The 60,292-nt window shown below is 42.2% G+C and overlaps 1 protein-coding gene, 1 long non-coding RNA gene and 1 other non-coding gene across 5 annotated transcripts; 2 read left to right on the top strand and 1 right to left on the bottom strand.

Moving 5' to 3' along the window:
- Window positions 1–4,102: 4,102 nt before the first annotated feature.
- On the top strand, window positions 4,103–4,172 carry trnag-gcc. Its single transcript has one exon. It is a non-coding gene; the product is annotated as a tRNA-Gly (tRNA).
- Window positions 4,173–7,581: 3,409 nt separating this feature from the next.
- LOC120436421 lies at window positions 7,582–10,977 on the bottom strand. 2 transcript variants are annotated; one of them, XR_005610413.1, is made up of 4 exons: window positions 10,619–10,977; window positions 8,744–8,831; window positions 8,430–8,581; window positions 7,582–8,304 (listed from the first exon to the last, which is right to left on the bottom strand). It is a non-coding gene; the product is annotated as an uncharacterized LOC120436421 (long non-coding RNA). The 2 variants fall into 2 exon arrangements; XR_005610414.1 differs by having other exon boundaries at window positions 8,427–8,581.
- Window positions 10,978–23,543: 12,566 nt separating this feature from the next.
- On the top strand, window positions 23,544–52,439 carry LOC116327085 (TSC22 domain family protein 1-like). 2 transcript variants are annotated; one of them, XM_031748556.2, is made up of 3 exons: window positions 23,544–26,381; window positions 48,597–48,648; window positions 50,438–52,439. In XM_031748556.2, exons 1-3 carry the CDS (start codon window positions 24,325–24,327, stop codon window positions 50,684–50,686), a joined length of 2,358 nt encoding a protein of 785 aa, XP_031604416.1. In that variant the 5' UTR covers window positions 23,544–24,324; the 3' UTR covers window positions 50,687–52,439. The 2 variants fall into 2 exon arrangements, with proteins under 2 accessions (XP_031604416.1, XP_031604418.1); XM_031748558.2 differs by lacking the exon at window positions 23,544–26,381 and adding an exon at window positions 48,081–48,409.
- The last annotated feature ends 7,853 nt before the right edge of the window (window positions 52,440–60,292 follow it).

Consider the following 60,292-nt stretch of genomic DNA (forward strand, 5'->3'; position numbering starts at 1 on the left):
GGAAAAATTGAACTCCAGCGTCAAATCGCGCCGCGACAACCAATCCGGAGCCTGGTGACGTGGCTCTGACCTAGGTCAAAGGGGCAGATCCAGCCAAAGCCCTTCATTCTTCATTCAGTATGGAGGAAAAGCTCATCAGCGCAGTGGCTAATCGTCCAGAACTATACGATGCTAGCTGCTACTTTTACCGAGACAGGAATAAAAAGGACCGAGCTTGGAGGCACAGAAGTGAGGAGATCGGGCAACCTGGTAAGTTCATTTGTTCTTCTTTTTAATTTTCAGACTGACCCGATGAAGCCGCGCTAAAGCTAGCAAGCCCGCCTACTGTCCCGCTATTTTCCCCACTGATGTACAAATACCGTTCTGCTTTTATGCATGTTGTCATATAGGAATATGGTTTATTAATAAACAGCACACAGTGGTCCCGCTCATCCGTCACTGCCTCGCTTTTTCGCTGATTTTTCATTGCACCGTACAGCTTTGCATTCTGCAGCCTGATTGACAAATCTCCTCTGTGTCGTGTCTCCTGCGCTTGCCAAATTGATCATGTTTGGTTTTGATAACCATCACGTCCAATAGAAAAAACAGCACAAAAACACCCACAACTATGACCCTCATTCGGAAATAGACACCTGCACCGCGAGGGAAAAAGGCGCACGAAAGTGGCAGGCAGATGAAGACAAAACACGGCATAAAAATACTTTTACGTTTTGCAATCTTCAAAGGTTTGCACTTTGAGAATCAACTTGTGAGAACTGTGACTAATGTTCATGTGTGTGGGGAAAAAAGTGTATAAAGTGCGTGGCGAGGGCCTAGTTATTCTGAGAACCCCTGCTGCAATAAAACAGGGACCACTGTATATACTTTCTCTATGATTATTGTATTCAACCTGTTAACATTTAATATTGTCTTGATAGAACCAACTGATTCTGCTGCAGAGCATACCCTGTTGCTTCTCCTGGCTCCCCAGTCCCTGAGCTCCTGCTGCTGCACCCACAGGTATGTACAGCAAGCACTGATAGCTTTTTACTCGGTGTGGGATTCCCTTGTGATCACCTTTACTAAATATCTACAACTAATCTCATTATATCCTGTTTTTTTTTTTTCTTTTCAATGTTGAAATTAAAATCTAGTAGCAGCCTTCTCATTTCTTTGTGTTTTGTGCTGTGTTTTACAGGCCCACAGAGGAGGACCGCTCTGAGGCAGATGAGGGACGGGTCCCAGGACGGTCCATCGGCGGTGGAGCTGGCCATCCTGGAGTCCCTGAAGAGGCCACGCCAGTCTCCAATGGAGCATTTCCTCCTCAGCCTCGTTCCTGCTCTGGAGAGCAGCTGGGTCCTTTTTATTCCTGTCTCTCTGTAAATAGTTATATTTTATATATTTATGTTTAATGTTTTTCTCTGTGAGAATTTTAATATTATTTCAAATAAATTTTTATAATGACTAATGTCTCAGTTCTACTACACAGCAAATGTTGGCACACGACTTGACACATGTAGAATTTATTTCATATTATACTAATGACAAAATATACTAATACAGTGGGATGCAAAGGTTTGGGCAACCTTGTTAATAGCCATTATTTTCCTGTATAAATCGTTGGTTGTTACAATAAAAAATGTCAGTTAAATATATCATACAGGAGACACACACAGTGATATTTGAGAAGTGAAAAGAAGTTTACTGGATTTACAAAAAGTGTGCAATAATTGTTTAAACAAAATCAAGCAGGTGCATAAATTTGGGCACCACAAAAAAAGAAATGGAATAAATATTTAGTGTATATCAATGTGTGTGTCTCCTATATGATATATGGGGGGGCCTTTGTCTGGACGTGCTCCCCATCCAGAGCTCCACAGCAGAGAGGGAAGTTCCAGCGCTCCTGGAATCCCTCTGTGATGGACCGCCAGTCTCCAGGTGAAGGCACAGCCATGAAGTCGTCCACTAGACAGTCCCAGATGGCCGTCGCTACCTGGGGGGTGATCTGGCACACTGTGGACACATCTACTCTGAAACTGTACACGATGGTCCTGAAGGAGTCCCCGGTGGCAAGGAACCTGGACAAAATTGTTCAAAATTAGTATTATGTGTACTGCAGTTACAAATACATTATTCAAATTCCAAAATACTTTTGTAATGTCAGATTTAAATTACAAAACATAAATCTTACATAAAACATTTTCCAATAATAAGGATAATTACATAATATATATTAGATATAATATAAAACAGTCAGTGTTTTGTTTTAACTTTAACATATCATAATTTGATTGGTAACAACTTTTACCACTACAGTGAGCCAATCACTCATAATTCCTAAACATGTAAATAAGGCAGGAATGAAGTAAGACATTAATAGAAATAAAGAGTTGTATGTTGACATTTAGCCCTTTCCTTGCTTAAATCATTAATATTTTTGAAAAATTAATCTGTGATAAGACAGCTTATCAAGATAGAACCATATAACTAAAGATGAACCAAACTGTTCACAGTTTTATCTAACTCTCAGTTTAAAGAAAGGCTGGTGACCCCTGTTATAGAGTCTGACAGCTGCGAGGATTACATACAAATATTCATCTATACCAGAATTAAACCAGGTCTAAATAAGAAGGAGTGAGTATCACTACAAAGATTAACCCACAGTGGTTCTTGTACCAGTTTGATATCAGCAAACACCGAGAGCATACACTGATAGACACCACAGCCATGCTATCATTGCAAACACTGATAACAGCATAAATTGAATTAAATCGGGACTTGATGAGACCTTTCAAGTATCACTAGAAATATTATAAACAGTCGTCTCCATACCACAGTTTGCTATCAGTAAACACCGACGGCATTCATTGATAGCATAGCACATCCATGTTAGCAGTGTATAAACGATAGTTTAGCATATTAGCACAGGTATCAATAAAGGACTACCGTATTAAACACTTTTACTAACCGCAGGCAGATGGACAGGCGCTCTGTAGGTGGGATTGAGCGCCTATAGTTGGTGTCTAGGCGGGCGATGCTTGGACCAACGCGGGACAGCAGGTCCTCAAACTGGGCGAGGGAAAGACTGTGGTATCGCTGAAATCGGCCGTCATCCAGGCGCAGCTCCTGGAGCAAGTGGTGAAACTCACCAAACTGCTCACGCCTCTGGAGGACCTGATGGACCCAGGTACGGCGAGGACGTCCTTAACGCCGCTGCTCTGCTCTCCACAGTAAATAGAAACGCTAGCTCGACAGCTGCCATCTAGCAAAGATACCGGTCTGACACAACTTCCTCCCACATCCCTCCCACATTTCCGGTTCACGCGCGTCAAAACATGCAATTTTGACGCGCGATGGATTTTTCTTGGACACGCGTCGAGGTGCGAATGTGCACGCGTCAAATTAGGGGCGTTTGGGGCGTTTTCGCTCGCGTCTATCGCGTTCGGTGTGAACACACCGTTAGCCTCACGCAAGAGTCACAGCGATCTGCTTTGATGCACGGTACGTGACAGAGTTTGTCCATCCATTGTAAGGATCTTGAGAGGAGACTTTGGAGAGTGGCGCGAATTCGGTGGGACAATTGGTAGACGTGCAAGGGTTGTTGGCTCAGCGGTAGAATTCTCGCCTGCCATGCGTAAGTCTTGAAAACTGAAGGTGGTGAGCTCTATCCTCACGCGAGGCATGTTTTGGTGTGCAGTTCGGCCACCCAATTTAGGATCTCCTGTCACACACTTCACCTGCAAGACGGCAACCCATCCTGGGCTTGAAGAAGTGGCAACTCTGCTTCATTTGTTGACGGCTTCTAAGAACGGTCCATTTTTTGGGGAGATGGGCCTTGAGCCTCGCTTGATACACAGTGCGTGGCAAAGGCAGCCCATCCGTTGTTCACCGCTTGTCCCATTCGGGTAAGCCGGAGCTGGGTCAAAACACAGGTTCCCTGACCGAATCGAACCCGGCCGCTGGCGGTGAGAGCGCCGAATCCTGACCACTAGACCACCAGGGAGCTGCGACAGAGTTGCCTTGATGAGTGATTCCTGGCTGTATTGGGCCACATTTACCGTTGGGCCTCGAGAGGAGCGTTTGGGCAATGGCGCGACTCGGTGGGAAAATGGCACACACGTGAGCATTGGTGGTTCAGTGGTAGAATTCTTGCCTGCCACGCGGGAGGCCCGGGTTCGATTCCCGCCAATGCACACTTCCTTTATGCGTGGGGCCTTGAGAGGCATTAAGTTTGTTTCTCGGTCGCTGCCAGACGGCGTCAAGATTTCCGCAAGATCACATGACGGGCTCTTGCTTGTGGGTGCAGCTAGCAGCGTCCCAGAGTTTAGAGGTGGGTTAACGAGATCAGATGTCTGTGTAGGTTCTCGGTCACGGTAGTCTTGAGGTCCTGCAAAGAAGGAAGGTGACTGGATTCCTTTGTGGTGCGTGAAGACTTTTCAATCCTCATCCAAGAGGCTTCTTCAGGCCTGCAGCGATTGATGGAGCCTGTCAGGTATTTAATCCCTGCTGGGGTTGTCCACTTGAGGGTTGTTGACCCACTGTTATTCATATTAGTCATCACTTAAGCCCAGGTGTGAAACGCAGGTCTTTACCGTCACAGGAACCAAGGCGTGACAGCAGGCAGGGTCGGACCGTTAGAAAGCTTTACCCAAACAACTGCATGGCCCTACCCTAGGAGAGCCACCTCAACAGGACAAGACTCAGCACTGCGTTTGCGCGGTATGTGACAGAATGGGTCCATCCGTTTTTAGGATCTTGAGAGGAGACTTTGGAGAGTGGCGCGAATTCGGTGGGACAATTGGTAGACGTGCAAGGGTTGTTGGCTCAGCGGTAAGCAACAGCTTACGAAGGGGTCCTGTGGTGGGCACTGTGCAATCACACAAAAGAACAACTTAAATTTCACCATAACCCTGACTGGAGAAAAGGGCAGTTTGGAAATTTAAATGGCATGACAACTGTTGCACATTACTCTAAAATCAGTCCTGTGACTTTAAGATCACAACCTGATTTAAAACAGAATCTAACATCAACATTCTTGCCCCTGGAAATAGCTCTAAGATATCCCACATAGCAAAATTGGTATGGCCCAGATCTTGCCCACACAATGTGCTTACACATAGCCCACATACCGCAAAGACGCACTATTATGTTCTGGCACATGTTGTTATTACATGGCTTGATTAAGGTACACACTAGGCTGACATCTGGGGCCAGAGCTGAAACTGTTCTGGGCCAGCACAGGGCCAGCAGTTTGTCTGCAACTGGCCCATGGCCCACACAACTTACATATGGGCCACATACCCCAAAGAATGACGGCCCTTTGGTGGCCCAGATCTGGTTTGCCAGAGATGGCCCTCACATGGGCTAGCACAAGGCCAGTTGCAGACACACAGGTGGTCCTGTGCTGGCCCATGTGTGGATTACCTCTGGCAAACCTGATATGGGCCACCAAAGGGCCGTCATTCTTTGTGGTATGTGGCCCATATGTAAGTTGTGTGGGCCATGGGCCAGTTGCAGACAAACTGCTGGCTCTGTGCTGGCCCAGAACAGTTTCAGCTCTGGCCCCAGATGTCAGCCTAGTGTGTACCTTAATCAAGCCGTGTAATAACAACATGTGCCAGAACATAATAGTGCAAAAGTAACTTGACAAAACTCTGTTCAGACAGTGAATGGACTGATTCTTGTATAGCGCTTTTCTACTCTCCCGGATTACTCAAAGTGCTCTATACAACATGCTACCTTCACACACACTTTCTCTAAACTGAGTGCTTGCTAACTACATTCATACACATTCACACTCTTGACATGCAGACCGGAGGAGCCAGGGATCAAACCACTAACCTTCTGGTGAGTAGGTGACCTGCTCTACCGCCTAAGGTACAGCCACCCAGTGCTAAACGTGAGTAAACCCTCACTAGGTTGTGGATAAAGTGTAAACTCACAAACCTGTAGAAACCTGCATGCGAAACGTTGGTTATCATAGCAGTATAGTATAGAGATCGACAGACCATGTGACTTTCGTGTGTTGCATTGTAGGTACGAGTGGCAGGAAAATCAAAACACTGCATCAAGCGCTAGGATTTCCAGCACCAGTAACCATTCATTCTGCGGTTTTAATCCCTACTTGCATTTTATTTGCCCCAAAAACAGTTATGTACAAAACGAAGGAGAACATGGCAGGTCCGTACAAAGACAGACTTGACAAAGAGGCAAAAAAAAGGTACGAGGAAAAAATCAAAGCAGTGAAAGGGTTAGACCCATACGAGCATACAGAGTGGACTAAAGATGTTAGCGCGCTGCCCAACTTTCATTACGCCCATACTTATAATTATATGGTTCTAAGTTTGAGTGCATACACTCATTAAGTGTTTAGTAACTTCAGATCCCTGTGACAAGCCCAGGTTCAGTTTACTGACGCATGGGTACAGGACCTTGAGGTGTTCAGAGTAGAACATAAGACTGTCGTCCGTACAAAGGTAAGTTTACCAGTCACACAAATTGTCTTCATAAATACACATTAGAAAACCGTGGAATAACGTTCTGTGAAAATATGACAAAATATATCAAATTACAGATGTTATATGCCCTTCATATCATAGGATATTAAAATAATGAGAAATGGAATGAAAAGGAATGCGGGACTTTTCGTGGCTGTTTTGATCTGGGTCTCCCTCTTAACCGATCAAATCTCGCTGTGGTTGCAGCTTTAAACTCGATATGACCCAGGCTGATAGAGGGTGCCCAGTCTGGATCGCATTCCAGCATTTTGCAGGCTGGAGTGCCTACAAAACACAACAAACATTAGCCTGCAAAGCCACAGTAAACAAAGCAGCATAGCGCAATGAATTCAATTCAAATCATGCGACCGGCTATGGCAGTTAATAATACAACCGCGTCTTGCCATTCTAGCTAGCCACTTGTACCTACAGTCCTTTGCGGGTTTTACCCTTTACCCTACTCCTACTCTATTGCAACATGGCATTTGGGTCTTCTAACTAAAATAGGAAAATAAATAGTGCCATCATTGCCAGACCTGACCCACATCTAGTTGACATACACCCTGCCATGACACCAGTCAGTCAGAAGTGCCAGCTTGATGCCGGATCCAGGCCAGACCTGTTTTCTATGAGCCTGGGCCACATAAACCAAACCACAATCGGGCCAAATGTGGCATGCCATCACTTAAACAGTGCCGGATTAAGAGAATATGGCAAATGAGATGACAGGATGGCCAAAAAAAAAAAACAAAAAAACACAAGTACTTTAGAATGAGATCTTGTTGTTTGATTGGAACAGTAAAGTGCCATAACAAAGAATAAGTGCACCTATGTAAGAACAAGTATCACTCCTATGAAGTTTCCATGTTTTACATATGGACTCAGGGCTGCAAGTTTCCTCTATGCATTTTCTTATCTAAACGTTGGTGACTTAGAACCTCAAAGTTAGCAGCACAACACTTGTTTCCGTTTTACCATCAAACATTTCTTTTAGTCATCTGTGTTTATCAGTGCAATGTGTCACAATTTTTTTTATTCAATAACCACAAAGTACACAAATACAAGATTAAATATTTTATTTATCAAAGATAGATAATTACACAGTCATACAATGAACAAGGTTTCTATAAAAAAAATTACACAGTGTAACATACATACAAATAAGTGTTTAGGATAATCTGACATACTTTCAAAGCGTAAGAATAAAGGTTTTAAAAAAAAAAAATCATGTTCTTTGATTATCACATATGTATCACATTTTCAAAGCATAATATAAGCAGAAAAGTGTTTACAAAAACATTTTTACAGAATGTACACACCTTTGCTTTTTCCACAGTGCCTGTATGCCTCTTCCAAAACTTTGTGTTTTTCACCATCAGACACAATAACTCACAATTATCTAAGGCCTGCCACCAAATGTCAGTGACTTCTTCACAATCACTTGTGTCCGCTGCTCTCCTCAGATCCAAATGCAGAGTCTACTGTACTGGGGGGTAAAAATGACTCTTTGGCAATTTATCAAAAAAAATATCTCTCAAAAAGTGATGTTTTAAGTGGAAAAACGCCTGAATGTGGTGATGGGACCAGAAACACGGGGTTGCAGGGCAGTTAAGGGCTTGTGTATTTCTGGAGAGTCTGCAAAGTTGTCTTGGTTGATTTCAAAAACTCTGGGCGCTTCACTCATCAAAAGGCTGTAAATTCGGCTCATTGGTCAGCTCAAAGCCTAATTACTAAATTATTATTAAATACCTAATTACTGTTTTATTCATCGATATCTGTGTTCCCCCCTCCTTGGTTGGTTCCCATCACCGAGTCATTATGAAAAGTTCTGAGAAAAGAAAGGCAGAAGCACGCAAGTCAGTGGCTAATGATAACTCCATTAGCATCCAGGCTGCTGCAGTGCACGACGAACATTCCGAAACTAGGAATCTTGCCGAAAACATGCACGACTACCTCGGCTCGGATCCTAGTGCTGGTATCTGAAATGGATGAGGATTTTCCACCCCTTCCCGCTACACCATCTAAATCTCCAGCGGTCAAACAGAGAAGGATTGCTGACGTGGAATCCACAGCAATCCTCACTGATCAACAACAGGTCGGATGCCCTAGAAAAGATGGTCAGCAAAAACTGCAGTGATCGTTGAGGTGAAAGATGCCATTAAAGAAAATGCAAAGCAGATCGAAGATATCAAACAGACCCTTGAATTTATCTGTGTTGATATTAAAGCCGTGAGGGTCAGAGTTGACCACCTTAAGGCGCAGCTTACCAAATTTCAAGAAACCCGTGGCACACAAGAGAAACGGCTTTCCTGCCTGGAGAGTTACTCGCATCGCTGGAATCTTAAGCTTTATGGCCTGGAGGAAAAAGAAAAGGAGGACATAAGAAAGGAAGCAATTCACATCTGCCAAGCTGTCCTACAAGAGGCCAAGGACAAACTACCGGACGTTGTGGACACAGTGCATTGCCTTGGTCCAAAGAAAACGAATAACACCCATCCCAGAGGCATCATTCTGCAGTTCACCTCCCAGATTTACCGCGATGCTGTCTGGCACTCAGCTAAAAGCTCATCCTTCTTGAAAAATAACAACTTGAGGCTCGCAGAGGATTTATCTACTGAAGACAGAGAGAAGAAAGATACTGTGGCCTGCTGTAGAAAAAGCACAGAAAGAAAATAAACCAGCGTACTTCATTGGTGGCCGAGCCTTTGTGAATGGAATCGAAGTATTCCCATCATAAACCATACTGACTGTTACTCAATCTTATAGGGCACAGTATGCTGTGGCACTTTTTGGTGTGCTTATTCTGTCTAATTTTGTGCACTCCCTATAACTCTGCTTGATTTGCTTAAAACTAGGTTTACCTCACCATTTATGTTCCTCTTATGCACTCCAGATGCACCTTAATATGCATACTACCTTCAGAACTATTTTATTCTGACTCTCTTTTTGACCCTTTTTACCTCTTACTGGTAAAATTTAGAGAAAATTATTTTCATTTTAATACACTGTTCTGTGCCCATCTGTTCTCAGAACTGTACTTTATTCCATCCCATGTTAAAGTTCCTAAAGTTAAGTGAAGTTAGGTTTGCGGTCCCCCCTCCCATGGTTCACAGGGTACCAAGGCCCGTAAGTTTTCTCTTTGACAGCTCTTCAGCCTTTAGGCTATCCCCTTACTTACTTAGTTTTTTGTTTATTTATTTTATTTGCCCTTATGTCCCTTTCTTTTATTTCCCTTAATGTGAGAGGTTTAAGAGACCACACAAAACAAAATGCCATATTTCTATACTTTAAACAGTATGGTACCAATTTCTGTTTTATAGAAGAATCCCATTCTACTCCACAAGATGTTATCCTCTGGAGGTCACAGTGGGGCTCCGAGTTATGGATGTCTCGTGGTTCAGAATGCTCAGCAGGCGTTTGCATTCTTAAAAATTGTTTTAATGGAAAAATCCTGTTTTCCGATTGTGACAATGATGGTCGTTAGCGCTTGAGATTGCTACTCTGACTTTCATAATTGTAAATGTCTATGGTTTCAATTCCCATACTGAAAATAATGCACTTATTGGCAGGTTAGAAGAACTCATGTTTCACTGGTTAGCTAAACTCCCTAATTCTCACATTATTTGTGGCATGGACTTTAACGCTGTACTAAATAACTGTCTTGACAGGTGGCCTCCTGAAAGTTTATATGTAAAATTGTTTATGAGCATATTTTATTTAACTGATACTCGGAGGGACACGCACCCATGTCAGAATGAATACACATGGTGTAACAAATCATTATCAAGCCAGTCTCGAATTGACTATTGGCTCATCTCTAAAGATCTGAGTAATGCAGCTGCAGACATCTTACCATCAGCTCTATCCGATCACAAATCTATTCGCATTTTTATTCCTGTAGTATCTTCTCCCCTATCTCGTAAGAAACTTAACAGCAGTATCCTTAAACACTCTACTGTATATTCAGAGATTGAAAGCATGATCAGAAAGTATTGGAACAAAGCAATAAACGAAAATACCTTTGGTCTTAACTGGGAACTGTTAAAATATGAAATTGCAACATTTCTAAGTACTGTAGTGATTTAGCCAAAATAAAAAAAAGAAGAAGAGCATGAAGTAATAAGCAAGATCTCCCTACTGACCTCAAAACTTCCAGACACTCTCAATGAGTCTGAAAAAGCAGAGCTTGTTGTGCAGCAGCATAGGCTTGATGAGATTTACAAGTGAAGAGCTGAGGGAGCCTTTGTCAGGTCGCACAGGCGATGGCTTGAAGAAGGCGAGCAAAGTTCTGCTTACTTTTTTAGGTTAGAAAGGCAGAAGTCATGAAACAATTCAATTCAGTATTTAAAAATTGATGGCTCAATCGGTCATGATCCGGCTGTGTGCAGGCAGGAATTGGACCCAAACGCAAACTCACTAGAAACAGGACTGAACTCAAAACGGCAGCTTTTATTGCTGAACAGAAAACTCTACAAAACCTAAACCGGGAAGAACCACACAGCATGAGGGAGATCACAACACTGACACAGAGAAACACAGGGCTTAAATACACTGGGAAATAACGAGGGGAATGAGACACAGAAGGGGAGCACAGCTGGGAGAAATCAGACATAACGAGACCCAAGGGAAGCGAAACTCAATACATTCACGTAGGACACAGACCTTCAAAGTAAAACAGGAAATGTAACACGGACATGGACTTGACCGGGGAAACAGAGCAACTAAGAAACACAGAGACCGACAAAAAGGAGACAGAGGGCAGCTACTAAATACTCAGAAAACTAAACAGAATACAAGAAACCCAAACTAAGACACTGGGGCAACAAAGAGAACTAAGATCATAATACGAAAACCCTGAGACACAAGAAACTCAAAGCACTGGGTCACCGACCCAGGACCGTGACACAATCACTGATGAGCCAAAGAAAATTCTACGCCAACTTCTGCGCAAAGTTTTACAGTAATCTCTACACTTCCAAATTTTGTCAGAAGTCGGTTTCTCAGTTCTTTGACTCCATCCCTAATGTGAACCAGCTGTCCAAAGAGGACAGTGATTTCTGTGACAGACCAGTCTCTTTAAAAGAAGTTTCAGATGCAGTAAGTCAGCTAAATCGAATAAATCCCCAGGTCCTGATGGTTTAACGACAGAATTTTATAAAAAAAAAAAAAAAAATTCCGATATCTTGACCCCCTTCCTAAAAGTTTACATGAAAAGTATAAATAAAGGCTCACTCCCCCCGATATTATGCCAAAGTTTGATTACGCTCATCCCTAAACCCAGGAAAGACCCACTCTTACTGGACAACTGGCGACCAATATCTCTATTAAATAATGATTATAAAATCTTAGCACTCTTACTAGCCAAAAGACTGAAATTAGTACTAGACCCTCTTATTGATGAGTGGTAGTCAGGGTTTATGCCAAATCGACATATCTCTAATAATATAAGACTGATCTTAGATATCTTAGACTACTCTGAGCTTGTTAAAGATGAAAGCATCATGCTTTTTTGGACTTCTACAAAGCATTTGACTCTGTAGAACACAAGTTTATTTTATCACTGGTACCTTTTTTAGTAATTGTGTCAAGACCCTTTATACTAATGGTAATAGTTCTATTTAAACTTCCTTGTGGTACTTTCTCCAGAGCATCTGGCCTCTCCCTTAACCTCAGTAAGTGTGAACTGCTACAAGTGAACAAGTGTACTGTGTCCTGTGTTTCCGGGATCCCAGTGAAAAGTTGTGTAACATATTTGGGAATCCTTATTACCAAAGATAAGAATTCTAGGAACGCTCTAAACTTTAACCTTATCATCAATAAAACTCAAATGTCCTCAACAATTGGTTGCAAATTAGGATTTGTCCCTAAAGGGTAGAATGCTGCTCACCAAGGCTGAGGGTTTGTCTCACCTGACCTATGCTGCTCAATCTTTACATGTCGATAACTCTACATGCAAATCTGTTGATAAATTGTTATTTAATTTTCTGTGGAAAAACAAAATTCACTACATTCGCAAATCCATAGTTATGAACAATTATAACAATGGTGGCTTAAATTTTGTAGATTTCAGCTCCCTGAATTATACTTTCAAAATGAATTGGATTAAAAAACATCTCAAAAACCCTAACTCCATCTGGAACTTCATCTCTCATCATATCTTTTCACATTTGGGTGGCTTGGACTTTATTCTTCTCTGCAACTACAATATTCAGAAAATCCCAATTAAACTCTCAAACTTTCATCAACAAGCTCTTTTGGCATGGTCCTTGATCTATAAACGTAACTGTCGGGGGAAATTTCCCAAATAGAAGGCTGCCAAAGTAAAACAGAGACACAGTGAGACAATATAATCAATCACATGTACATGGGTGAACGTCTCGAGAGAGAGTCACACAGTACTCTTCTTTATTGCAGGTTATATAGGCACGTAGGTTACTCAACAGGGCGGAGGCAGTCTCCGCCTGTTCTCAGAATATAGATTGCAAATGCATATCTTGCTAAAGAATATAGATTGCTTAACAGACAAATGCATATCTTGCTAAAACGTTCTGTTCATACTATACTAAACATCTGCTTAAGTGGAACTTTCCGTTCCTCTTTACACAGGAACTTGTCTTCACAGGCATATGATAAGCATAGGCAAGGCTTCATGTTTATCAGGGTGAATCGTCATTCAGAGTTTACACAAACACAAGCAAAGCATTTTTGAATAATAAACAAAATCTTTTCACAGTAACTTTTCTCCACAAAGATATTATATTTGGAACAACTGTAACATTCTATACAAGAATAAGTCGCTGTTCTTTAAAAACTGGTTTAATAATGGTATTCTTCTGGTAAGTCAACTATTCAATAACGCAGGCTTATTATACAATTACTCAGAGTTCCTATCCAGATATAACATCCCGGTATCCCCAAAGGAGTTTTGTATTGTTTTTGATGTCATACCGCCTGGTCTGTCCATGTTGTTTAGAAATACCACTGCCTCCCCACACCTGTTCATGTCCCGCCCTATCCTGAGAGACATTCCTTTTGGTCAGATTTGTTTCTCCTCTTGTAAAGGTGTGAATGCCAAGATTAGGTCTCTTTTCCAAGAGTCACTTTTCTCTATTCCTCCTTCCATTTCTTTCTGGTCTAATTTTGTCAAGGACACTGACCAGAAAAAAGTTTGGTCTTTGCCACAAAAATTCCTCCTTACCAACAAAGTGAAGGAAATTTCATTTAAGCTAATTCATAGATTCTACCCTGTTAAATGGTTCCTTCAAAAATATAAGAGGGATATGGATACTCTTTGGTCCTTCTGTAAGATCATCCCAGAGACCTGCTTGCACCTATTCTGGTCTTGTGCCTTTACGAAGATTTTGTGGAAAGATATCGCTAGTTTTATCTCTAAGAACATATTATCAAATTTTGTGCTTTTTTACCAAAATGTGTTATTTGGTTATACTGACTTTAGTAGGAAAGACTCGAATGCTCTTTACCTCATTAATCTGATTTTACTCCTTGCCAAATACCATATCCATTAATGTAAGTTCTCAAGCAAGAAACCACACTTTTTCACCTTTAAGAAAGAAACTGAACTCTATGTGAATACAATTTGTTCCTCTCACAACAAAAAAGCTGTAAATATTTGTAATATGTTTAATGTCCTTGTTTAATTATTTAATGTCACTGTATCTTTTTTTTCTTCCCCCTTTTAATTTTGGGATGCATCTTACCTGTTTATTTTTTACATTGTTGTCTCCTCCATGCATTATATTTGTTGTTACTGCTCCTCTTGAAATAAAGATGGAGAGAGAGAAAAAAAAAGAGTTCGAGATCGCTGCCGGGGGTTACAGTAAGGGGGCTATTTTTATCTTGTTCTAGGACAGTCTTTCTCAAACGGTGGTACGCGTACCACTAGTGGTACTTGGGCTCTCTCTGGTGGTACGCTGCAAAGGCGCCATGGCGCTGCCACGCTGATAATAAAAACTGCCCTTTTAAGCGGTGCCCCAATCCCAGCCACCATTGATGAGTCGGAGGCTCCTGGGAGAATCGGTGGGGGTGCGGGAGATTGGTGAGCCGGGGACTATCGCCTGGATGCCGAAGCTCCTTGTAGCCAGGACAATGTGATCCGCTTCTTCTGCGAGAGGGCGGTAATCTTTTATGGCCAGCAGCAGGGAGTTGGCGAGACCACGTCGCACCGACAACTGTTGGAGGAAGACATGGGTGAAGAGGAACCCGCTGTCATCCATTCCTAGCAAGGACAGCATGCTCTCCATGAGCTTGAGAGCCGTACTATCACCCATGCCCGAGAGAGATAGGAGTTTCACGGCCCACTCTATGTGAGAGAGGGAGTACCGCCGCAGCAGCGGTGTATTGAGAGCGGTGTATTTCCCTTGGCTGGGGGGATCCTGGAGGCGGGTCATCACATGGCGGGTGGACAGCGGATCCAGCAAGGCCACCACATTTCGGCTCGTCGGCTAAAACGCCACGATGAGCAAACCGAGCTTCGACGTACATGAACTACGAAGGAGGGTTGTGAAGCCAAAAATCCGGCATCTTAACCACCACAGCAAAAATTAAAACGTACAGCTCTGCTATCACTGCTGACATAAATGAAGACAGAAAACTAAACAGCAGTGACATTTGTAGGGTTACTGTCTGAAGTTGGGCTAGCTGGTATATTTAATGATGTTCTGTGTGGCGGCTAGCTACACAGCTATGGTTAGCATAATATAGGGTGACCAACCGTCCTCTTTTCCCCGGACATATCCACTTTTCACGTTCTGTCCGGGGCGTCCGGGGGGATTTTCGAGATTGATGAAAATGTCCGGGTTTTCCTATAATCCGACAGAGGACCCATGTGTTTGAAGTCATCCCCGAACTGCTGCTTTACTGGTACTGGTAATTTTTCTTATGCAGATGAGGCATTATTTCTGTACCATTATTTAATTCCAGAGGCTTTTAAGTTATTTTTTTTTGCGCTCGTTGACTTGTAAAAGCCTATATGACAATTTTTGTCCACATGTAAACGGCGTTTCAAATCCCCGAAAACGGAGATTTTTTAAAACTCCTGCCAGGTTGGAGATTTTCGAAAACTCCGTTTTTGCGTTTACGTGTGGACGAGGAATACGGAGTTCATCACGCAATGTCAAAGGTATGTGCCTTTTTTCACACTGTGCGCCACGTTACTGTTTACATGAGATGAATTTCTACAATCGCGGATAGAGACAAAATACTGTTACTGTTAATCTGACTATCTTTAGGTTTTACACACTTACATATACACACGCAGTTACTGTCCCTCCATTTAGAAAGACAGAGGCGTCAGAGTGTAATTATTTTACGTGTAGTTGTTTTTTCCTGTGTAATATTATTCAACATTGCTATCAATACATTTGTCAAAAAATGCCTCTCTGTGCAAAATGGGTTCAAAAACATAAACAACTGTGGGATACTGTTTGTTGGTGATTTGGACAGGGGGAACCAATCGTGGCAGGATCAGCCTGATATTATTTGTATCCCACTTTAACTTTACTGTATAAAGAGCTAACATCTCCAAAATGTTAGGAGTAGTTAGTCATTATAAGAAGTGTTTGTGAACTAAAAATCAAGAATGTGGGATACTGTTTGGCCATGATTTGGACACCCCAGCGTGTGCTCCCGACGCAGAGGAAAGTAATAGTATTTGGCGATGCTTCATCCTCTGCTTTGCATTTGCGTGGGAGCCCCGTCGAAAACCTGTCCGTTATGCTAGAAGTGTCTAAGCGTTCTTTTTTTTTTGTATTAATCCCCCCCCCCGCAATGGCTTTGCCCCCCCCCCGGGTGCCACCCAAAGTGGTATTATTGTATTATTAAAGCTCTTCATGACTGAGCCAAGTGTCTTCTTTTTTGAAAAACAAAATATGGTCACCCTAGCATAATACAAACACAGTGAAGCTGGAGGGTGAACGCTAACCTTTTTCCACTCAATAAAAGTTAATGTGAGGGTTCCCGAAGGTTAGGGACAAAGGCAATCGCATGTTGGGATGATGTAAACGGACCAAACTTCAGTGAGGAGAACAACTGCAATATAAGGTAGCCATTAATATACTGCTACATGGGCTGGCTGTAAACCAAGAGAGGCCCACAGTGATCACTGCCTTTTTTAGGGGCTTGTTCAGATTAAATAGAACAAAATACAAAACATTAAAACATGTTAAAAACACAACAGCCTTAATAAATGCAGAGTAGTTTGGACCCGGAAGCAGGGTTCATCATGTCATCACATAAAGATTGGATATCCCACCTACTGTGAATGTTTTAATGCTGTACAGTTGTTATTATTATCACTTGTCACATCTTGTTTTCATCTGCTGCGCGCGGACCGGCAGGCCTCGCTCTCTGGTAAGACCACAGGTGGAGGTGTCTGCTTTTACATTAATAGTGGCTGGTGCACAGATGTAACAGTGATTGCTCAGCACTGCTCTTCCTCTCTGGAATACCTTTTTATTCACTGCAAACCATTTTATTCTCCGCGGGAGTTTGCTTCATTCATCTTGGCCGCTGTTTACATCCCGCCAGATGCGGATGTGCAGGCAGCTCAGTGCGCACTCGCGGAGCAGATACTGCACATGGAGCGGACATTCCCAGACTCCCTCATTATTGCTCTTGGGGACTTTAATAAAGCCAATCTGAGCCAAGAGCTTCCCAAATACAAGCAGTATATTAAATGCCCGACCAGAGAGGAGAGGACATTGGACCACTGCTACAGCACGATCAGCGGGGCCTATCGCGCGGTGCCCCGCGCTTCACTCGGACTTTCTGACCACGTCATGATCCACCTGATCCCCGCGTACAGACAGAGGCTGAAGCTCTCCAAACCTGTCGTGAGGACTAAAAAACTGTGGAGCAACGAGGCTGTGGAGGAGCTTCGCACATGTTTGGAGTCTACAGACTGGGACACAATGAAGGCTGCTTCTAACAGCTTGGACGAGTTTACGGACACTGTCACCTCCTATATCCACTTCTGTGAGTACAGCATTGTGCCATCACGCACCAGGGTGAGTTATAACAATGACAAACCCTGGTTTACTCCTAAACTCAAAAAGCTGTGGCTGGAAAAGAGAAAGGCGTTCAGAAGCGGAGACAGGGACTGCTACAGAGAGGCCAAGTACAGGTTCACTAAAGAAGTGGGCATTGCTAAACATCAGCACTCTGAGAAGATGCAGCAGCAGATCTCAGAGAATGACTCGGCCTCTGTGTGGAAAAGTTTTAGGAATATTACCAACTACAAGCCTAAAACCCCCCACTCCACTGATGACTTGCTCTTGGCCAACACCCTTAACGACTTTTACTGCCGTTTTGACGAGCCATCAAGCAGCCTTCACACCTCCAACGGCCCCAACAATAGAGACACTTTGGACACTCATTCCCCCACCTCTCCCCCCTCCATAGAGCCATCACCACCATCAAACACTTCACCTACAACACCTCCCTCCACACCCCACACCAAGGAGGATTTCACACCACCTTCTCCCACCACAACTCTTCATATTCATGAAGCAGATGTGAGGAAGCAGTTTAAGAGTCTGAATGCTCGAAAAGCTCCTGGCCCAGACGGTGTGTCTCCTGCCACCCTCAGACACTGTGGAAACGAGCTGGCCCCAGTGTTTTCTGGCATTTTCAACTCCTCACTGCAGGCATGTCATGTGCCTGCCTGCTTCAAGTCCTCCACCATAATCCCTGTCCCCAAGAAACCAAGGATCACTGGACTAAATGACTACAGACCTGTGGCTCTGACATCTGTGGTCATGAAGTCATTTGAGCGCCTGGTTCTCTCCTACCTCAAGACACTCACGGCCCCTCCTGGACCCCCTGCAGTTTGCATACAGAGCCAACAGGTCTGTAGAGCACGCTATCAACATGGCTCTACACTTCATCCTGCAGCATCTGGACTCCCCAGGAACCCACGCCAGGATCCTGTTTGTGGACTTCAGCTCTGCCTTTAACACCATCCTTCCAGACCATCTCCAAGGCAAGCTTTCCCAGATGAATGTGCCTGATCCCATCTGCCGGTGGATCACTGACTTCCTGACGGACAGGAAGCAGCATGTGAGGCTGGGAAAGAATGTCTCGGACTCCCGGACCATCAGCACCGGCTCCCCTCAGGGCTGTGTTCTTTCTCCTCTGCTCTTCTCCCTGTACACCAACTGCTGCACCTCCACCCACCAGTCTGTCAAGCTAATCAAGTTTGCAGATGACACCACTGTTATGGGACTCATCTCGGATGGGGACGAGTCTGCCTACAGGAGGGAGGTTGAACGTCTGGTGTCCTGGTGCAGCCACAACAACCTGGTGCTGAATGCCCAGAAGACAGTGGAGATTATTGTGGACTTCAGGAAGCACACAGCCCCACTTCCCCCCATCATCCTGACTGACACCCTCATCACCTCTGTGGACTCATTCCGCTTCCTGGGTACCACCATCACCCAGGACCTGAAGTGGGAGCCCACCATCACCTCCGTCATAAAGAAAGCCCAGCAGAGGATGTACTTCCTGAGGCAGCTGAAGAAATTCAACCTGCCAACACGGACGATGATGCAATTCTACACTGCAATCATCGAGTCCATCCTCACCTCCTCCATCACCGTGTGGTACGCTGGAGCCACTATCAAGGACAAGCAGAGACTGCAGCGTGTTGTGCGCTCTGCTGAGAAGGTGATTGGCTGCAGACTCCCATCTCTGCAGGACCTGTACACCTCAAGGACACTGGGGCGTGCAGCTCGGATCACAGCTGACCCTTCTCACCCTGGACACAGTCTGTTTGACCTGCTCCCCTCAGGCAGGAGGCTCCGGTCCATTCGCACCAGAACCTCTCGCCACAAGAACAGTTTCTTCCCCTCTGCTGTTGGACTCATGAACAATAACCACATGACCGTTCCCACCACTAACACGTGACCCTACACTGTGTTCACTGCATCATTCCATGTTTGGCACTGATCACCACCTGCACCCATGTATATATCTATCTACTTAGCACTTTTAATTCTTTAATTCTTATTTTTATGTCTATTTAAGCGTTATATGACAGTATGTTTGCACTAAGTACCGTAGCAATTTCCTAATGTTGTAAACCTGCTCAACATTTGGCAATAAAACCCTTTCTGATTCTGATTCTGATTCTGATCCTGTTTATGACAGTTACAATAAAGAACATTCATATAAGAAATAAAATTGTCTTGTGTAAACTGTATGTGGTGTTAAATAGGCCTATACTACTGTACTTTAATGTCAGTCATAAGGGTGGTACTTCAAAAGCCATATATTGGTGCTCATTGTGAAAAGTTTGAGAACCACTGTTCTAGGGGATCCTGTGAACGAAGACTAAGGGGTTTTTTTTAGGGAGACCCTGTTACCTTACCTAAGGGTTTTCTGGGGGAGACCCTGTGAACGTATCCTATGGGGGTTATGAGTGCTGTGACCTTATTCTAAGGGGCTTGAGAGTTTGTGACTCGGACTTTGATTTTGAATTTCCTAGTTCACATTAAACAAACACAAATTAAATGTAATAAGGTTTTCTACTGGGGCATGCAGCCTTGATCACTCGCCATGCTGACTGTTACAAAAGCACAAGTTTAACTAACACTTTACTATTGTTTAACACATTTTCATACACACACACACACACACACACGGGCCCCCAAAACAGATTAAAATGGCTTAAAATGGGAAACTCGATTATTAGAAAAATCCTATTCATGATTTAAAAAATCCATATTTTTCATGATAATATTTTTTTTAATTATTGAAAATCAACGAGTTATGAAATATCATAATTTGATGAATATTAATTTTATTGATATAATACTCTATTACTATCAACTTTTATTACTTCCTTTATTACTTCCTAAGTCATAAATCATTTTATTGGGTCATAAATCACTCAGTTTGACATAAGGGGTATAATATCCCTCGCATTTTTATGCGCGGCCCTTTGGGCTGTGTTTCTGCAGTACCTGTACTGTCACTAAGAGACCCTATTCCTCACAAAACAGGTTCCACACAACTCTCATGAATCTTAGGCAAATGTACAAAAAGTAGGACATTTAGGATGCTCTTATAGCAAAAATCAATATTTATCTTGTGTTATAACCTATTCTCTTAATTTCCTTCAAAAAATGTCCATCTTTTAGGTCTGCAGATGGTGTTATTTTGATCCTCATAGAAGATTTTGGCATGGTTATCACGTTATAAACAGAAAATTCTGTTGGTCATGGAGGCCATATCCATTCCTGTAACACTGTTTTGTGTGATGTTCAGGTGTTACATGTTGCTAAGAGGAAATGTAAATGCTGCCACAAATGAGACATGAACCACACGATTAGAGTGGATACAATAATAAATTCCATCCTGTGGAAAGTGTCTGGAGTATTTTAACATTTTTTTCTCTTTTGTTACAGCTACTTAAACATACAAAGCCAAGGACCTTAAGCCAGCGAATCTCTTTGGTCTCTTTTGCTCTTTGGGGGTTTTTTGGCCACAGAAAGACAGAAGGCCACAAAAGCCTGTGCCTCATTGTGAACAACAGTAAAGTGTATAGTTTATGTGAAAATAAAGCAAAATGAAATATATTCTTATCAGTGGATAGAAATAATATTTCTTCTGTCACTTATTGCCTGAGATTATAGCTTATCTTAGGTTAGTAGACCTTTATAGTGAGTTTCAAGCAATTTTAAGCTTTCCAGCCCTCAATCTAACTGAATGCAAATGTAATGTCAATGTTTTGGGAGGAAAAGCTCTAAAAAAAAAAAAGGAGAAGCTGAAGACCGAAATGGAGGTATCCAAATATTTTGCATTCAGTGTGAGTCCAGAAGAGCTAAACAACGAGGAGTGTAGAAGTTCCCCACAACAGGTTGCTTCCCTATTTTTTCAGGTTTAAAATCAGTTTTTCTGCCCTGATGCAATGGCATGTTCAGGTGGCCAAAGGAACAGTGAACAGTAGCATTTAGTACTATGCTGAATCTCCTCATACCCGTGTGCTGATGTGTCTGTTCTGCTATTAAGACTGAACTTGAGAAGCTCATGCTAGACTGATGTTCAAGCTAATAAATCTTGAACAGTACTTTTACTGAAACCCAATTAGGAGAGAAGATGCCAAAGTTGATGGAGGTTCTAGACATACTGTGAGAGCTATGAAGATGAGGAAAAACCATATTTGTTTACAATTAATCCAAGGGAATTTATTTTATGTTCCTTTCAGCATGGACAGCTTTGGAACACCTGTATGAATTAGTACCACCAGCTTTCAAGGCTTCATCAACCTCCAAAGCTGTTAACCCATTTTGTGAAAAGGCCTTTTTGCATAATTCTGAAGTTTACATTATTTTTTAGTTTTGGGTAACCTTACCTTTTTTTTAACGTCTGGCAATTCACCACTTACCTTTGTGCCATTTCAAGCTATTTATTGGACTTGAACGACTTGAACTGCAAAAAATAACTGGAAAAATTGGGGTGTTCTAAAACTTTTGACCGGTAGTGTAATTTTATATTTTTTCTAAATTGGAATTTGAATGATATGATATATTATTGCAGCTTTATAAATAGCACTAAAAATGAAAGCTATTTATAAAGTGCAAAAAATAATGTTGGTGGTTTTATACTGAAATCATTCCACTTCGAGTATTTTTTTTCTACTAGGGTGTGCTCTAATACTTCTGTCATAACATGCTTTAATTGCTTCATCCTCTTTAAGTTTAGAAAGCTGCAGTAGCACGTACTTTAGAGCTATTTTATTAAACGTGTTTGTCTAAAAATATAAGAAACATTAACCTGTAGTAGTTAATAAGAAGACACTCTGGCTTCACAGTCACATAATTTCTGCATGAACAAAGATTTCGAATAAACCTTAAAAACAATTTAGCATATAAATGTTCATCTAACCACCTGTGGTTTGGATAGTGCTTTTGACCTTTTTTTAACATTTGCTCATTAGATGATTGTTATTTGTCATATTATGTTGCAATATGATTTGAAGAGTTAAATCACAGCACACTGTATTTATGAGCTTGATTGTTTTGTGTAGTTTAATTAGTTTTTATTTGAAATTGCCTGTGTCAGTCCCATGTAAACACAGTGTGAACTCCTGAGGCTGTCCAGGAACGGTGTTGATGATCCAGTTGATCGTTTACAGAAAGCATGGCTTGCATCTCACTGTTTACTTTCTGCGGCATCAATATTATGCAATCTTTGGAAACGGACTTCATAGTGGAACTTTCCCAGAGCACACCCTCCCCTCCAGGTGTACATGACGTGTTTGATCTCTGTAGTACTGACATCTTGGAAAAGATTTGACAGGCCCTGCTCAGATCTTTAATTTCTCTTTTTATCTCCTTTTAATTAGATGGCACTAATTCTACCTGCAGTCCTGATTCAGTATGTTAAACATGAGAATCTATTGCTAGAAGGCATGCACAGCAGGCAGGTACAATATCTGAAAAAGGGGATCCTTGTTGGATGAATAGGTCCCAACAGGCAGAACAAGGTGATCCTATCTGATGAGGTGGTTAGTTTGTGTCAGCATTATAGTTATGGCCTGTTGTCAGCAATAAAGGGCTTGAAACCCTGCCCATAAAAAAAAGAATTCAAAAATTGCTTGCATATGTATAGAGTTGATTGTTTGAAGTAATAACTCACAATAAGGAAATAAAAACAGGGGTAAGACCCATGCTTGAAACAGGCTTAAAGACATCAGTCAGTGCTGTTTATTTTAACAGTTTAGTAGCTCTTTCAAACAGTGGCTTCCTAGAAAAAAACAAACACAACACTTAGGCTGATGCTGCCTTTCAGGTGCCTACAACAATTTGTGAAACATATTCTACCTATGTCACATATGATGTTTTTACTGTTTTTGAAATTCCAGAAGCCAAATCTGTTACACCCATGGTCCAGAAGTTGGGTCATCAAAAAAATCAATTCATTATTAAACTCAAAACCCGTTCTATGACGCGACAGTGTTCTAGTGTTTGGGAAAATCCGTTCCAACAATCGAACGTGAACGTTGCACTAGTGTGAAGAAATGGATCTGGATGCGCATGCGCAGTGGCTATGTTTGCGTTCCTCCTCCCTCCTCTGAGACTGACAGCCCGTTAGCTGCTGCTGCTGCTCACCGGCAATGAGACAGCAAACACGGACGCGATACGACAACCTGAGATGGACTTAACGAGTACTTTTTTACCACTACAAAGACGGATATTATTTAACACCGTCGTCCATTAACAGCAGAAGGCGTGTCTGATTCATGTTTCGGTCTCGGAGGTGTAAAAGGAGACTCGACGTCCGGGAGAAGGAATGGATGCGACGGCTGATTTCCTGCGACACGCACCGGCCAGCTAAGAGGCTTGCAGATTCGCGTTGAGGAGCGGTTGAGTGCAGCTGAATTTGCTCTCGGTTTGACTTATTTCTCCGTGCTTAAAGTGGCAGCAATATCCTCAAAAATACAGTAATAATCGGGAGGGGGGGTGAAAGGATACACGAAGTTCCAGAGGAGCGTATCTAATCGACCCAGCGCAGCTTTAGCTAGCCAGCGGCTAGCTGGATTTCGCATTCTGTTTATTTATTTTGTAATCGATTATAGTGTTGTTTTGATTATCCTGCAGCTTAGCTCCTGCAGAGTTAGGAAGAGGAACACCGCCTGTAAGCTTGGGTTTTAGTCTGACTGCAGCTGGGAGCGGTTGGCTTGTATGTGTGTGTGTGTGTGTGTGTGTGTGTTTGTTTTTGTTTTTTTAAGACACGTTAATCACATGACTTTTTCACTTATGGCTCGTTATTTGAGCTAGCTAGTAGGCAGCGCAGCTTTTTGGCCTCGAGAAACTCTTTCAGCATAAAAATGCACCACCAAGACTTCCCCGGAGACCAGTCCGGGACCGGGAGCCGGAAAACGGCTTACCACTACAGGAGAGGTAGCAGCGGGGCGCCCCCAGCCTCCTCCGCAGCCGGTGTCAGCGCAGTGGACGACAGTCCAACCCAGCTTGGATCCTCCTCTCCTGGACTCCACCATCAGCCTCAGTCCCAAGTGGCTGGAGCTCAGGTGAAGAAGAAAAGCGGCTTCCAGATCACAAGTGTCACTTCCGCTCAGATAAACGTGAGCGGCAACAACAGCTTGGCAGACGATACTGAGAGCTACGACGACATGGATGAGTCCCACACTGAGGACCTGTCCTCCTCTGACATACTGGATGTGTCCGTGTCAAAGGCCACTGATACGGGTGTGCCGGAGAGGAGCTCCTCTGACGAGACTTTGAACAGCCTACATGGAGTCGACACGCCTGGACTGGTGTCACCCAATGAGCCTCTCCAGCCTCATTCTATCCCACAGGGGTCTCAGCATCACCCCTCTATGGTAAATGGGACTGTGCATAATCAGTACTACCCTCAGCAGCACAGCCAGGCCCACCATCATCACTCTGACAGCTTAGGAGGAGGTGAAGCATCACTGCCAACACTTCCCATTGCTCCTTTGGCAAGCTCCAGCCCATCTATAGCTTCCAAAGTTGGTCTTAACCAGCCTCAGAGGCCACCAGCAGTGTTTAATAACACTAAAACTGCAGGGGGGGCAAGCCAGCCTGCAGCCTCTGTTGTTGGTGGGGCAGCCACTGATCCACTTGTACAAGGCAGTGTGAACATTTCTACTGTGTCTGCTGTTGCTGCTGCTCCAGGTTTTGATAACACTAACATCGGTGGGCAGGTGGCTCCTGTTGGTGGAGGAACTGGTCCATCTGCTGCTGCTGCTCCTCCTCCTCCCAGCACTCAGGCTCACCACACCCAAACTCAGACAGCCACCGGCTCTCGCTTCAGGGTGGTCAAATTAGACACGAACTCGGAGCCGTTCCGCAAAGGGAGATGGACTTGCACAGAGTATTACGAAAAGGAAGTTCCTCATCCTTCTACGGCGGAGGCAGCAAAAGGTGCAGAGGTGGTTGCAGACCCTGAAGCAGGTAATGCTGGCATCAGTCCAGGTGTAGCTACCATACAGCCGCCTCACACCGTGCAGCCCTATCAGCCACCAAGCCAGGACTTCACTAGTCCACAAGCCATGCAGAGTCCACTGCAGGGACTGGCACAAACCACACCTGTAACCTATGTTTCACCTCAGGAGGTTGTTGTAGGGAAGCCAGCAGTTCCTGTCAGTATCCCTCCAGCATCACCACAGGTGACACCACAGGTTGGTGTAAGCCAGCCTCCACTAGTAAAACCCCAGCAGGTGCCCTATTCTGTGGATCCTCACCAGCCTCAGCCACAGGGAGGGTATCCTGCACCTCAGCTCCAAACGGGGGTCAGACAGCCAGACTTTATTCAGCCCACCGCACCTTTCCAGACACAAGTCCAACCTCCATTGCCGCATGCCACGACTATAGTCTCTGTGACGCCACTGCCAGGGGTCACGGTGCAGCAGCCTGTAAGCATTACCCAGCAGCTGCCCCATCATGGTCAGGTTGCCCCATCTGCTACAGCAACCATTGCCGCAGGACAGCCCCAGACCCTCTCAGCTCCACCTCAACCCCAGCCTCATCCACAGCCACAAATCCAACCCCCTTCTGCTGGCACCATCCCCATAGCACCCACCCATGGGACCTCCTACATGCCTCTGACTGCGCTGCAAGCTGATCTTCAGCCCATCCTCACGCCAGGCACGACCTTCACCCACGTTCCTGCTGGGGGGAGTGCCATAACAGCGTCCCAGCTGGAGGATGCCCAGAAGCTTCTGCTCCAGCACCAAGGTCTGCTCGGGCTGCCCAGGCTGGGGGCTGCAGCAGGTGGAGATGGCGTCGCAGAAGCTGGCGGCGCTGCTGGAACTCTGGCCCACATGGGGATGTCAGCTGAGGCCAGTGCCTTCATGGTGGCTGCAGGCCTGAGAACTCATCATGGTGAAGGAGAGGAGGACAGGTGAGGATGAATGGCTTGTGCTACCTAAACTGTTTGATTCTAATGTAAACTGTGAAGGTCTTTAATTAAACAAAAGGCTATTCTTGGTACATTGTAGGCAAAGCTGAGGTGCAAACAAAAGAAGTCTTTCCCATTCCTGTAATTTTTTTTTTTTTTTTTTGCACATCAGTGGTACACACTCTGGTCTTGTTGTTTAAATCAGAACTAGAAGTTCAGTGTCACATGTGCTTGATCCTTTGTCCCTCGAGGTCCCCCTGACAGCCATCAGCACACCAGACATCAGGAAAAAAAAGCCTACTGGACACTGCTGCTGTAAAACATCAGTGGCTGCGGAGCTGCTGACTCACTGAGGGTGCTTGTGACTCAGCAGATGCCGTAGCCTGTTCATCCCCCCACCCCCCCCATTTCCATCCACCACCATCTACTGGACACTTGTCCCATTTTTTTAGTCTGAGTTGCCTTTCCCTTCACTCTCCCCTTAGGTTTAATCTTTTATTAGACACCAGGTCTGTTGATATGTGCCACCTTGGGGAGAACTGTGCAGCAGTTTATTTATATGCAGACAAACCAAATGCTCATTTTCTATAGTTAGTAGTTTAAAAAAAAAAAAGAAAAAAAAGAAGCAAGCTTGGTTTAAATGAAGTTGCTTTCCAGGGGGGACTTCCCATGACCCATTTGAAGATGGTGTGGAAATGTTAGCGTCTACATTGTAAAGTTGTGTTGCATAAATCTAAACACTGTGGCGACAGAGAGAAACAGAACAGTGTCATGGAAGCGGTCTCCTGTTACCATAGTGCTGCCCTGTGAGCTGGTTAAGCAAGAGATCCATGTTGTGAGTACAGTTAAACCCCCCCCAGAGTGTAGAGGGTATTTGACTGACTGCCACCAGCCTCCACTGAACACCTCTAGGAGAAAAGCACAACATATTCTGTGGATGTTGTGGTGTTTTTGTAACCAGCTGTTGGCAACAAGTAGATAATTTTTTTTTTTTTTTTTGCTTCCAAATTGTCAGCAGCAAAAGAGAGAATATTTAAAGCTGAATTCAGTTATCACACCATGATTCCAGTCGTCTTCTTGGCATTCGAGTTTAAGAAACAGAGAAACAAATGATTGCTGGCTTAATGTTGACGTAATCTCAGTAACGCTGAGCCACAGACAGAGCAGGACAGTGTTCGCTTGTGAAGGCTTTTGTCAGCAGTTCGTGGCACTCCATTAAGGCTGTGTGCAAGTGCGTTTCCATCTATCTGTTTGTCAGTCAGCTTCTTTTCTTGCCATGAATCAGCCACTGTCCTGCAGCAGCAGACAGTCTTGCTCTGTGTGTGTGTGTCTGTGTGTGTATCATCTTTGTTTATAGTCATTGTCCTGTCATGCTGCGATCAGGCTGTGTGTTTCTGTTACTGTCACAGCTTTCTTTCCACCCCCTCTGTCACCGTCTCTTTTCTTTCTGTTTCCTTTCTTTGTGAAAGCGTCAGTGCATCATGCCAGCTGTCTGAGGTGATCTCTCTTCTCTTAGACACTAGGGCTTTTATTGTCTTTCCACTCTTAAGATGCTTCTTTCTTCTCTACAGGTTGTTACCTTAATGATGACTAACATTTAACTAACATTTGTACACATCCCGTTGTAGATGTAGCTTTTCACAAAAAATAGGGTGGAAATTGTTGTCTGTGGCTGTTTGCTTATTGTAAACATGTCAGTGGGTATCGCTGAGGAAAAATATTTTCCAAAGAGTTTCAGAGGTCTCTTTCCACTTCCACCTCTGAATTGACACTAATTCGTTATCCTGGGTGATCGGTTTCCTGTTGAGCCCAATCAGCCCTGTTCACACTCAATATCATTGCTGCTGTGTGTCAGAGTCCAGATTGGGTCTTTAAAAGCTGTCACGTTGCAGCTGTCAGGAGGTCGAAAACGCTTGATCTAGCACAGCTGCGGACACGGACGCTGCCAAGTTCTGAAACAAAGACGCAAGGGTGTGTCTGCAAAGGATCCTGCTCTCGTTTTTTATATCTGCCCCTGTGATGTTAATTAGTAATATCACAGCAAGACCAGGGTCCTCCTCCCTAGGGCAGAATGTCAGTCTGCTGTAATTGGACTTTGGGATTTCAGAGTGGAAGGAAAACACTCATGACCTTCTCACACAAACACACTTCTAGGTGACCGTGCACCTGCCGTCTGTGTCCTCCACACATGTTTCTCCATTTCTGTCAACAACACTGTGTAGAAGTGCGAATCTGCAGAGAAACTGACCTTAGGAGCAGTCTCCTTTTAAACCTCTGCAGGTAGTTTCAACTCAGAGTGCACATGGTCTCCTGTGCAAATGTATTCCTTTTACTTCCTTTATGTATGATGCCGTTATGTAAATATCTGTCATGTGCTCTTTTAGCCTTTCAGCTGACTGAATGTCAAAGTTACCTGAGCTTTCGGTTTGCTTGCACATTTTGCATGGATATTTACCCATACGACTTCATCCTCAGCTGTAAAAGCTAGAGGTGTGATCTAGTGATTTATGGCCTGTAAACTTTTACACAGCTTCTTTTTTTCAGCTTTAGATTAGCAGCATTGTGTCTCAGCTTGAAGCTTTCTTCTGTGTTTTACAACCCTTTTCAATGAAGTCCAAATCCTTGGCAGCAGTTAAAACATTTCTTCAGTGCTGGATAAATTCCACTATTGTTATTGATCATTTTTAAGAGTCTTGATCTTATCTGATTCATGAGCATCAGAGTGTAGCTCTTCCTTCGTGTTTAAATGACTCCCTTTTAGATATTTCAGCAGAAAAGGGCCATATGAACTTGAGATGTCCGGCTTCTTAAAACCTTTTCAGGTCATAGAGATAATAAGCAACCTGTCAAACTGTATTTGTAGTTATACTGGCTCGGTCTCATGATTCATGTTTGCTAATATTGGCACACCTGCTTTTAACTGACTTGTCATTCATAGCTAAGCTTTGACAAAGCAGAGGAAGTCCCCGACGGCTAAGATTAAACATGACTGTAGCTGGCATCAAAGAGAAGTTGCTCTGGGTGCCCTTTTATTTCAGGGAAATCCAGCTGAGCACTCCCACAGTTACCAGGAGAAGGTTTAACAAGTCCAACGCAAGTAATATGCTGTTTTTTGTTTTTGTTTTTTCAACTTTACCTGGAAAAAGCAAATGTTACGAAAAAAAACCCCCTAATACTGTTCTGTTAATGGCAATGGTATTAATCTTTAAAACAGTCATAGTGCAACACACATTTTTGCACCATGACTACCACAAACAAGCTGAGACAACAAATTAAAGAGTAAAATAGAAACTTAAACCTGACAGTATCAGACTCTCAGGTGTCCAGGAATGTTTTATTCTATTTTTGCATCTGGGTGTTGGATGTAAAGCTTTCAGTGATACTAGTTCCTAAATGAAACCTTTTGAGGTCTTGTCTTTTCCACCTACTGCTTCCTTCAGGCTGTTCAGTAGCATTTATGGTTTCATGCCAGTTGTACCTGTTGGAGCAGTGTGCTTCAGGTGAGTGACTTTTGCATTTTTTTTGTGGTTAAGGCAAACCGACAGACACACCTGTGGCAGATGGCCTCAATGCCAGTGGTTCTCAAACTGGGCAAACAACCAGGTGACAAATGTGATGTGAATTCAGGGCTGTGTAATTGTGTTTTGATTTTGGAAAGTTTCTCGGGGGGAGATACAAAGCTCACATTTAACCTTACTGCACACGGAGAGACTTGGAGCAGACTTCTGATCGGATTTTGTAATTGATACCATAGATTTGTCTACAAGAACGCTGAGGGGTAGTTTTTATTCAGTTTGTCTTGTTTATCACATGGGGAAAAAAAGTTAATTGTCAAAAACTGTGATGGGAATTAACACTGATTAAAATTTTTAATGTGTGGGGTGGTCCTCATTTTCTGAGGAGGGCATGCCACCCAAAAAAAAGATCTCTGCCATGTGAAATGTGCTCAGTTCCTTTTACATTCCCATCAGATGAAAGCTTTGGAGTAAGCTCCACCAGCACATAACTTTCCTCCATCACCTCATCAGACACTTCTCCTCAACTTCAACAAGCATTCAGATCCAGCTTTTTGTGAGATTGACCAGGTTTCTCTTAGAAAGGATGTTTGGCTTCCAGGTGCCTCTTCAGCTTTGTATAGCAATACGGTAGCATTTGCTAAAGTTAATTGAAGCCACAAAATGGTAGCTTTCACTATAGTTTCTGCTGATAGTGTTATATCTCTTTATTTGAGGTGGTGCGTTATCTGCACTGGTAGTTAATTGTTAGCTTATGGATGGGTACCAAAGGATGGTAGTTTTGATTCAGCGTGTGCATGCTTGCCTGTGTAAATTTATATCATTTGCACAACATGAATGCAGAAATACTTCCTTTATATACAGTGCTGATATGTAAATATCTGTCATGTACTTATTTTAGGGTTTCAGCTGACTGAATGTCAAAGTTACCTGAGCTTTCAGTTTGCTTGCAGCAAATATTATGGGGATATTTCTTTATGACTTAATTCTCAATCGAGTGATTTACTGCCTGTAAAACGTGCGCACTCGCAGCTTTATATTAGTGACATTGTTTTGTAGTTTGACTGCCAAGCATTTGGATTTCATTGAAAAAGGGTAGTAAAGCCTCAATGGCACTGAGAGCCAGTATTTAATTGGTTATGGTAGAAGTTTTGCCAATACCAAAGTACTGACCGTTAGAAAGCAGCAGCTAATTTCATAGCATTTAATGAGAATGCAGTTTAATGACAGTGCGCATGAAGAGGTGGTTTTAGTTAAGCAGGTTAACACCAGCAAGCTCCTCACAGGTTGGCCTGCTTAAAGCTTTCCTGATCATTTCAGATAATACACCCTATGATAATGAATTGCTCACAGCTGTAAATATTTTCAACAGGAGAGATGCCTCAGATGCTGGCAGCAGAGGTAAAGATGGAAAGTTTCATTGGTAACAAGGTCTGTCAAAGCTAGTATTAACTACTCTTATGTCATTGTTTTACACCCACATACACAGCAGCACTGATAATAGTATTGATAAGTGTCATTGAGTAAATCAATAAAATCAGAATGATACCCACCCCAGTAAAATGCATAAGGAAATAATCACATTTTTTGCCCCCCCCTACACACGTTTTATTGTTCTTCTTACTATCAGTCAGAACCTTTTGATGTGCGCTAATATAATTATATAAATTTCATCCATATGGTTTCCACATGGGAACCACTTTTCTTGATAAACCGAGCTTCAGTTTTTCCCACAGGAAATGTTTGCTTTGATTAGAGAAACATATGAAATCACAGATGTTTTCTGGCAAAAGATGGCTTTGTTTTGCAAGTGGAATCAAATGGTTTCAATGGTATTTGGGGTCATTTCTTTGAGAGAACACAAAGTCTTTCATGAGGTCAAACTCAATGAGTTCAAAAGCACAAGTTGTTCCCTCTATACAGATATGTCTGTGAAGTCTTGTGAAATCCTGCAGCAGAATTTGTCTGGAGTTGGCCAGCTTAAAGCCTTTCCTGCAGGCACCTCTCCAAGCACTCTCATCACAGGTGTATTATTTGAACTGTGAACTGCCGCAAGAGCTCAGCAGGTTTCCCTTTGTTTGAGTTGTCATTCCTGTTTTGTGGTTCCTCCAGAGATGGACAGTTTAGCTCTGATTCAGGTTTACTGGGCGGCATCTCCTGTCATGAGCAATAAGTCACACCTGAGGGCCGTTAAGTCGTTTCTCCGGTAATTAGTTTTTGCATCACGTCACGCTTCAGTAGAGACGTCGACTCAGCTGTTGGTCTGCTCTGTTGTGCTGCTGCTGAACCACAAGGTGGCAGTGTGGGCTCATAAATGATCACAGCTTTGAAACGTGGTTGTTTATGTAACCATAATATGCTTTTAGAGTCACTGACCTAAAATATGCCTTACAGCTAAGTAGACGCATCCCTCCTGCATGCGGTGCACAAACAAAATGAGCAGTTTTGGAGCTTCTCTGTGCTTGCTGTCAGAAATCGGCATGTAATAACTGTTTGGACGGTTGCTGCATGCAGGGGTTGTTATGAGTTATCCCTGGGAAGGGTTTGAAATGCACTGGAGGTTATTTCTGGGATGGATTTGCTCCTATAAGCATATTTGCATCAACTTGTGGCATAAATATGCATCCCTCTGCCTCAGTGTAGAAACATTTTGTATATAGTTGCATTTGAAAGTCAGTAGATGAATTTGTCATGGCACAGTGTAATTTTTTTGTGTGGCGACAAACCTTCATTCTGCACATTAACTTCAAGGTCATTGTGGATTTATATGTGGCGTAACCTGCTAGAACATGCTTTTCTTTTGCACGCAAATGTCTGCTGTCTACAAGCGCATTTGATTTTTTGTCATGTTTCAGAGATGATAGCACAGTCTCAAAGTGCATCTTTGTGTGTGCGCGCGTGTGCGTGCGCGCGCGCGCGCGTGCGTGTGTGTGCGTGTGCGTGTGTGTGTGTGTGCGTGTCCTGTGATCAAGATCAGAGTGTCCGCTGGCTCTGACGGGTTCTGTTTTGGGCAGCATGCGTTGGGGTTTTAGGGCAGACGAGTGTCACGTTTCTCCGCCTTGTGCCTTCATGCAGAGCTGCATGCTCCTAAAGAAAGTCCCACACCAGTGAGATCATAATGTGGGTCCATGCATGTAGAAGCGTGTTTATGGCTTGAGCTGCTGGCATGGTTTATGGTGCGTGTATGTGGGAAGTTGTAGCTGTTTACAGGAGAGGGAGTTTATTGGAATGAGTGAGCTGCTGTTTTCCTCCAGGCTTTTGTACTGAAGGGAAAAGATAAGCAGGGAGGAGGAGGTGCATTTATGATTTTAACTGGCTGTGTCACAATAAATGTGGTGTTATTTTCTTTCTTTTTTTTCTTTTTTTGTTATATCCTCTGGCTTTTCTCACACTGACCTAAGAGGTAGAAATGTGATGATATTGAACATGAATCCATGCATTTATGGTAGGTAACTGAGCATATAGTAACCTCATATCCTCAGCGTAGGTAGGAAGTGGGAGACTGCTTGTACTACTGAAAGTTTTGTTTTTCCAGGTGTAAAGAGGATCTACTTTAAAGTTTCCACATGCTCAGACTAGGGCTGCACGATTTTGCATAAAATGAGAATCACGATTTCTTTTGCTTAGAATTGAGATCACGATTCTCTCACGATTTTCTTTTCCAATATAAATATTTATTGCACTTATTAACTGCACATCAACTTTGTAACAGTTGAGACTGAACATAAAAACAATAAACATAAAAACAATAAATGTCTCACATTTTGTCGTTGCCGCAAAATGTTGTACTGCTTGAAATTCCGTCTCCACCATTGCTCGACACTGCGTGTATAGAGCAGGTAGTGCAAGAATAGAAAAATACTTGTGGGACGGCACTGTGTAGCGTTTGTCTAGGGTGTTGATCATTTTCCTAAATCCCTCGTTTTGCACAGTGTTGATGGGAGCCATATCTTTGGTCAGGTGATAAGTAATAGCCTCCGTAATTTCTTTGTGCCTGCGGGAGTTCGACGTGTATAGGGAAGCGCTGTATAAGGTTCCCGTTGTTGATGTTTGGGTGGTTGACCGGGACGGATTTTCTCCTGTCACTTTCTCGTCATCCCTGACGTGTTCTCCGTTGTTTTTTCCTTGCCAATTTAAGCATCACACGGCACAGCTTCTGTATCACGTGGTATAAGGCTCCGCCCTTGTCATTTGTTGAGCAGGAAGAGTGAGCGCTTGTTTTCATGCAGATTACGTCCCGGATCAAAATGCGGTACAATCGTCATTGTTGTCTTTTTTTTTTTTAAATCGTTGTCATTTGGAAATGAGATCGCACATAAGTATGAATTGAGATCGCGATTTTCTAACGATTAATCGTGCAGCCCTAGCTCAGACTACATTCTTTAAGTTTAATTAAAGCTGATCTCCACTAAACTCTTCTCTACTAAACCGTCCAAAATGACTTTAAACTATTCTTCTGACAACCCAAAGCACATGGCGCATTTCTGAATTCATCGTCTATAGCCCAATGCTGCATCTTGGAATTTCCTTTTAAAGATACCTGTTATGGAAAAAAAATCCTTATTAACTTAATTCCTTTTCCTTTATTCCACCCTTCTTCTGATTGGCTGACCTTCACAAACAGAATGTTTGAACAGCAGGTGCGTGGGACTGATGTGCATGAAATGACAAAGTCTCTGAGTAGTGAAAACCATCTGAAACAAAACATTTCAAAATGTGGAACTTTGAAAATCATGGCGTAGTATGGTCATAACGCCTGGCTTTTTTAATTATTTGAAAGGCTGATCCTTACAGCTTCACAAAGTAAACTCTGTAAGGAGCGTAACTAATCAGTACATGTTTACAAAGCCTCAAATATATCCCTCTAGATGTACACAGGATTTCTGACTGTCCTTAGTTATTATTTTGTGAGCCGGTCATATTGGCTTTAAAAAAATTTTTTGTAAAAGCCCCTCTATCATATAGCAAACAGTATATTAATGGGTATATAAATCCAGTGTTTGTATAGCTAATGTATGAAAATGTCTGAGACAAGAGGCCCAAGCAGGAAAACCTCTGTGGCACATGCTTGATTACTATGTTAATAACTATTTATCTATAATTAATTATTGTTTTTAATTTTTTTTAACTCATCAACACTAAATAAATGAGTATAACCACAGACATGATTCTAGATTATTGGATACTAGCACATGACCATGCTGCCTTATTGTTTGGCCTGTTTGTGCTGTTGGTAAACTGACACACTAAATCACACTGAGAGACTAAAGACATGGTGTTGGATTTGGTTTATATGCTAAAAGTGGGTCATTTTAGCCTGTTGCCAGATTGGTGTGTAACCTTTGTGGTTATACATGAGAGGTCATTGTCATTGTGAAATTGGAACATTAGTATGCTTTGATAAGGTGTTGTAGCAGCATCAAGGCTAAAATGGGGCCTTTTCAGCCTTTTGATAGCTGGTTGCCAGGTAATGTGATGGCATCATAATATTTGATATAGATAACAACCTTTAGAGAACTAAGCTGTACCTCTGTGCCAATGTTGGTTGTTCAAATACAAAAAAAACAAACCGGCAAATAGATTCTGTGTGTTATAGTGAAAAAGTAATAGTAAGAAAGTATAGAAATTAGGCTTATTTTTTATGGGGGGGGTAATCACAATCTGATCACTTGACATTGATTGGATCATTAACACAAAATAAACTCCGTTATTGTTATGCATTTCTAGTTCATTGATTACAGACTAGCATGCTTTAAGACAGCTCTACATGGGTGTTTTGGTAATAGTAATGTGGAATATAATATTGGCGATGTTTGTATTGCGGTTTCAGTTTCAGTGCTGAGGAGTTTCTGTCCCAAAATAAACTTCAGGGTGAACCCGTGGCTGTGTTTCTTCAGGGGGACTCTGTGCAATCATTACCCTACACCTGCTCTCCTGAGCTTCTCCTTTCCAGTTTCTCTGGTCTGTTTTTGAACATCTTTCACTCTCACATGACAAGAACATGAGCATTGTAGCACCCGTCCAAGAAAAGCATTTCCCCCTGAAAGTGAAGCGGTAAAATCGTAATTGTGTATGAAGCCTCTGCGGTTCTCACTGTTCAAACACATTAAGTTCACTACGTGATGCCTGCTGACCGCAGAGAGATGCAAGCAAAGTTTCTCAACTGCTGGTGAGAAGATCTTCACTGTTACTGTAGTGACAAGCAAGCTCACTGTGTTTCCACCCAGTGCTCGAACTTAAAACAAAACACTTACCCATGTGACCGAGGCTTGGCAACATAACTTCCTCTATATTGTAATTGTGTCCAAGGTTGTGCAATATTTGGATGTATAATCATTTTAACCCATGGATTATAGTGAGTAAAGTGTGCAGGGGAAGGGCCAGCATCATTCTGGGTGCTTGGAAAAGCTTTTCAGTACTACAGAAATATAGTCAGGCTCATAAATATTTAAACACTGGCATAATTTCAGGTATTTCTTGTATACTCAACCACCGCAGTGGGCTTGAAATTCAAGGTGTTTAACAAAAAGATATTGCAACACCTCCTAGAATCACAGGCGTTGTTATAGACCTCCTACCTTCACAAGCTTAAGTGGTGAACTGGTGATTGACAATCGATTATTTAATTGTTCAATTTGGGTTCCGTTTGTTGGGAACTACACTGTGTAACTAAATTTACAGACATTCTATCGACCACATGATTGCAAGAGTGATGCCTAAATTCCTTCATCGAGTCTTGTCATTCAACGTAATTTGTGAAATTTTTAAAACATTAAAGTGACATCTCCCATATTTTCCTTATTTCTATTTGTTTGATGCGGGTAAGATTTATTGCAAAAAAAAATTTTTCTTCTTAAACCTGTGTCCAGTGGTATAGAATCTGGATTGACAAGTTTATAAGATCACTTCTAAGTTTGCGCGTAGTCCCACCTCCAGTAATATGAATGGATAGTCATAGAGGCCTATCAACAAGTCAGTGATCCCCTGGCAACCGCTGGTCAATGGTCAAAAACCTTGCTATGTCCTAGTTTGCATTGAAGACACCAACTTGTGTCTGGAACTGCTTGCTAAATGCTTGCAAAGTCTTAATCATTAGTTATTAGTAATCTCTGGCTCTCTTCCACTGTGTGTCTTTTTTCCTGTCTTCCTCCCTTCACCTCTAACCGATCACACCAGATGGCCGCCCCTCCCTGAGCCTGGTCCTGCTGGAGGTTTTTTCCTGTTAAAAGGGAGTTTTTCCTTCCCACTGTTGCCAAGTGCTTGCTCATAGTGAGCCATTTGATTGTTGGTGTTTTTTGTATTATTGTAGGATTTTTACGCTATAAAGCACCTTGTGTTGTGAGTTGGCGCTACATAAATGAAACTTTATGTAACTTTATGTCGAAGAGTGCGACACAAACTGGAAACAAACTTTTACCATTAACATTAGTCATGCCATTTGAAGCATGTTAGTTACAACTTTAAGTTACGACTAGTAATCACAGGGAGGCTTTTGGTGCGGCACCCTCTTGGCAGCTGATTTTAATTAGCAAACATTTCCAACCAGTTGAAGAATACACCTTTTTTCGCCCTAGTGACTGTCAGGGGTTTTCTGACTGGTAGGCTTGTGTGACCGAGGCCACCTATTGCCCACAAACACAAAAAACGAGCTAATCGCATAATCTCATTCAAGGAGGTAAAATCTGTAGATTACAGTTATCTGTATCACATTCAGTCTTACAGTCTCCTCCCTTGGCTGTTTCTGATTGTTGTCTCCTTTTTTGGCAATTATTTATTGTTGCACTTGCTCCTCCCAGCTTTATGGGGCGATCGTGGCTCAAGAGTTGGGAGTTCGCCTTGTAATCGGAAGGTTGCCGGTTTGAGCCCCGGCTTGGACAGTCTTGGTCGTTGTGTCCTCGAGCAAGACACTTCACCCGTTGCCTACTGGTGGTGGTGGCCTACCCGGTGGCACCAGTGTCCGGCAGCCTCGCCTCTGTCAGTGCGCCCCAGGGTGGCTGTGGCTACAATGTAGCTTGCCATCACCAGTGTGTGAATGTGTGTGTGAATGGGTGGATGACTGGATGTGTAAAGTGCTTTGGGGTCCTTAGGGACTAGTAAAGCGCTATACAAATACAGGCAATTGAAATTGCCTGTATCATCATCTGCCATAAATGGCAGATGATGATAATGATATCTCTTTTTTTATGAGGAGAAGAGGCCACATCTGCACCATCACTAACTAGTCGCTCAGTCTACATCTTGCTGTCTTCCCTCCCTTTCCTGGACCATATGGCACTGAGGCTGGTTATGTAAGGCATTGCGTGCACGGCAGTGAGCGATTCTCTTTCGCTTCACTGAGCTTCAACCCTGAAGGTCTGATGCCATGAGACTTATTGGAGTTTTGTCTGTGTTTGGGCATAGATCAAGGCAAATTATCCTCTGCTGCAGACGGGTAGAACGGTGGCTTTCATCGCTACCTCTGCCCAGTCAGGTGTTCCACTCTTCAAAATACTAAAATGACTCCATTGCCATTCCAAATTCAGTTCAAACACACCTTTGTTTTTTCCACATTTGGAAAAATTATCTGATGTCATCTGTTGCTGAGTAAAGGACAGAGTTAAAGCCTCCCAAACCGGATTCTGCCAGTCTGCATACATGGCGTCAGACGCACACACAAACATGATGCACATGCCCAGGGAGACACACACGAGCTCACGCCTACCAAATACTCGAAAAGAAGTGATGTGGAAGGAGGTGGGCGACGTGCAGCATGGAGGACGGGAGAGATAAAGAGAGGCATGTAAGGAAAAAGATGGAAGCAGAGGAATCTTACTGAGGGATAAGCTGAATACCAAAGTGTGTGAATAATTCACTTTGTTGAGCTTTTCTGAATGCTGCTGTTCTCCAGCTGCTCTGTCACGTCCTCTGCTATCAAACCCTCTCATATTTTTATACATTTAGATTGGTTTTGATAAAACACACACGCACGCTATAGCTCAAGTGTTCAGGGCTCTAGTCTAACTTTTTGCCGTGGTTGCACTGGTGCGCCTAACTTTTTTTCTTAGGTGCACCAGTGCAAAAGTTAGGCGCACCCAAATTTTTCAACCACATCACTTAACACCACAGTTTTGTTTTTTGTTTTTTTAATGTATACAATATTGATTTGTAAATGATTAACCAGCAATCTTGTCAACACAAAGTTCTTTATTTGGAGCACAGTTCTACAAGAAAGACAAGTTACTGAAAAAGTGCTTTGCTTAAAGTGCTTTGACACTCTTTGGCAATATTGTAGACAATGTTAAACTTGATCATCATCTTGGACTCCTCTGACAACCTGTTTGCTGCCACTGAAAGGTAGTGGGGAAAGGGGACACTTGGGCAGTGTTTTTATTGCGGCATATAATGTGTTTTCTGGATACACTGTGCTTTTTCAGCATTCAAAGGTTGATGGCTCCATTTCAGAGCACTGGCTAGGGCTGTTCGATATAACGATATATATCGGATGACGATATAAAAACGTCTATCGTTTCATTTTACGCTATTGTTTGTTTTATGGTGTCGCAAAATAAACTGTTTACGGCAATATTTTTTCATTATTTTGATGGTCACTGTAGTGGCTATATTAATTTCCTAAAGTTCTCTCTTTCTCTTATATTTAATATAACCCCACTACAGACGGACAAGCGCTTGTTTTTATGCGTTGTCATTAGCAACAACGACGGTAAAACCACCTCATGTCCGCTTGTTTATTTTCCACATAAACCTTTCACAATAAAGCTCAAGATCCTGTTGAGACTTTTCAAAATAAACTGAATCACGTGAAAGATGCAGAGTATTTACGGATGAGAAGCAAAAAAGAGCCGTCAGGTGCTAAAAAATAAACCTTAGACTCAAACGTTAGAACAGGCTTTTCCCCGCAGCACGCTGTGTAATAAATACTCACAAAGAAAACGGCGGCCGTTACAACCTATGTCTAAAAATGTATCGTTTCATGCATCAGTTAAAACACTCGACTCCAGGTACGCGACGCCCAGCTGGAAACACTTCACGCAAGTCGAGCTGCCCGACATTCACAGAATTTACAGAAAATGTTACATTTTTGTGATTTATATCGTTATCGGACGATAGATGTCTTAATATCGGGATATGAGATTTTGGTCATATCGCACAGCCCTAGCACTGGCTATGAATTTCAGACAGATCAGGCCTTAACTAAATGAAAAAGTTATCAATCGTTCTTTACATTTTTTCTTATTACCCACAGCTACATTCACCTTTGTTCGGCCTAGGCTACTCACTAGGGCTGGGTATCGTCACTGATCTTTATAATCCATTAGATTCCGATTCACAAAGTCCTGATTCGATTCGATTAATTTTTGACTTAGACAGTCAGAAATATTATAATTCTGATCATTTATCAGTACTGACACTTGTGAGACTTCATCAGAGGTGTAAGCATCACAGCAGATGCCTTTGTGTCAAAGTAACGGAGGATAAAACGGAGAAAAATATGAAGCAGGCAGATAACCTTAAAAATATTCTGCAGTAGATCAAAAACTGAGGAAAACCATGAATCAGCATATGAACATTACCTGATGCTGCTGAAGTGAAGCAAAGCAAAGTTACAGAGATGTTATTAAAGACACAGCTAAGTGTTTTGCAATTTGGCATCATTTTAAAAAGTTTAAATTTCTTCGCTATTAAACAGAAATTAGGTCCTCTTGTTAGAGGTCATTTTTGGGGGGGAAAAAAACAAAAAAACAGCAGCACTGTACATGACTTGTGCGTAATTAGCGAATGAATAATGCAGAAAACAGAGATTTGAGACAGAAAACTGTTCTTGAAGCACATTGAGAGAAAGCGCTGTGCAGCAAGCAGCAACCTGCAGCTCAGAATATAGCGCAAAAAAAACCCCATGTAAACGCAGGGCGTGAACCCGACGCATCAGAATCTGTGAGCTGTCTGCTTTCAGCACCAATTGCGTGTTCGTGTACGTGCCGTCGGGTGAGAAAGCCGACATCTCACTAATTCTGATGCATCAGGTCCGCGCCCTGCATTTATGTCTTTTGTGTTATTCAAGCGTTATTCAAGCTACTCACCTCTCTCTATCCAGCTGCACTTTCAAACGTACACACGCGAAGGACTGCAAGAATATCTGGACCACGGCCAATCAGAGAGGTCCCGGCCCTGACTATGATTGGTTTAGACCATGATAAGGGCATAATGTGTCTGTTGTTGATAACGCGGAGACTTCAAGAGTTGCAGAGACCTTTTTTTTTTTTTTGTGTGTGTGTGTCTGTGTGTGTGTGTGTGTGTAATGAACAGCTGGTCTCACCCGTGCGACCTAGGATTTTTTTTTTTTGTCACACAATTGAGAAATTAAGTCGCATATGCGACTAAATTGGTCGCACTCTAAAGCCCTGGTGTTGGTCGCCCCGCTCTGCTTCCTCTCAAACCACACAATAAAAATGAGGTGGAAGTGCTAGTTACTCTCAGCTGGATGCTTTTATGAGGCAGAACATAGATAAAGGGAAGTAAAATACACTAGAGGGCATTTACGCTGCTGTTGGCGCAATTGGTTTCTCACTTTTCTACAGCATAAAGCCACTAAAGCCTAAAGACATCCTCTGCTTCACTTGTTTTGGCATTTATCTCCATTTCTCTCTTCCTATTCCTGTACATTCTTCAGATACAGAACAGTGCTGCTCCTCTAGATTTACAGAATATTTAACGGTCCACAATTTTTATTTTTAATGGTCCCTATCCTGCAGATTAAATTGATACTGCCTGACTTTTCAGCTCCCAGTGTTGAACAGAAAAGCCCTAACACTCAATTCTGAAGCTAGGAGACACAAACTGGGTGCGATACCAATCAAACTAAAGCAAGGTGTAAAACAAAACATTTTAGTTAACTGAAATATGAATTTAAACTAGGGCTAAGAGAAAAAGGTATTAAGTAACTGAAACAATACAGAGTGTAGGCGCGAGATGGTAACATGAAAAATGTAACTATTTAAAACTAAATACTTTTTAAACTACATGTAAATTGAAATAAGCAAACCCAGTGTGGGAACTAAATGAAAATAAAAATGGGAGAAAATATATTCAAATTAATTTAACCCCCCAAAAAGAAGCAAAACATTATATTTAGACTAATATATTTAACTAGGTGAACAACATAAACTCTGCATCATCTGCTACCACACTGTGGCAGCGCATCCACTCTTATGTAAGCTCCACAGGGTGTGGCAAACGATGTAGCCTACCACTGTTTTGCCTTCTGCTCGGAGCTGTACAAAAAGGTGGACAACAGTGTTGGTCCAGTTCTGCTTGTATTGAATGAAGAGAAGGGTGAAGCTGTTGCAAAGGTGCGTTGCTAAAGCGAGGGTTAAATTGAGCACTGCTTCCTGCTTGTTGTTTTGTGCAGCGTTTGGGACGTTACCTAATTAAGTCAGTCTCATAGCTTGATGCAGTTTCACAACAAGGTATCACTGCCAAAATTAAGAGGATTTTAATTTGCTATTAAAGTCCCTGAAACATCAGGTGCTTGTCAGTGTTACTACATTAGTTCTTATAGGCTGTAGTCTTCAGGGTCCAATATCTACAGTAACATACAGGTCAGACTTTTGTACAGGCCACATAGAGAAGCTTTAGAAGGACTTGGATGCATAATGAATGAGAGCAGCCCATATGCGATGTCATGACGTCAAGGTCTGCCACGATTGGCTGAGCCAAGTCTGTTGCGGCGCCAGCGATTGGCTGAAAGTAAAACTGCCTGAACATCAGTGAAGGCTTAACTCAGACCTTTTGTTCCAAGCGAGCATGCGTACACTGACCCCAGACCTGCGAGCACACAATGTACAGATATACAGCGTGAGCAGTAACGCTGGCCGTCTTGCATCGGTGCTTCAAGTCAAAAGTAATTGCACTGATTATTTCCGATACCGGCCAACTTCCAGCTGTTACTAGGATTAGTGGCACTGGCAGTTAAGGGAAGAAAAGATGATGTGACTTCCACCTAATGGGGTTAATAATTTCACTGCGTGCATCGAGTTGAATCCCACCAACAAACTCCCGAAGTGTGCCCTTTTTCCGCCATTTTGTGGCGCCCACGGCTCCTCGCCATCTTCACTCTTCAGGGTTGCCCTTTTCCCCTCTTTGTTCTCTACTTTTCTTCAGTTCAGTAGCCGATGCTGCTCTCTGTACTGCTGATGGACGATGGTGGCAACGACCAATCAGCTGTTTGTTGTTATTGTGGCCTTTGTTCAGACACTAGTGTAGACTTTGTATGTGCTTGTGTTTGCTGAAGTGTTTCTCCATCTTTTTTTTATTTTTTATTTTTTTTTATTTTGATAGTATGGAGGTACACGTGAGGCGTGCTGTAGCTGGGACCCACATTCAGGGCACGTATTCTACCACTGAGGAGAGGTGGCAGCATGGCTAAAGATGTGCACGTTCTCCGCGAAATGAGTTGAGTCTTTGCGGTGTGCGGGGAAGTGTCTAGTGTATTCAGGGCTTACCTCTCTTGTCATCAAAGACAGACTATTACAGGAAAGATGAAAGGGAGACGAGGTGTAGGGCAAAAGGGAGTGATTTAAAGGCAGCCAGGAGAGTGCTGATGGGGGGGGGGGTGTGGTCAAAAGTGGCTCATCCTATTGGATGGATCACCCTGATCTCTGCTGACAGTTTACATAACAACAGAAGAGGAGGTGACGTGACTCCTTACGCAGTGACATCACTGCCCACCCTCCTATGCTTTTGCTCCACATACCCAATCATCTCAGCCTCTACTTGTAATTCAGGCCTAGTTAGGAGGCAAATCAGGAGGACGTAACACACTAAGGTGCACTCCTGTTGTGTACGCGCACACACTCCTCTCCTAGTCTCCACTGCTGGTCAGACACCCCTATGTGGAGCTCCCACAGCTGAAGGGAGTGAGGAGGTCGGGCCCAAAGGACAGGGGTCAGGAGGACAGAGGAGGAGGTGCAGTGGTAGTGTTGGTGGCAGTGGTGTTTGTTTTTGGGGACACTTTGGTGGGGAAGCGGGTTTGCATCAATGAGAGACAAGGGGCTGGCCAGGGCAGGAGCAGCAGAGCAGGACAGGGACGGCATGGCCCTGAAGCTGCTCTTCTGGGAGCTGGAGAAGCATCTGAAGAGGTAACGATGGCTGTGGTTTTGTCACGTTGTCAGAGGACTTGTGGCAGCTAGGTGGGGTTAAATACAGGCAGATGGCAACGGGGCTGTGCGGTGAGGTGTCTGTGTGCTGTTGTTGATCTTGTGGTGCAGTTTCCAGTATAAACAAGCATCAGCGTGTGAATGCGTTTCCCACCTCTACCTGCAGCAAAGGCCGCTTAAACTCCAGCTGCCAATGTGTTCAGTGACAACGCGGTCTTGCTTCTATGTGTGCATGTTACCCTCGACTGTGAGAGCATGAGGGCGTGACTGGCTGTAGCTGCTTTGTCTTCAGTGTCATTTTTCCCTCCAGTCCAAACTGTCAGTGATAAGCACTGTGTTAAAGTCACTCTAACGAGCCACTCAACACGACCAGACCCCAATAAAATATTTGCATAACAATCTTTTTTAGTAGATAAATTACCCTACTTTTTATAGTTGGCGTGCAGCCCCCTCGCCTCCCCATTGTTTTCTTTTTATAAGCAGATATCACCGCAGCATGTGATGATACTCCTTTGGATGTGAAGTGTGCTAAAGGGGGGAAAGCAGAAGTAACTGGAGATGTCATTTTTCCACTTCTCTAAAATCACTCGATCCTATCAAAGTTCCTTCATCAGAGCCGCCAGTCAATGACGGAGCCAGAGGAAGTGAAACACAAAGATATTAGCAGGCCACAGGCCTTGTCGTCGTCCTCCCCCTCCGAGAGGTGTCTGATCTCCAACCCTCAACACTCCCTTGTTTAAACACGGCTACTTTTGTAATGAATATCCCAGCCAGGGACAGATATAACCCAACTAAGGTGCTTAAAAGGTGCAGATTGTTCCATGCTCTGATTACAGTCTCTTACATGCGTGCAGTCAGTCAATGAAAGCTCAAACCAAAAACCACAACACGAACGCCAGGACAGCAACGGCTTCTTTTTTTCGTGCTTTGTTTCCAGTAAATTTACTTCCTTTATTTTATGTCCACTCCTCCATACCGTAAAAATCACACGTTTAAATAATCTGATTGATCATTCAAGGAAAATATTGATCCTATTGGTGAGGTTTGTGCTTTTGTAGTGATCTGAAATATAATTATCACGGTAGGGTTTTTTTGTTTGTTTGTTTTTTAATTATTACTGCATAACATTTTAGTTTTCCAAGGTGGAATATTAAAAAAAGAAACTAAATATTTACATTTGAAATTGAGAAATTTCTATTTTGCTTAAAAAAAAAAAAAAAAAAAAAATCCATCATCATATATAGATGATGTATGAAGGGTTAATTTGAGAGTCATTGCCTTTTTTTTCCCCCACTAATTTTTTTCCACCAGTGCTGAAAGCAAATAATGGTTAATTAATTTATAATTTAAACAAGTAAATCTGGGGGCTGGGCAAAAATAAATAACTCCTTAATTAATGAGAGAAAAGATGTCAGCTTTGTAGTTTTCCTATGCCTCATTTAATGTTTTGTTTTACTCGTAGTAGTAGTAGTAGTAGTAGTAGTAGTGGTAGTATTACACAGTTGTAATTAACATGTTTCAGGTAGAGTTGCTTTATTAATTTAAACTGGAATAATATATATTTAATGCGATTACACATTATATTTCCCAATAATTACATAAAAAATGTGTTTAAAAAAAATCAAACCATCCAGTTGTTTAAATGAAATTAGAACGAAATTAATCAGAAAACTATGGAAGTTTATTTCCGCTACTGAAAAAAAACCTAAACAAATTAAAAAACAAAACAAAGAAATAAGTCAAATTTTTAAGACAGTGACCTGAAATCTTGACTTGGCTTTACAAAAAAAATAAAATCTGTGACAGCAACGAACTGCAAATTGCTGAATTTGGGTTAACACCCATTCGTTTCTGTTTAATGATTAACAGTTAAAGAAATTCAGTGCTGAGCTTTCCTCCAGCTGAATCGTTGTTCTGGCAAAAGAAGAGCAAGAGGGAGTTTATAAATAATCTGCAACAACGCCTCCTCGCTAACAAAGAAGAGAGGGTGGTCCAGTGTGACTGTACAGCAGAGTGCATCCACATATCAAACAGGCCTGGAGAGGAGAAAAAGCTGCTGCACTGTTTGGTATGAAACATGAAAACCACTCGGCAGACTTTCAGTGTTTGTGTTTATATTTATCTTTGACATCTGGCCAGTGCCGAGGTCGGCTTTTACCTGCTTTTAGGGTCAACTCCTGGTCAGTTTGATAACATTTGCTCAAAGCCCGTGGTAGGGCCAGTAATGCATTCAGATGTATGAGTGGCTTTAATACACAACTTACACCCAATAGGGGGCGACATTGTTTTACATAACAGCTTCTGAAGGTTTGCCATACCTGCATTACATTTTTATCCTGTGTATGATGTGAGAAAGCAAAAATAAGGCTTGTTGTGTCTGAACAGCTGCCCTATTGTGTGACCCTCTTTTAGCGGCGGCAAACATAAGGCTCCGGTGCAAGAATCTGCCCACTAGTGACTCCAATCTGGCCCACTGGTCAGTTTTGGAAAATGTGAAGGAGGAGCATAAATCTTGGATCTTTAACTGTATTTTTATCTTTTGCAGCTTTTACTACTGATAAAGACCTTCCTCATGGTCATTCATACTACACGAAAGCAAATAAAGTACATAAATAACAACTAAGTAGATAAACAAGTAGATGATGGAAATTTTTTGCTTTTTCTCTACACTTTTTTTTTCACTACATTTTTCATCTATTGTAAAAATGCATTGGTTTTTTCAGTTTTTTATTATTTTATGTATTTTATGATCACAGGACAGTCTGCACAATAAGCTAACAGAACCTTTACTGTCATTTTAAAATATGTATTTCCTTCAGTTTAAGCCAAGAGTCATGCTGACACACTTCTGCCATTAAATATAACAGTGTTTCTTTATCATGTAGAAAAACTAAGTCGAACTGGTCAAGTTACATTTCCTAAAATGATTTTGTGAACTTGGAAAACTAATGAAAATAAAAAAAAATATGGAGGAAATACTCGTTTTAGTATTTGTTAGTCTGTTTAAAAAAAACAAAGTGTTACAACTTGCCTGATTGACGAACATGATTAATGACAATTTGGATGTCTAATGCTTTACTGAGTCAACTGCTTTCAAGAAGTATGTTTTTATTGTAATATTTGTGCTGATTTTCCTAAAACTTACGTGGGACATATTTCTTCCATACAATAAGAAGTCATAATCAGTGAAATAAAGTGAAGTGAAATAAAAAAATAAAAGCTAATTAGAAAACACAACTGTAATAACTCTGAAGTGTGACAGATAAAACAGGGATGTTCTTGTTTTATTTAGTGAGCCACATACAGCCCAGTTTGATATCAATGGGAGCCGGACCAGTAAAAGTAAAAAAAAAAAAAGAACTGTCAGTGTACAAACATTCAATTACACATTTAATCTCCAAGATATCTCAATGTAAGATAAAGTAGTGCAGTTTAAACATCACGCCCCAGTTTATTAATATGATAAAGAAATTCTGCTGGAGTAAATGGGAGACATGAGTCAGCATGACTCTGGGCTTATATTGTATGATATGGGTAAAATTACAGAAAAGGTTGTGATGGACTATTTTTTTTAAATTATAAAACACAAGGTTTTTGTTTTAAAAGGACAGAAAAATGTCCCATCTACATTTCTACTGTAGATAGTGGGGGTGGGTGGGGGACAGTAATTTTCTGTCATTATGTTTTTTAATATATTAAGTAATTACTCTGTCGTAGCATGAATAGCCATGGGGGAGTTCTTTATCAGCAAGAGAAGCTGTAAAAAAACAAACAAAACAAAACAACAAACATTAAAAATCCAAATATGTATGTCCTACTTCACGTTATCCAAAACCATCCGGTAGGCCGTATTGGAGTCTTTGTCGGCCGATTCTGGGCCCCCGGGTCTCATGTTTGACACCCCCTGGGATAGCTAAAAAATATGTCGCATAAATTGTTATAAGCAGCTTCCTCTCCGCCAATCAGGCGCCAGCCAGCCGCATGTGTTATGCAAATGAGCTAACTCGTTCTCCAATCAGAGGGCTGCTGGAGCTATTTTCCCGCATGCATCAAGGAGAGAGGGAGCGGAGCTGCAGCCCGCCGCTTTCAGTCTTTGTGTGCTCTCTCCCGGCCGGTCGCCCGGAGAGCAGTGGCAGCACCCAGCTCTCAATAATGCGCTGTTTTTTCTACTTTTATACCGCCGGAGTCCCAGTTTGTACACACGATGCGTCGCCTGCGGGGCTTTTAATGGACGGGATAGCATGAGCTCCCAGTGCTACACGGTGGCGATGGACCTTGGCGTTTGTCAACTGAGGAATTTCTCGATTTCGTTTCTGTCCTCTGCGCTTGGGAAGGAGAGTGCATCAGTCAGGGTTGATAATAGGTAAATGTCAGCACTCTGTCTTTGAGGCTGTGAGCAGAAGATTAGAAGGGGGGAAGGTGCCTTTGCAGACTACTTAAAATCTCTCTCAGCGCTGTCTTTAAGGGGAGAAGGAGAAAAACAACAGCCGCAGTGGTCACAGCTAATGTTGCATCATCATCAAACAGGTTTTCCTCTCTCTGTCTTGCAGCTCCTCGGGTGCAAGTGTGGTGGCCATCGACAACAAGATCGAGCAAGCAATGGTAGGTGACACTTTGTACCCCTTTAAAAAAATGTATTTATTTTTAAACCATCTGCAGTATGCTTTCTGCAGTACTTGCAGCCCTGTGGTGTTATGTAACCCGAGCACCTACAGCGGTAAACTGTGCCCCTCCTGCCTTTTTATTTTCGCGTTTTCTTGCACTGCATGCAGTGTAGTGTGCACAGAGCACTGGAGACTGGAAAAAGCTTTTTAGAAATTAAGATGCAGATGCGTCAGAAGCTTTTTTCTTTTCTTTTTTTTTTTTTTGCGCGCTAGTGCACCTGCGGGTTTGCGGGGAAGCTTTCTGCTCTGTCGCGATTTGTACCGATGACCCTCGAGCTCTCTGGTAGCTCAGTTTGAGTCAGGCTCAGGTTCACACGCCCCCCCCCCCAATACATCTACATACGGCCCTTCTCTCTCTCTAGTTTCCAAGTGTTGCTAGGCAAGCAGGAGCCTCCCCTCCGCGCGGTATAAATAACTCGGCCGCTGATTGGCTCCTCCCACTCCGGTGCAGGAACATTTTGTTCCCTAGTTGCTACATATCAGGGCAGGGAGGAGGAAGAAGGAGGGTCCACCAAGGAGGGGATGCTCAGATTATTAAACCCAAATCCCCCTTCAGCTCTGTTCTGCCTTCATCATCACCGTCATCGTCGTCATGGGAATAATCTGTGAAGCTGTTTCTGCAGGAGTTCATGTCGCCCTTGTTTTCCTCATGCTGCTGAGACAGCTGGCACGAGCCCCTGCAAGACTCATGCTAATTTAGCCTTTGCTGTGTCACACATTTCCTCCAGCAGCTGCTTGTTTTTATTCTGCAAGAATTACTCCGATTAAATTAAAACACGGTTAAGTGCATTGTGCAAGCATGCCGAATAATTTCCAACCCTTTTGCTGATAAAAAGTCTGAAATATTGAACAAAACATGCATAAATATTTACCTCACAGTGATGTAAAGTGGAGGAAAATGGCATTTAGTCATATTGGAAATGCCAAATCCTGCAAATGTTTTCAATGTGTTTGCTTACAGATCTGGGGGGAAAATGAAATTGTGAAGCTGCGATTCACCAAAATAGCCACCCCAAGCCACTAAATGTCTCAATGTAAACACTTGTGCATTACTTACTCTTTCATTTAGTGCAAGTAATAACCTGAAGTACAGCTGCAGACTCGTGGCAGGTGAAAAAACTTTACATTTGTAGTCCACTCATGGGCTTCTTCTTTTAGTATGTTTTATAAAATGTCAACAAAAATGCAAAACCTGACTGAACCTGAAAATCTAAATGTAACCATTTAAAGCCTGAACTGTGAAATAATTGCCAGAAAATTTATTTGTTTACTGAACCTTCTGACAGTTTATTTTAACTAATTAAATATTAATTTACATATATGGATTTTAATTTGTCATATTTGCTACATCCTTTTTTTTTTGCAATCTATTGCTTCAAACTGTATTGTGCAACTTATTCAGTTTTTTGGGGGCGTGCACCTCTGACACATCCATATCACACTGATGTAGAAGTCTCAAACTGTGTGCAACACTGATTTTGAAAGGGGTTAAGAAGCCTCAAATAGTACAGTTTGAGATTTAATTTAGCTTAAAATGACCGTATTTGTTGCTAGCTGAGCTTTCTGTTGAACAACCAGCCAGTAAACATTCAATAATTTCACTTCTGACTGGAAATATAAAGTGGAAAGAAGCACATTTGTAATTGTTGTTGTTGTTGTTGTTGTGTAAGGAGCCCAGTGCCGCTGTATTATTTACTCATTCTTTATCCCCCACCCTCTTCCTCCAGGATCTGGTGAAGAGCCACCTGATGTACGCCGTGCGCGAGGAGGTGGAGGTGTTGAAGGAGCAGATCAAAGAGCTGATCGAGCGCAACACTCAGCTGGAGCAGGAGAACAATCTGCTCAAGACCCTGGCCAGCCCCGAGCAGATGGCTCAGTTCCAGGCTCAAGTCCAGACTGGCGGCTCCCCGACCGGCACCGCCCAACCTCCGGTCCCGGCTGGCCCCTCCACGCAAAGCTCCGGCCCATCTGCATAACCCAGACATTGGAGAGCCCCCTGACGATGAGAGACCGGGGGGATGGAAGAAAGAAGATGAGGAGGAGGAGGAGGAGGAGAAAGGAGTCTCGTCATACTGTGAACAGACTCTAGCATCAAGACTCTGCCAGTGTTTGGAGGAGCACACACTTGGACTCAGCCGGAGGATGAACCACTCTCTTTTGTTGCACATTTTATTTAACTGACTTTGGAGTCACACCGATGTGTAAGTGCGCGCGCGTGTATGTGTGTGCGTCTGTGTGCGCGTCTTTGCCTCGTTTCTGACTTTTAACCACCCGCTTAAGACAATCCTCGTTGTCATGCTGGTTGTCGTTGTAATCATCATCATCATCATCATCATCATGGTGACAACAACAATGCGGGGAAAGGGCCAGAGCTAACAGGAACCGACCATGCCACCATCTTCAGGGCCGCTTAAAAAAAAAAAAAAAAAAAAAAAAAAAAAAAAAAAAAGGAGGGCGGGAGGAGTTAACCAAGGGCCCGGCCAATCAAAGAAGCAGGATCTTGTCAGTGCCGTTGAATACGTCGCGGTGTGACCCCCTCCCTGCTGAAAACGTGTGCCATCGTCCCCCGCCCCGCCTTGCCTCACCCTGACTGTCCATCAGCGCACAGTGGGGGGTTTTGGGTTTTTTTTTGTTTGTTTGTTTGTTTGTTTTTTTTAATTCAACATCTTCCTGTTTTCCTGTCGCACTTTTTTTCCAAGCGGACTTTTAACGGATGACAGAAGATTCATATGACCCACCCTGAATCCGGGAAAGTCCCGGGTCTCTGAGGATCACCAGTCTTGACATTCTTGAAGGGGAGGATGGTCATAAAATCTATGAATTAAATATCAGCTGCTTCTCATTGTTCACTTTGAGAACTGAGTTTGAGGTCCACGTTGCCCACCCTTGACACCCCCTCCCTGTTCTTTCTCAGACAGCGCATTAAAGATTTATGCAGGGGATCAATGTTTTTTTTTTTTTGTTTTGTTTTTTTTGTTTTTTTTAAAGAGGCCTGGGAGAAGCTTGTTTTGTCTGTCCTATTAATTTTGTTTTGTTTTTGTTCTTGTTAATGTAATAATGTCCAAGTGATCTGTAAAAATAAATGGCAGGAAGGCAGTTCGATAGGACATGACTGTTTCTAGCTAGTGATCTTTGTATAGGTGAAAATTTTCCAGTTCAACTCTGCCAAGTGCCTGGTTTCCAACCATAGATACATATATAGAAGCCTTGTTTTTGTTGTTGTTGTTGTTGTTGTTCTACTCTTTTGTATATATATCTATGGTATGGCCAGGTTTTTCTCTGATCTACCTGTGATGTCATTACTCAGGGTGGCAACAGAAGAGGACCTTTTACCTCCACACTAAGATGCTGTCTCTCCTGTGGTGACACACGGCCTTGTACTGTATCTGCCGTCGCTTCAAACTCACTCGCTCAAATGATCTGGACTCTTTAACCATTTGGAGACGTGTGTAGTTTTTTGTTGTTTATTTTTTTTCTTTTAAATAAATCTTAGCATTATTTTTTGTTTTGTTTTTTTGTACAGCCAAGTGTTTGAGTTGCTCATAGTGCAACTGGAGCACTGAACACAATAACGAGACATCTGGCTTAAAAAAAAAAAAGAAAAGGAAAATGCCCAGCAGCAGAAGTATGTTGATGTTTTGTGCATGTTCCTCAGCCCATCACAAATGTGACGTTACAATTGCACTAGACAGTTGCACCTCAAATAAAAAAAGAAAAACATGACAAAAACTGGGAATGTTTTTTGGGGTTTTTTTGTCTGTTTGTTTTTTTTTAAGTCATAAATTTATCATATGTTTACATCTTTTCTCCTATGGAAGCTGAAAAATTATAGGTATTATAGATTTAATTAGAAAAACGGTCATTTATATTTATGGCTTCCCAGTTTACAACATGAATGGCTGGCTCTGCCAAAACTCCTTGCGCATGCGCAAATGGAGTCTACTACGTAAATATTTATATATTACACGGGTGTCTCATTGGTTCTATATGGCCGAGCCTCCCCAACAGAACCCTATGGTCGGCCCGCCCATCCGCCCGATTCACATGGACGTGCCCGCTAATTGCGAGAACGCGCAAAGGTGGAGTGAGCAGGAAAAATGTAGAACGACGGCTGAGGAGCCGAAGATGGATTTTGACACTGAAATACGTTACAACGGAGGTCCCGCCCCGTTTTTAGTGCATTATATTTAAACGGGTAAAATCAGCCGCTAGTTTCATTTTGCAGGGAAAGTTGAGACTTAAAAAAATGCTTGAACAGTATGAATGTGTAGTTTTGCGGGTAAAGATTAGCTGCTACCGTGCGTGATATATTTATGCAGAGCCAGAGATTTTAGAAGTAAGAAATCAGAAAAAGACGAACATAATTTCTCTTGTTCAATCAGGCCGTTGCATCCAAAGCCACACCCAGAATCATTAACGTGTACAGCTGTGCAGTAAAAGTGGTCATTAATATTTATGACGGCGCTTTACAATGAAAGTCAATAAAATCACCTGTATTATTTATTAAAATAGGAGCATGCTCTGTTGACTTGTACTAATGGTGAGCTGTATATTTATATTATGCAATTTAACTTATGTTAAGGTAAAGGTTTGATGGAAGGACATTAAAGTATAGGAAGTGCAAAACATAAGGTTAAAAGGAGCATCACTGAGAAGTATGTGTAACCAAATGTTGCTGTTTAAGTGGGGCTACACAGCATCTTTATTCCTTGTCTCCCTGGCCCACATCTTGAGACAATGTCCCACATTTTGACTGGGGCTCTGCAGAACATGCACGTCTCTACAGTCCATCTATGGCCATTTTCCTGAAAGGCTATAGATGGACTGTAGAGTGAAATGAAGATTATGCCCATCAATGAAAGTTACAAAGTGTGTGTCATAATTGGATAGAAATTGCTAAAATTAGTCAGATATGTCTCAAAAAAGCCAACTGAATCCCAAAAACTGTTACTAGACAGAAAAACATCTGAAATAACAGATAATACAGGAGTATATGAAGACTATCTCATGCTAACGTAAGAAGAATTTCTTTTTCTTACTACCAAACCGTACTAGCCATGCATGGGATATATGGAACATAAAAACACGTCTATACTATGATATTCAATTCTATACAATAGCATTCCATTTAGTGCTCATTTTAACCATCAAATCTACAAATATATACGATTGTGGGATTTGCATGAAACATTTGTATATGCCATATAGATGTTGGCACTCACGGTGCCCTAGACAATGTTTATGCAAAGCTTCATCAAGATTGGAAAGAAAAGAAAAGTTGCATTTAAATATAAAACATCTGGCTACCTCCCAGCATTGTTAACGTGTCACACTTTGTCCCACACAAACACTGTGTTTAGTTTGTTGGGTTCTGGTCCCCCTAACGAGAGGTTTACTGGTTGAACTGTAATATTTTAGTTTTTCCAGCACTTATATTTAAACTTTTTTTTTTTAATTATTTGGTTCACTTCACAATCTAAGCAAACACCATCCGTTCATGAAGGACATGAGTTGTGGCAGAAAGCTCGAGAATACCGATGCTTAACCACGTCGCAGTGACTGACGTTTAATTTCAAAGCCTCATTTGAATCTCACAGTGGAGCAGCTCACTGAGCCTGCATGATATTTTTAGCAGCTTTTTCTAGGCTTCACTCTGCCTCCTGTGCTGGAGCCGACTCAATTTTCTCTGACTGCAGGGAGTGTAAAAGTCAACTTTTTGGTTTTTTTTTCAGTTATGTAACTTAAAAACAACCTGCCTTGTGTGATATTCAATCAAATTAAACTGTTGGAGCTCATAATTTTATGGCCTAAGTATAAAAAACAACAACACCTGAGTACGACGGAGTACATCACTTTGGGGAGTCCTGGGTTAAAATCTAATCAGTAGTGGTCTTTGATCTAACATATACGTAACTAAAGGCTTCTGACCTGACCTCCTCAGATCAGTCTGATCTTAGATCCTGACCTCGTCATGACCATCTCTGGTGGATCAGACACAGAGTGGAGGCAGAGCTTCTGCTCCTGTGTCCAGATGGCACTTTCGCAAATCCCATTTCATTGACAAAAGGTGTTTTCTTCAGGCAGGCCAAACCCTGAGCACAGGATGTACAGCAAGCCTGAGGGATAACATGCAGATTAATCTCCTCATCTAGTCTCCCATCTATTTTTGGTGATGTTCCGAGGTAGATACGGAGGGCACTTACTCACTTTTTTGTGGTTGTTGTCATCTCTAGGCAGTATTTACTGACAGGTACATATAAGCTAAAACTAATTCTCTCTGTATTCATGGCCTACTGTTTCCAGACATGCAAAGACCATTCTGCCCCACAAACGACCCCTGAAATCCTCTTTACACCCCCACGAGTGGACCTCCCTCTGTGTTGTTGATGTATTCCTTATTGCTGAGAAAGCAGGTGTCCTGCTGGTTAAACCCTCAATGTCCAGACTGGCAGTAGGGCTCCACCTCCTCTAGACTTACCATTAAGACTCTATGTAGGGATTAGCTCATCCAGAGTCCAGAATCAGAAATACACCTTGTGTTTGTACACACAATGAGAAAACATGTTAACATGGTGACTGTGAAACCCCAAATATATAAGTTTTAAACCAGATTTTAGCTGAGCTACGATAAAAATCCAAAGTACATCATCTATCTATCTATTTATCTATCTATTTATCTATCTATCTATCTATCTATCTATCTATCTATCTATCTATCTATCTATCTATCTATCTATCTATCTATCTATCTATCTATCTATCTATCTATCTATCTATCTATCTATCTATCTATCTATCTATCTATCTTATTCATTCAGCACAGGAAGGCACTCAGGCTTTCTTGTTATTTCTTTAAGTAGTCTTCAGGAATAGTTCTCCAGGCTTCTTGAAGGACATTCAAAGCTCTTCTTTGGATGTTTACGCCTTCTGTTCTCTGTCAACATGATTCCACACTGCTTCAATAATGGTGAGGTCGGGCTCTGGGGAGGCCAATACATGACTGATAGTGCTCCACTGTGTGTTTTTCTGTCCAGGTATGATTTTACTCCATTGGCAGTGTATTTTTTTGTGTTCATAATTCATCAGTTTTGAAACGACTGGCTGAAATGTAACCTCAAACCATGACAGAGCCTCCACCATGTTTCACAGATGGCTGTAGACGCCCAATGTTGTACCTATCCTGACCTCTTACGTACATACCTACGATGTTTCGAACCAAAAATCAGTCCATCAGACCTGTTGCCACTGATTTTTAGTCCAGTTTTTGTGTAATTTTGTATACCTCAGCCTTTTCTCACTGCTTTGTTTCCTTAAGCGTGGCTTCTTGATAGTCACCCTTCCGCTGAGGCCATTTCTATTAAGGCTGTATTGCTATGAGGTTCAGCCTGTCTAAGACGTTTGGCAAGTGAACTCCTAGAATTTTACTAGTTTGTTGATTGACATTAATTAGAAGGTACGTGTCCGTCTATAGTGAAATTTACTAGTTTCAGTGGATAAATTAGCAGCCAGCTCTCTCAAAAAACACCAGCATGCCAATGACATTAAACCCCACGTCAAGACAGCAAAGCAGTGGGTGACGTCATGGTGGCAAACACAGACACAGCAGGACACATGTGCCCTCAATCAGCACTCATACTCAATCAGAGTCAGCTGCTGTCACAGGCAACCCATGAGGACATCCCTGCACAGATCTGAACATCAACTGACACACAAAGGGCGAGCCCGTTGATGCACCATGTGATGCCAATAAGAGAAACGCTCCAAACTCGTCGGTAGACGTTCCTGTGGAATGACTGTGACTCTCGCTGTAGTTTGTTAGCTGCTGCTGTATGTGGGTCATGTCAGTGTGTTTGGGTAGCAGCTGAGGGGAGGTGTGAACACGCTGCTGCTGCTGTGCCTAAATAGAGCGTGACAGACGAGGAAAAAGTCAGCTAGAAGAGAGATTACAAATTATAGGGAGTGCACCTCTGATACATACAGAATAAAGTCTGTCAGATGATGATTAGTGCTCTGGAGGAGGTGTTCTGATTGGTACGCAAATGCTGCAAAGGCATCAGTGTGGTTATCTCTGTGACCTCTGAAAAACATTCCCATGCATGCCTTCATATGGTGATCACACGTGGGCGTCTATCACTTTTTATGTGAACAATCGCGTGCAAAAAATAAGCCTCGTTCTGACTTTTTAGCTTTGTTTACTGCGTGCATGCTTTCCACATGCTGCTTATTGAATCAGTGGCTCATAAACAAGATACATCTACAAAAAGCACCGCTAGTAATACTTTGTGTGATTAAATACAAATGAAAGATTCTGCCACTAAATGCTCTCCAATGTTTAGCAAAAAAGGAGAAGAAATAAATGGAGAGAAGCTACACAAGTCAGGTATTTTAAGCCTCAAAACGCAGTTGGGGATGAGCATATCATTCTGCTTTAAGAAAAGTTATGCCCTATTGTACTCAACATGCAGCGCGCTTTGAAAAGAGGAGTCGGGTTTCCTGCTGTTGTCCAGTGGTCCAAGATTATTATTTTTACTTCATGCCTCATATTTTCCGTTGACCAAAAGCAATGTCAGTGACCTTGAAGCAGTAATAAGACAGTGAAACATTCATCTTCATCCTAAAGCACACAAAATAACACGCTTAAGTCAGCTTAAACCCAGCTGCTGCCTTAACCTGAATTATTTAGGCCCTTAAATTAACGAGGGACATTGCAGTAGATGTTCATGGTGGTCAGTACGTGTCCATGTGTCCTCATTTGTCCTCCATCCAAAGTCACATTTCTCAGAGGCACGTGCCCCCACCGCTGTGCCATGGGCCTTCTGAAATTTCAAAACAAACAGCAGACGGAAGCGTGGAGAGAGCGGCACGTAGCCTGCGCCCCCACTGGCGAGAGAAGGGTGGATTATGGGGATTATGGCTCTATGTTATCCTCCACTTTTCCTCCCCTTAGCACCTTCACCGCTCCCCGGAAGATGTCAAAACAGGAAACGTCTCCATCTTAAAAGCGTCCAGTCGCCATAACTGGGCAATTTGGTCATCTTTTCCCTTTTTTCTTTCTTCTAAATTTAAAATGAGATTTTATTCACACAGCAGACACAGATAATGATTTTTGTCTGTTGTCTGTCTGAAGTTTCTCTCAGCTATGCTGAACTGGTTCGACTGGTTCTCTGAGCATCTTTCATTTTTTCACCGTGTCACTGTGGAAAAGCATTTCTGGCATGTGCTGCTGGAAGATTTGCAATGACAATAAAAGAAACCACACAAGGGCAGGGCTGAGCTTTTAAAATTCATAAAATGTACACAGCCCTTGTGTTATTTAAATGAACACCTAAATTTATCCGCCTTTTTCCCTCTAACTCTGGGAATCTTTGTTCGCCTGCTCATATTTTCTCAAGCAGACTGAATCTAAATCAGTGTCACATGCTTTTCAAAACAAACTTTATTCTCCTGTCTATGTGCTGTAACTTCAAATGACACTTGGATTCTTCTTAAGTGCACTTCACTTTAATTATGTTTGCTTTGGCCGCTGTGCTTTTGCCTAGTGTGAGTGTGTGTGTGTGTGTTGTCTGTGCAACCAGACAGTCATTACACCACTGCTAACCTGACACAGCAGGACAGACAACAACAGGCCCAGCAGAGGTACGTTCACTTAAAGAGCTTTCCTCTTAATCAGGTTGTTTATGGCACAAACTGATCCAGTTTCTGAGAAGGATGCTTGAAAGACTTTCAGTTTATGAGCCATAAAGTGGAGTACAGAGCCGGTGTCTGGTAGGTTAGCCAAATAAAATTAATAAAATGAGAGTGGTTGAAAACTGTAACTAAATATAAGCTACCGTCACACAATAAAACACACGCACAGACGCATAGAACAAGAGAAACAGAGGCCACATATTGGCGTCACACTTACAAACACAATTCAACAACAGTTTGACCACCAGAGCCAATTTGTGTCAGTACTTTGTCTGACCTACTTAACTCCATAACTCACCAAACTAAATAAGTTCTTGGCTGTCCACTCATACTAGTACCCTTCAATATGTCTGTAGATTCCCTTGATAATAGCTAGCATTGGTAACCCACAATCCAAACAAACATAGCTTAACAAGCAAAACTACTATCGAACTGCAAGCCATTAACAATTATTATAAGTGTTAGTTACAATTATTATAATTAGCATTTAAAGTCTCTGAGAAGTAAACTTTTCAGAGAAGTATTCAGGGGTATTAAGATGTATAGAATTTTTTTTAATTCATTCTTTTCAAAGTTAAAAAAGTGTAAAGTATTGATTAAGTGGTGTTTATCTGCACTAATGGATGCAACACATATTAGCATATCCAGCTCAAGTTACTCACAGTGGTACTCACAGTGGTATTAACACAGCGTGACTTGTAATGAACACATTATTAATTAAATTAGCCTGGAAAATTACAGGTTATGTTAAAAAGCTGTGTTCATGACAAATATTAGTATAGTCTTACAGGTATTTACCAACGTCATTAAGTCTCTTGCCTATGTGAGAAGATGTTACTATAAAATATGCAGCTATAGTTTATTCTGCAAAAGTCCTAAAAGGCCTCTTTCCTCTGTATTTTACCTCCAAGCAACCTGACTTTCTTGACATTTTTAAAGTGCTTTTGAGCAATAGTTCTTCAGGCTTTCTGAAGGTTTTTCAATGTTTTTCTTTAGACACTGGCTGCTTTTTCATTTATTTTCAGTCCAGTTTTGTTTTTGTGTTAATCCCCTTAACACTGACCCATAAATTAACATAAAAAGGCACCTATCTCAAGGGATGAACCGGTGTTGTGCCCACATAACAGACAACTTGGCAAAGAACCGATTTTAAATTATAACTTTAGGCACTTTGTTACAAAAACACATCATTTGTTCCCATTTCTTTAGTTGAATCTATGAAAAAATGCCAACAATAACAAAATTTGACAGACATAAAATAGTTATTTTGCACCAACAAGGCTCTTTCCAAACAGAAGGACAGACTTCAGAGTGGACCTGCTCCCTGCTCGAGTCAAACCCTTCAAAGAAAAAGTGTTTAGAAGTTTTAGCCAAGAAAGAAAAAACTTGTATTGTTTCATTACAGAAAACTTAAAATCTGTATGTGCATTGTGCCCTTAAAAAATTTAAGGAAACTGGAAAGGTGGGCGGCCAAAGAAGTGGCAGGCCTTAAAACTATCCTTAAGAAAAAGAAAAAAATCCAGCATAGACCTGACACGGGACCTGACAGATGTATCTGGACATTTAGTTGATCAATTTATTGTTATTCCTGGAGAACTATTCCTGAAGACATAAATTACAACAAAGCTTGTCTAAGAGAATTGAGACTGTGCTGAAGAATAAAGATGGTCATACCAAATATTAACTTTCAAGCTTGTTAGAATTGTACAAACACATTTCTATAAATCACTGGCCTTATTTCCCATTTGCTAGGCAAAATATAAAGACACAAGGGGGTAGCTTAAGATATTTGCACAATAAAAGTGGGAAATCTACCACTATGAACACTAAACTGCTTAAATGCCATATAAAAACAATGATCGTGCAGGTTAGCACAAACATACTTCCTTTGCACA

This window comes from Oreochromis aureus, linkage group 23 (genome assembly GCF_013358895.1).
Source record: "Oreochromis aureus strain Israel breed Guangdong linkage group 23, ZZ_aureus, whole genome shotgun sequence".
Classification (NCBI taxonomy): domain Eukaryota; kingdom Metazoa; phylum Chordata; class Actinopteri; order Cichliformes; family Cichlidae; genus Oreochromis; species Oreochromis aureus.

Coding starts and splice junctions, on each gene's coding strand:
- LOC116327085 (XM_031748556.2), top strand. CDS start 24,325: ATGCACCACCAAGACTTCCCCGGAGACCAGTCCGGGACCGGGAGCCGG. Junction 26,382..48,596: donor GGTGAAGGAGAGGAGGACAG/GTGAGGATGAAT, acceptor TCTGTCTTGCAG/CTCCTCGGGTGCAAGTGTGG. Junction 48,649..50,437: donor ACAAGATCGAGCAAGCAATG/GTAGGTGACACT, acceptor CTCTTCCTCCAG/GATCTGGTGAAGAGCCACCT.